The following is a 72,089-nucleotide window of genomic DNA, read 5'->3' as shown; positions in this document are numbered from 1 at the left end:
AGACTCTTTGGTTTAGGCTCCACTCTCCAGGCTGGATGCATTTTCTGCTCAAGAAATCTGCTTGAAGATTGGAGGTACCCTTTTGGTGGACTGCCGTTAGAGAACGGAGGTGTCTTTTGGCCCAGCAAAATATTCGACCAGAAAGGCCCTCTAGGCTGCTGGATCTCATGCCGCCTTGGTGTCTGAGATGGGCCACTGTTGCTACATTGTCCGAATAGACTGATATGATGGCCCTGGACTAGGTGTCTTGCTGCCAGAAGAGCTTCCTACACGGCCTTCAGCTCCCTGAAGTTTGAGGATTTTGCACTCATTTTCTGGCTCCACAACCCCTGGAATGGTTGTCGGGACACCACAGCTCCCCAGCCTTTTTTGCTGGCATCTGATGTTACCGTGACCAGGGGAATCTGGGACCAGTTGATTCCCTTGCACAGATTCTTGCGGTCCATCCACCATACTAGTGAAGCTTTCACCTTTCCTGGGGTCTGGACTCTTGTTCAGGCAGGTATGATCCCAGTTCCAGCTCCCCAAGATGTGGGACTGGAGTATTCTGGAGTGGGCCTGTACCCAAGGCACTGACTGGATGCAGGAGGTCATTGACCCTAGTATAGACATGGCTGACCTGAGGGTTGGGGACCTTTGTTCCCTGAAAGCTGAGATCCTTGATATTATGGACCTCTGATGTTCCTCTGGGAGGAAGGTCATTTGTTGTCTTGAATCTAGGAGGACTCCTAAGAATTTTATCTCCTGGGAGGGCTGGATCTGTGACTTTTATATTCGGGATCCACCCCAATGATTGAAGAATACTCAGGGTTGGAGTCACCTGGCTTTCCAGGATCTGGTAGGAGGCTCCTATTATCAGCAGGTCGTCCAGGTAGGGCACAATGCATATGCCCTGCCCTCTGATGTGGGACACAGCTTCTGCCATAACCTTGGAAAATACTCGAGGGGCAGAGGATATTCCAAAGGGAAGCACGTTGTACTGATAGTGCCTGACTTCTGTACCCTGGCGGATCGCAAACCTCAGATACCTCCTGTGAGAAGGATGCATGGGGATGTGAAAATAGGCATCCTTTAAGTCTATGGTTGCCATGAAGTGAGACGGCCCTATCAGAGGAATGGCAGTCTTCACCGACTCCATCTTGAATCTGTGATATGCGATGTGTCGGTTGAGGCCCTTCAGATTTATTATTCTTGCCTCTCCTGTGGGTTTTCGCACTAGGAACAGTCTGGAATAATGCCCTCTTCCCTGTTCCTCCACAGGGATCGGAGAGATGGCGTTTGATTGGAGCCGGAGCTGGATTGGCGTATTTAGTGCTGGGGACTCCTGAAGTGGTAGGGAGGTATCTCTTATACCCCGCGGAGGGAAGGATTCGAGTTCTAGCAGCATGCCCTCCCTGATCACACTGAGGACCCAGAGGCTGTTGGAAATCATCTGCCAAGAGTGAATAAACCTCGAAAGCCTTCCCCCCCACTGGGGTCGAGTCATTGTTTTTCTTGTGGCTGTTGCTGCTGCTGGGGGACCAGGATGTTCCTGCCTCTCCCCTTAGCATAACTCCATCTTCCCGTCTTTCCCTTGCCTCTCGGCTGGGATAGCTAATTCTGGGGGGCTTGAAAAAGCCGCTTTTTTGTGGTCCTCTGCTCAGGAAGCACCTTCTTATTGGTGGCCTTTTCAAGAATTTCATCTACGGCCGGGCCAAAGACATGTTCACCCTTGAAGGGTAAGGAGCAGAGTTTAACCTTAGAAGTCACATCCCGCTCCACGTTTTAAGCCAAAAGGCCAGTCTTGCAGAATTGGACTGGACCATGGCTCTGGCAGAGGTGCGGATCATCTCCATTGATGCATCGGCCAAGAAGCCTGTAGCTCTCTGTAGTATGGGAAGGGAGTTAAGGAGGTCACCTCTAGAGGTTCCCCGGGAAATATGACTCTAGTTCCTCTATCCATTGGAAGAGAGACCTAGAGACACATGTGGATGCTATTCCTGATTTTAGGGAGAAGGCAGAAGTTTCCCAGGCTTTTCTTAGGAGGCTTTCTGCCTTACGGTCCATCGGGTCTCTAAGCTGGGACACATTATCAAATGGAAGGACCATTTTTTTTTCACCACTCTCGCCACCTGGACATCAACCTTCGGGATGTCCCAATTAAACTCTCCTCCTTCCAGGGGGAATCTGTGCCTGAGCTCCGACGGGGCCGAGTAGCGCTTCTCTGGGTACTCCCATTCCTGAGAGATCATGTCTACTATGCTCTTATGAACTGGGAAACCTGTTTGTCTGGGTCCCTCAAATCCTCCGAACATGCGGTCCTGTGCTGACTGACTAACTGGTTCGTCTTCTAGGCCCATGGTGGCCCGCACAGCACTGACCATCTCCTCCACATATTCCGTAGAAAGGAGGTATCTCCTAGTTCCAGCTGATTTAGAAGTTCCCGGTTGTTCCCAACTCTCGGAGCCTGAATTATATGACCTCTCTGATTCGGATTCCGAGTCCTCTATTTGTATTTTCCTTTTTTGTGGATAGGGAGCTTACAATCGGAGGAGGAGGTGGTGGTGGTGGGGGAGACAGGGCAGCCAGAGAGGTCTGGCCCTGATGAGTAACCAGGCTGCGGATTTCGTCAATTAGTGACGGGTGCTCAGCCCTGACCACCCTGTCCGTGCAAGCCTGACACAGTTTTTTCACCCAATTTGGGGGAAGTTTTGAACTGCATATGGCACATTTGGCTGACTTGCTGGTGGTATTGGTGCTTTTGTGGGCAGTCACTTCCGGGTCACCGCGCAGCAGGAGGAGGAGAGACCGGAGAGCTGTGGGATGCCTCCAGTCGGGGATCACTGGCCCGCTTTACTCCCCCTGGGAGAGCGTGGGTGGGCCAGGAATGGTCCCGAATTCTAAGAAGACAGGAGCAGTCTGGAGGAGGGGAGGCAGCGCCACCGACCACCACTGCCCAGCTTAGGATACTAGGTACGCTACAGCAGCCGGCCACACAGCATACAGAACCTCTCCATGCCCCATGGGGGACAGAAAAGACACTGGTGAGAGGGAGGTGGGTGGGACCTTTTAACCTCTCGTACTTCCTGTCCCCCATTAGGGTGTGGAGACAACCTCCTATGCTGTCGTGGTAGGTTGCTAGAGAAACAAGATAAATCGTCAAGACTGGGCCAAGAAATATCTTAAGACTGATTTTTCTAAGGTTTTAGGGACTGATGAAAGGAGAGTGACTCTTGATGGGCCAGATGGATGGGCCCGAGGCTGGATCAGTAAAGGGCAGAGAGCTCCACTCCGACTCAGACACCGCAGTTTACAAGACCAAATGGGCCCAACTGCACCCTGAATAAAAAGTGCAAAAACACATTAAAAAATGTGGAGTATTAGCTGATATTTTGGCCAAAATATCAGCTAATACTCCACATTTTTTAATGTGTTTTTGCACTTTTTATTCAGGGTGCAGTTGGGCCCATTTGGTCTTGTAAACTGCGGTGTCTGTTCACATGGCATGCATTTTGATAGCGCTGGACAGCCCACCTGAGCTAATAGAAGGGTGTCACTACTAGGCTGGCCTGGATGCTGTGCATGGCCATAGTGTGAACAGCGCCGCATACAAGCTTTTTATTGTGCATTAACATACCAGGCAACCGCCCCCTCCATGTATTGGTAGGCTGTGAGCTGTTTCATCGGTATTCTTGCACCTGTGTTGCCATCTTAATTATATGGGTCCACTGCATCCTGATAGTGCATTTGTCTGGAGGCCTGGACGGGTAAACCTTTTTGCTCTTTTGCCGTTTTCTATTATTGGAGGATTTTTAAGTCCTCTTTCTGCGCTACTTCTTTAGAGTACCCTAGAGTCTACAGTATGGCTGGTGATTCTGTTATGAACAGGTCACCGAGGAGGATGGCAGGAATAGGCTAGGCCACCAGGAAACCAGAAAGGTTGGTCACTTAGCGAATTGCAGACCCCTAATCCTAACAACACAACTAACAGTAACCGTGGAGCGTACCTACGATGCCCTAGATGCCTCGACACAGCCGGAGAACTAATTAGGCCTAAAGCAAGAAAGGTGAAATCTAAACCGCCCTGGAGTAGAACCCCAAAGCAATAGATAAAAAAAAAAAAAAAAAAAAAAAAAAAAAAAGAGAAAAGCCAGCGCTGCTTGTGGTTAGAACGCAATACATGAGGTGTATATGTACATATTAACATCTAACTGTATTCAAAATGAGACATTTGGCAAAATATTGATCAATAAATTGAGCCACCCCGCCACGGCAATCTCATGTGGGGGGTCCTACTCTACATTTTTATTATTCAGTGTGCCATTACAGCCTCCTAAATATTTAAAGGCGAGACCATATCAAATGCAATCCGTACCTGAAGCATATCTGCATTACTCCCGTGCAGCCAGATGAAGCAAGTGCAGATAAAGGCCAACCAGGTCTGAACATAGACATCTCAGATTTGACCTCCACACATTGCCTGACCAACACACACACAGCAGCTCCGCCATGCCCCAGGCTTTATTTAATTTGTGCACCTGTGTCTGAGCCTGCATCGCCCTTCATCTGTGTTTGCTGGTCAGGCATTGTGTGGAGGTCAAACCCGAGATGTCTATGTTCAGACCTGGTTGGCCTTTATCTGCACTTGCTTCATCTGGCTGCACGGGAGTAATGCAGATATGCTTCAGGTACGTATTGCATTTGATATGGTCTTGCTTTTAAAATATTTAGGAGGCCGTAATGGCACAGTGAATAATAAAAATGTAGAGTAGGACCCCCCACATGAGATTGCCTTGGTGCGGCAGGGTGGCTCAATTTATTGATCAATATTTTGCCAAATGTCTCATTTTGAATACAGTTAGATGTTAATATGTGCATATGCACCTCATGTTATACATTCTAACCACAAGCAGCGCTGGCTTTTCTCTTTATCAAAGAAATAGATAGCCCCCAAACATATATTGTCGGTGAGACCAGATGAGGGACAGACACAGGCAGAAAATAGACTGAGCAAATGATGGTGCCCAAACTGTCGATAGGATAGGAAAGGAAAGACACTGCCTGCAATTACGCAAAAACCCTAAAAAATCCAACACATCTGATGTTCAAAAAAAACACTGAGGTCTCACGACCTCTCTCCCACTATATCAGCATTCTGGTGTAAACTGGCTGCAAAGCAAAAGACTAATAACAGGGGACTGAACAAACTGACAAGCTGTAACATATGGAGCAGGGTCCACCACAGCCCCAGCAGGGAGCACACTGAACCCGCACAGCAAAGCAGAAAGAGGCAAAACCAGATCAGATGCAAAGGATTAGCAAATAGACAACTTAACTGAAAAATGCAGGCTCAGGCAGGAGACAGCAGACCTCAAAATTCACAGGAAGAAACAATCACCAGCAGCAACTGAGGGAAGCCTTTTCACTTACAGTGGGGCAAAAAGGTATTTAGTCAGTCAGCAATAGTGCAAGTTCCACCACTTAAAAAGATGAGAGGCGTCTGTAATTTACATCATAGGTAGACCTCAACTATGGGAGACAAACTGAGAAAAAAAAATCCAGAAAATCACATTGTCTGTTTTTTTTTCATTTTATTTGCATATTATGGTGGAAAATAAGTATTTGGTCAGAAACAAGCAATCAAGATTTCTGGCTCTCACAGACCTGTAACTTCTTCTTTAAGAGTCTCCTCTTTCCTCCACTCATTACCTGTAGTAATGGCACCTGTTTAAACTTGTTATCAGTATAAAAAGACATCTGTGCACACCCTCAAACAGTCTGACTCCAAACTCCACTATGGTGAAGACCAAAGAGCTGTCAAAGGACACCAGAAACAAAATTGTAGCCCTGCACAAGGCTGGGAAGACTGAATCTGCAATAGCCAACCAGCTTGGAGTGAAGAAATCAACTGTGGGAGCAATAATTAGAAAATGGAAGACATACAAGACCACTGATAATCTCCCTCGATCTGGTGCTCCACGCAAAATCCCACCCCGTGGGGTCAGAATGATCACAAGAACGGTGAGCAAAAATCCCAGAACCACGCGGGGGGACCTAGTGAATGAACTGCAGAGAGCTGGGACCAATGTAACAAGGCCTACCATAAGTAACACTACGCCACCATGGACTCCGATCCTGCAGTGCCAGACGTGTCCCACTGCTTAAGCCTGTACATGTCCGGGCCCATCTGAAGTTTGCTAGAGAGCATTTGGATGATCCAGAGGAGTTTTGGGAGAATGTCCTATGGTCTGATGAAACCAAACTGGAACTGTTTGGTAGAAACACAACTTGTCGTGTTTGGAGGAAAAAGAATACTGAGTTGCATCCATCAAACACCATACCTACTGTAAAGCATGGTGGTGGAAACATCATGCTTTGGGGCTGTTTCTCTGCAAAGGGGCCAGGACGACTGATCCGGGTACATGAAAGAATGAATGGGGCCATGTATCGTGAGATTTTGAGTGCAAACCTCCTTCCATCAGCAAGGGCATTGAAGATGAAACGTGGCTGGGTCTTTCAACATGACAATGATCCAAAGGACACCGCCAGGGCAACGAAGGAGTGGCTTTGTAAGAAGCATTTCAAGGTCCTGGAGTGGCCTAGCCAGTCTCCAGATCTCAACCCTATAGAAAACCTTTGGAGGGAGTTGAAAGTCCGTGTTGCCAAGCGAAAAGCCAAAAACATCACTGCTCTAGAGGAGATCTGCATGGAGGAATGGGCCAACATACCAACAACAGTGTGTGGCAACCTTGTGAAGACTTACAGAAAACGTTTGACCTCTGTCATTGCCAACAAAGGATATATCAAAGTATTGAGATGAAATTTTGTTTCTGACCAAATACTTATTTTCCACCATAATATGCAAATAAAATGAAAAAAAAACAGACAATGTGATTTTCTGGATTTTTTTTTCTCAGTGTCTCCCATAGTTGAGGTCTACCTATGATGTAAATTACAGACGCCTCATCTTTTTAAGTGGTGGAACTTGCACTATTGCTGACTGACTAAATACTTTTTTGCCCCACTGTATATCCTCTCAGTCAGTAACCCCTGATTTCCAATCATCATCGTCAGGTGGCAAACTCCTGTCAACCTGGCCAGCTCCACTCTCCGCAGTAACCACCAGAGGGAGCCCCGACTCAGAAGTCAGATCGAGAGAAGTCACAACACAGCATACTAATACAGATGTCTTGTGTATAATGTCACCAGTCATCACTGTATTACTTATACATTATATACAGAGCTCCTGTGTATAATGTCATTGATCATTGTATTACCTGTACACAGACACTGCAGACCAAGTACAGCTCCTGACAAAGGCAGACGCCGAAATGCGCGTCGGGGACGGGCGCATCCAGGAGAGCTGTCTACACACTGGCACAAGGTATGGTTTGGGCACTTTAATCATTTCGCACAGCCAATACATATTCCATCTTGAGTGGCATGGATAAATACACAATCCTTTAGGAATATATTTTCATTTGGAGCCGCACATACTTTATAGGATTAGTTAATACAGGACTTATATTTGCCACTGTGCATTTTTTTGCTTACCAGGACACTTGTCCATTTTTTGTCCATATGATTATCCATAATTACTACCAAAAAAAACCTCTTTTAGTATATGGTTGTATGCCTAAGCCCATGATATTTATGTTGCACATTGCACTTTATATATGAATTATCTTGCATTTACCTTTGCTTACTCATGAACTATTCAATTGCACTTTCATAACTATTGAATGATTTATTTTTTCATTATCTTTTGTAATTTTTATGAAGATGCATTATAATGGAGTGCATTTTACTTGTGCAGACAGTCTCTGGTGTCACCCCCTTTCGTAATTTTTCCCACCCCTGCAATTATTGTTTGAAAATGATTTTTCAATAATTATTTATAATCAATACTGGACGTTGTTTTCGGTTTTTCTCGTTGTGTTATGGTTTGATACCAGATTTGTCCTTCTTATAATTGTCCATTTCTGCTTCAACAAGGTTTATAAGTTTTCCTTCTTGAATATGCACTTGTTGACCTGAGAATTTTGTTGAATCTAGCTTACAGTAGATTAGAACGTTGCCAAAAGTGTCTACCGTGTTATGGTGGCGGCTTTAAAAATCTTTTGGCCAAAACAAAAGCTGCTGGCTGTGTGTGTGATCTGGTGATGGGAACTGTTAATGTGTGACTGGTGAGAAGTGGAGTTTTTCCAAGAGAGAGTGGTGGGACTGTGGACAGATTGAGGGGTGGAGGCGGGGCTGGGGTGGAGCCTGGGCGGAGTGTCAAGGGACCCCCGAAAATTTTGCCAGTATGGGGCCCCGAAATTCCTAGTGGCAGCCCTGGCTATGAGTGCTGCCCAGCGGTCAGCTCTCATAGCAAGTGAGCTCTATGTAGCACAAGCGATCGCATGATCACAGCTTCTAGTCTCCCATAGAGACTATTGAAGCAAGTAAAAAAAAAAAAAAAAAAAGTTTAAAAATACTAAAAAAAAATTAAAAAATATAAACGTTCAAATCACATTCCATTTGCCCCATTAAAAATAGAATAAAAAAAAAAAAAAAAAAATCAAAAATACAAATTTGGCATCCCCACGTTCAGAGTCGCCCGATCAATATATGTAAAATAATTAATTCAATCGGTAAACGGCATGGCGAGAAAAAAAATCAAAACGTCAGAATTCCCTTTTTTGGGTTGCTGCAACATTGCAATAAAATGCAATAACCGGCAATCAAAAGATTGTATCTACACCAAAATGTTATCATTAAAAGCCATCAGCCTGGCGCGCAAAAAATAAGCCCTCACCCAGCCCAAGATCCCTGAAACTGGAGATGCTGCGTACCCTATGTTTCCACAGTCAGGAAATGCTGCGGATTGGATGCTGCGTAAAACCGCAGTGTCCAATCCACAGCGGCAAGATGTTACATTATAGTAGATGGGATTATGAAATCCCATCTCCACTAGTGCGTGCAGGGACACCTCCGGCTTCCCTGCGTATCCAGACATGCGGCACGTCTTTATAGACCGCAGCATGTCTATTTAGCGTCTCCGCAAGATAAATAACACAGGCTATGTATAGGATGCGGTGATTCCGTACGTTTCAATAAACACGCGCGGAATCACCCCGTGTACAGAAGGGGGCAGTGCTTTGGACGGAGCTGCATCCAAAGCTCTGCCAATACTGACCATGGAGACATACCCTTAGGTTTCCCTTTAGAAATACCATTCGGTTACGACTTGCTTATATGGGTGTGTAAATCCCCTCAAATGTAAAGTGCTGACAACTGTAGATTTTCTGATCTGAGAGAATCAGGCCAATTATGCAGATGACACTCTGATCAAACTGTGATCAGAGTTGGATCAGTGTCAGTATAGTGTGATCCGATTCTCTTGGGTGAGAGGACTGGGTTTTGTGATGTTTATTGTTATTAGCACTATTATTAATACTTTGCTTATAGCATAACAATATAATAATGGTATATACTGATTTATTGTGAGTTTCAGAAGAAAACACAGGGTGCAGCTATAATGATTAGTTTTGTGAGTAATTAGATCAAAGGACAAAAAGGAAATGGTAAAACAAATAGTTACATAGTGTTATCTTTCTAACTAATGAAGTCTGCTTAAGTAAATAATGAGCCATGTCACCTTTCCTGTGCAGTAAATACAGGAAAACCAGTGCTAATGTAAAACGATGTCTAAAAGCAAATATGCATACAAGAGTTGGATGAGAGGTGATTGTCTGCAGCTCCAGCTGAGGCTTCAGGTGAAGGAGTATATCTGTACAAGAGAGCGGCATCATACCAATTGTAGCAGTACAGCCTGCAAGGGAGTCCTACAAGAAGCCTCGTGTGTTACTGGCCATCCATTTGTACCTGTGGGCACTGAATATTAGCTGTAGCTTCTAACTGGGAAGAAATTACTTTATTCCTTGCTATTTACAATTAGAATAGGGCTGGGATTAGGAATTGCTGTAATCGCTATTTAAATGCCTGTTTAAGGACCACCCATCAGCTCTTGTGTGATGTCTCAGTGAATGGACCATGGGAAATGTTAGACGGCTGCTTGCTTCTACTCTCAGTAAATTGCCAGGAATCTCAGCAATGTTGGGTATATTTATCTTCCTTTCTGCCCCCACTACTCTTGTTTCCGTTGCCTAAAAAGGTGAAAGCAATCGGAAATGTGTTCCCTCCCCCAACCCCTAGTTTCTGCCAGGAGAGGCGATTCCGACCCTTGTAAGCGGATGGTCACACTAGACCCAATAAACCCAGCCATGACCCTACACTGAGTCACAAACTTTCCAAATGGTGGACCTTAGTTGGACCTTCAAGTATAGATCTTCTTGAGGACCAACCTGATGGACTTCAGACCTGTAGAGATGTTCAATGACCGACCAGAAGGTTATAGCAGCAGAGTAATAACTGAAGGCAATGCTATGCTTTGTATATGTATGCTAAAACTCAATCATAGTATTAGTCTTTTCTGGAAACTCAAGTCCACTTTGACACAATTATGATCTTTGAAAGCTAATAATTTTATAATAATTATTATTCAATGTATCTTAGTTCAAGTCAAGGTAATAAGTGAACTACTTGACATTTCTGTATACATCCTCTATATGTTAGCTAGCTACTACATGAATAGGCATAGTAAGGAGATACCAACTGAAAGCCAACACTCCTTGGTGACACTTCAGGCAGGGAATAGTTAAAGATTTCAATTAAACCCAGCGGACAGACCAGTTTAAACTGACCACAGGAAATTGTGGCTGGACACACTGGTGACATGGTCTTTGTCCCATGCATGGGTGTGACACAAAGATCTTCCTTGCATTCCTCTCTGGGGGTTGAAAAGTGTTATCACCTAATCAGATTGTTAAGGAACCAAGGAGCCCTGAGGCGATAAGGGAGCTGTGCCCTGCTGGCTGGTCCACCATTCATTGCTAATGCAGCAAAGCCAGTGGCATACAATGTGACAATAGGACACATTGAAACATCTCAGAATCACATCTCCAAATTGGAGACTACTGCAAATTCACTCAAACAACCAGAAATGGGCTAATAGAAATTACCTGGATCCAAAATCTTAAAATAACTAACAAAAAAAATTGGAAGAGTAAATCCTTCTCAAATGTTCCCAATACCCCCTCCCTTCTGTGCTCTGGGGGAGGGGATGCAATAAGAGGAGATGGAATTGGGAAATCACTCCAGGTCAGCTCAACCCCTAACTGGTCATCTTTCAGCTCCAGTTGTCCAGGGAGGTGGGATTCATGGGGGAGGTCTTAATAGTGTGCCAAAGTGTGGTAGTCATTCATTTTTGTCCTGGCAGGTGGTCTCTGCTGCTGATTGGGCAGTTGTGGCACACCAAGCCAAAAGTCGCAATTATTTCCAGAGAGCGCTGTGAGAATATTCCTTCTTGAAGAGGAGCATGATGTGATGGTGACAATATGACAACATTTAGTCATGTGGACCTACGTGGGAGCTTAGCCTGACCTGATAGAAGACAACTATTTAACCTTTGGGCTCAACATGGCAGAAGGTGATGGGTTTGAGGGGGTGGGGAGGTTCTTGGCATTTCAGCCGAAAGGTGATTTTTGCTAAAATTTGAGAGCGTGGTAGTAAGAAAAGGAGGAGGAGTGACAGGGGAAGCTTTGCCTGTTGGTCGCCAATTGTCTTGCAAAATTTGGGATCTTTTCAAATGCAACTGCCCTCCCATCGTCATTGTTTAGTAAAGATGTAGCAAACCTTATTTCCCCAGTCTCTGCGTTTAATCTCCTTTTCTAGTTTTGGGGGAGGGTGGGTGGTTGGAGATACTAAGGTTTCTTCCAAAACCCAAGGCCAAGTAACGTCTGCTGGAGCTTCTATAAAGGTCTGAGAACATGGGATCTGTCTCCAACCAGGAGCTCACAGGTGACTAACGCGGTTTTTTATTATTATTTATGTTGGGGGTTTGGGGTACATCTCTGGTTATGGACAGGGTCCTATAACTGTACTGATCATTAGTGACGTGGTGGGGCTGTATTTCCAGGCAACCTTCTGCTGCCAAGCGTTCTCATGTAGTCATTAACAATGAAAAGCAAATGGGGATTCTAGAAGGGTTTGCAATAGGAGAGTTATTAATGTTTCTGCATAGAGCTACCAATTTATTGGTGTAGAAATAGGTACATTTCCTCCTCCATGAAGTGCTGGCACCGGCAATTACTAGCAAAGCACTTGTGTTCTAACAAGCAACCTGCAATAGTTAGGAAGTGATGATGCTCAGAGTCCGTTCAGATGCTGCCACCGTTTTGTGTGTTCATGTCCTATGCATCTCATTCATGTGGCAGGTGATCACATCATATGATCATATCATCTCATGTGTGTGCCTACATAACTAGGTCAGTGTGCCATGCTGGATTGGCCCGGTCAGCTACAAGCCTGGGTGATGGTGCTTTGTAAAATCACTTATGTGCACAATGGTTTAGAATTGGCTCTGCCAAGGTGAAAAATGAAATATATATTTTTTTTTTCACATATGAAAATAATTGACACAGTTACAATCAATGTTCTGGGCCAGATTTTCATCAGTTTTTCACTTTTTTTTTTTCATATGAAAACAAAAACACAGCTTCACTTGCCTATTAGGGTGCGTGCTCATGATCAGGAAATAGCAGCATTTTGGACGCAGCTTATTTTTCGCTGCATTCAATCACACAGATAAATCCACGTGTTCATTGAACAGTGCAGATTTACTGCATCCAATACATATCTATTGATAAAATTTCTGTTGCGCAGACTAGCTTCTTCGCCACATAAATTGACATGCTGCGGCTCGTAAACCTGCACCATGTCAAACAGAAGCACAGTAGCATGGGGTTTCTATAAATTCCATAGATTCTATAAATACTGTGCTTGTAACCTTGAATGCAGCGTTTTGGACCTAGTGCAGATGAGCGGTGTCCAAAACGCTGCTGTTCCTGATTATGGGCATGTGCCCTCAGTAGGTTCTGATGACACTACTGACTAATCGGTCAGCGTGCTATCCATGTACAAAACTGGTGCCATACAGACAGCACACTGATCAATCCAAGTTGGTCCACATGTAAAAAACAAAAATCACAGCATGCACGATTTTGATCCAAATGGTGTGCAAAATAAAATCACATACAGGTTACTAACCGTACGACTTTATGCATACATTGTAATTATTCACATGGAAAACTGTATTAGGACTTATTATATTAAAGCGTTAATATAAAAAAAGGAAGCCATATAGATGTGATTGAAGTAAATTACGGATAGCTTAAGAGTAACAATTCGGATGATGAAAAAGATTGTTTATTTTTCTGGATTAAAAATGGGACCATTTTGCATATGCTTGACTAAACCAGGCCTCAAACAGTAAATAACGGATAGCGGAAAATGGGTCAGCAGACCAATAGACTAGAAAGGGTAGGTATTCCATCCATAAAAAACCACTTATGTGACAAATAGGCATCTGACTGATATCTGGGTTACTCTGTGCTGCCCTGTTCTTGAATTGCACTGATCCTCTTATAATGGCTACACAATAGAGAAATGACTGCTTGTGATTGTTGCTGATAGAATTAGGGTATGTGCACACGTTGTGGATTTGTCTGCGGATCCTCAGCGCATTTGCCTCTGCGGATCGGCAGCAGTTTTCCAAGTGATGTACAGTACCATGTTATCCTATGGAAAACAAAAACCGCTGTGCACATGCTGCAGAAAATTCAGCGTGGAAACGCAGCGGTTTATTTTCCGCAGCATGTCAATTCTTTGTGTGGATTCCGCAGCATTTTTAGGCTATGTGCACACGGTGCCGATTCTGCTGCGTATACGCAGCGGATTTGGCCCTGCGGATATGCAGCAGAACTGCATGTGAGGTCTCATTCACACATCAGTATTTTTGATCAGTATTTCATCAGTATTTGTATGCCAAAACCAGGAGTGTCTCCAAAACACAGAACAGGTGTCAGTCTTTCAATTACAGTTTCTCTGTAAGGTCCACTCCTGGTTTTGGCATAGAAACACTGATGAAAAATACTGACGTGTGAATGAGGCCTGATGTACAGTAGCACTAAAGGCTGTGTAAAACAAAATCCGCTGCGCACATGCTGCGTTTTTTTCTGCGCAGATTTGGTACGGAATGAAAAAAGCAGCATGTCACTTCTTTTGTGCAGTTTTCCACCTGCTCCATTCTAGAAATCCGCAGGTGGAAAACCGCAGGGGAAAAAAAAGCACAAAACATGCAGTAAAACTGCACAAAAAATGCACTAAATCCGCAGGACCTGCGGATTTAGTGAATTTGGCGCGGAAAATTCCCTAAAGCAGAATACGCACCGTGTGCACATAGCTTTACACCTAATCCATTATAGGAATCCGCAGGTGTAAAAACGCAGGCGAAATCCGCACAAAATCCACAGGTAAAACGCAGGCATTTTGACCTGCGGATTCTGCAGATTCAGCACGGAAAAATCCGCACACGAATCCGCAACGTGTGCACATACCCTTAGGGTCCCGTTTCACTTAGCGACACACCAGTGATCCTGACAACGATACGACCTGGTAGGGATCGCTGGTACGTCGCTAAATGATCGCTAGTAAGCTGCCAAACAGGCAGATCTCTTCAATGAAGCAGCAACGATCCAGCAAACACAGTGATGCATGCTGGCCAGCGGGACGCCGACAACGAAAAAATGGCCCAGGACATTTCTGCATGATCAGCGATATTCAGCAGGGGGGGCGGTCATTGCTGCTGTGTGTCACAAGTAGCGAGATCGCAGGCAAAATCGCTGTTGTCACAAAATTGGTGACGCATTAGCGATCTCGCTATGTGAGACGGGGCCTTTAGTATTGGTCTTGCTAAAGTTGCTCATTGACAAAGATTTACGCTTGTGCAAAGAATGTTCTAATGTTACAATCTGAACAGTGTGTATTGTTGGACATATTTGCATTGCTCCTCAAATTTTTATAGTAAAGTAAATGGTACACAGTTTTTATTGTTAATGGGTGAGAAAAGCTTTGCAGGATCAATTATTTCATCACGATACACGGTGAGTCGGTGACTACTATCATTAAAAAAAAATATTCAGGATTGAGTGTCCTCAGTAGTTGATACCTTTTAATGGCTAACTGAAAAGACGGTAAGGCCATGTGCACACGATGCAGATTTGCAGCGTTTCCGCAGCGGATTTTACCACGCAGGAACGTTGCATATCCGCATTGTGATGTACAGTACCTTTAAAATGAATGAAAAAAAAAAAATAAAAAATGCTGTGCAGACGCTGCGGATTTTTCCGCGCGGTTTTCCTGCGGTACAAAATCCGCAGCATGTTACTTCTTTTGTGCGGTTTTCTATCTCCCCTGTTACCAAATCCGCAGGGGGAAGACCGCAATGGAAAACCGCACAAAAACCGCGTGAAAAATGGAAGAAATCCGCAGGAAAAATGCAGGTCATTTGACCTGCGGTTTCCTTCCATTCTGCACGGAAAAATCCGCAGGGCTCAAAACCCCGTCTGCACTCAGCCTTACACATTGCAAGCTTTCGAGACTACTCAGGTCTCATCAGGCTAGACTAGTACAAAATCTGAAGGCACATATTGTATTAGTCTAGCCTGATGAAGAGACCCGAGTAGTCTCGAAAGCTTGCAATGTGTTACCATCTTTTCAGTTAGCCATTAAAAGGTATCAACTACTGAGGACTCTCAATTCTGAATATTTTTCTATCTACTGGCTAACACGGTACAAAGATATACATCTTTCCTGTACTATCATTAACAAATTGTTCTGATAACCCATTAGCATTAGGTCTACGGCCAACTATAGCTCTTAATCAGTGGGCCTTTTCCCCTTCTTATATAATTTTTTTTTTTTTGCCCTTAAACCCAAAACCATGTGACCAGCTGTTAGACACTCAGTAGGAAATTATGAACCAAAATACATACATTGGAGATTTTTTCATAGACTTAGGTAAAAAGTGTGTGACAATAAAAAAAAGCCTGCCATCAAAATACTTGTGAAAAGACTTGTAGCCATAAACCCTGGTTCTGAAGGATATTTTTAAAAGCTAACTAGTCACATCTACATCTGGATGTCACTGATACTCCATGCGCATGTCCACACTGCGGATTGGTGCTGTAGTTACCTTTACCTGGATGCTTTATTCTGGTCTGTAAAATGTGCTAGACTCTTGTGTGCTGCGATTTTAGTTTTTTTTCCATGTGAACCATTGGTCTGTGGGGGGGGGGGGATTGGCTATGTGCCCTGGCTTTAATGGGTCTGTGTGCCGACCATCATGCATAAGAACAGCACAAAATTGAATATATGATCATTTGAATGATTTCTAAGCAGCATGGTAACACATCTTAAACACCTGCAAAAAAAAAGTGCCCAAAATGAGCTTTGCGCATGTCTAGTTATATTTTTCATCCATTAGATTAGGCCTCATTCAGACATACTTTTCACATGCGATTGTGGGCATGTCACCATGAGTACTTTTTTTTTTGCAGACAATCTTTCTGCAAAAAATTGTGGAGACATCATGTCCATTTTTGATGTGTCATGGTTCAAAATTACCAATACGAGTATGTATAGATGAAAACTGTGGAAGCACACAGGTAGCATCAGTGTGCAATATGGGTGCTCTCGGTGATTAACATTGCAGTGGAAGAAGCTTGGTAACTTAATATAAAATATATATATTTTAATATGAGAAAAATCAAAGCTGAAATGATAATGGCAAAAAAATGAAGGGTATTTTGACGTTGTACTTCTTCCCCTTTAAAAAAAAACAAACACAAAAATGGCAGTGTAAAACCATATAAAAACACTTGCTCGTGTATCTTTTTTTGCGCACAAGAAAAATCATTGTCTGAATTATGCCCTAAGCCTTCATGATTTTTGTCAAATGTAAAATCTGTTTTGTATCTGATTTTCATCCGTTTCATCAGTGATTTTCACTGGTGAAGAAGAAATTAATTGCAAATATTTTATACATTGTGATTAATATAGCAGACAGCATAAGAATTGTGCACTGATGCCATCTGTGTGATGTCTGTGACTTTAACGGACTCGTAGACTTCTATGGATGATTTTGATCCGTGCTTATGCTTTCCACGAAAAAAACCTGGACATGTGAACAGCAACATACACTACGAATGGGTTCTATCTGTGAGATCATGGCTACAACACGTTCTTGACAGTTTTGTAAGTAACTTGGAGAGGTTGTCTGATAGTTTAATGGATAAAAATAGAGGGGCAGCAAATGTTCTAGAATGATCAAATCTATAGATCAAATATATATATCCAGCTTTTCAATCACCTGCTCATTCTGTGCAGATGGTACCGCTGGCATTTGTTTACAGGCTGCAAGCAACCTGCCATACTGATGCCAGCACAATGAGACAAACTTTCTGCTGCCGTCACGTGCCACTATGGCACATTAAGGGTGTGTGCACACGCTGCGGATCCGCAGGCAGTTTTGGTCATGCGGATCCGCAGCAGTTTCTGCTGAGGTGTACAGTACCATTAAAGTCAATGAAAACTGCTGTGCAGACTTTTCCGCACGGATTTGCTGCGGTTTCAAATCCGCAGCATGTCAATTCTTTGTGTAGATTCTGCTGCGGTGTGGCATCTGCTCCATGGCAGGTATCCAACCGCAGTCTAAACTGCAGAAAAACAGCAGATAAACCGCAGGTCTTTTGACCTGCGGATTTACCTGCGGTTTTTGAAAAATCCGCAGGACATTCCGCAGCGTGTGCACACACCCTAATGCTGGTAGCCTGTAAACAAAGACTGGGTGACACTGGTGGACACATACAGAAAAGCTCCAAAAAAACGCAAAATTGCACCTGCTTTTGTAGAAATAGGTCCCCTTACCCCTTGGGCCGCTGCACAGGTTGCACCAATGATATGTCCGCCCCTGCTGGGTGAGGAATCAAACAGGATTTTTTTGTTTTACATTTTAAAATATTTGATGGGCTTTTTTTTTTTTTTTCACACAGTCTAACACCTTTAATTGGTAACAGCTGCTAAACTGCCTGTGTAGAAAGTTCTACATATTTCATGTCCAGGGAATTGTTCTGCAGTGCCATGTTAGACTTCTGTCAGTATATACTTGAAGTTCTTTTGCACAACTCTAAGTACAAGTTAACAATTGCCTCTTGCATCTCGCCTACACCTGAACTACTAAGGCTATGTTTCCAAGATGAGTATTTGGAGGTTTTCATGTTGAAGGCTTTCTGCACCTATTAAGCCAGATGGGTTACTTGCATTGTTTCAAAAATACGCAGCGTAAAAATCTCAAGACCAAATTGTATTAAAATTTCTACACATTTAGCTTGTATTTATTGCCAAAGTATTTTTCTCTAAATTGCAGCATGATTTATGGGTGGTACTTTTCAGGACACCCCCCCCCTTTCCGGCCACAAAAGAGTGGAATATTATGTATGTTTTACTTATGTGTGGTGTATGAATTACAGTGCATTTTGGCAGATATTGAAACAAAACAAGCACAGGAAAAGGCTACACTAATGCGTCATAAAAATAAAATTCCCAGCATTTTAAGTCAAAAAGCAATGGTAGAGTTGAACACTGCAACTGCTTGCTCTCTTGGTGGCACATGGCCATAACGTTCTATAAGTTCCAACTTCTTTCTATGTGTCAATATTACAGTATTGGACTAACAAATCACATAGCTATTTAGCACTAAAAGCATTTGTTCTAGAAAAGATTAATCTTGCATTACAGATTGATTGCACCCTACTGTTGCACACAGCTTACAGCTAACTAGTAAAGATCCAAAGGGACCTCCTTTGCCTCCTCAGCAGAGCTCCGTCAATTGTATGAGGCACTTGCTCACGGTAATTGTGTAGTCTAAGCAGGCTACTGATCACCCAACGAATGAGTAAAATGAATTCTTATAATTTGTCCAAAAGATCATGCTTTTCAGCAGCACATCCTTCTGTTCTTCAAAAAATAATGGCAGGCGCAGCCTATGAGCACTGAACGATATAGTAGATTGTTCAATTTGCGGTGTGCATGTGAGAACAGGCTAAAATACAACTGCTGGCAGTGCTGGACCCAGGGAGGGTGCGTATGAGATCTGTTTGATATTTTAGACCTTTTCAGCCCTATGATGCAATAAAATTAAAAAGGACAACTCTAAAGGTACTGTCACACTTAGAGATGCACCAGCGATCCCGACCAGTGATATGACACGGTCAGGATTGCTGGTGCATCGCTAAGTGGTCGCTAGTGAGCTGCCACACAGGCAGATCTCACCAGCAACATCGCAGGGGACGGGGGTCGCTACTTACCTGTCACACTAGGCGATCCTGACGTCCTCCCGCCCGCGTCCATGCTCGTCGCTCATCTCTCCACAGGAAGCACCGCAGGAAGCAGACGACGAGAAACAGTCCTGGACGTTCTCGCGCGATCAGCGATAACCAGTGGGGGAGCCGGTCGTAGGAAAGTATCAGACACAGCGATGTCGCTAGCAATATCGCTATAACGTCACAAGTTATAGCGATATCGCATAGTGTGACAGGCCCTTACACTACCACAGGGCTTATTTTTTTCTATATGCATGAATATGTATATAAAGACTGAATTACCTTGTCTGATGGTTCATCTCTTCAAGCATTATCTAAAATTCTACTCTTTGCTTGTGGAAGTTTCAAATGTGCTGCTCACTTCCTCAGTATTACCCTTTTATTTTTAATCATATTTGAAAGCAATGACCATTCCATATAAGCAAATGTGTATAACAGTTTACAGAATAGCTATAGAGTATTGCATTCGCCTATGACAGATGGGCAATTAATTTTCCCGAGGGGCCACTGAGAGATTGTGACTGTTGTGGAGAGGCGAACCAACAGGCCGAAGATAATTCTACTCAATATTAATATCATACCTCCCAACTTTTGAAGAAGGGAAAGAGGGACAAAGGCTGCAGCGCGTGGCAAAATTTAGGCCACATCCCGACCACTCCCATTTCACAACTATTCACACCAATGTCCACGCCCCAACCGCATCCATTTAGCACTGCTGATCACACTGACTGGTACCGAGGGCACAGTGGCTAGCATTATGGGCACAGTGGCTGGTACTGTTGGCACACTGGTACTGAGGAAAAGAAAGAACAGAGAAAAAAAAACAGTGAGAAAGAAAGGAGAGGGAAAGAAAGAAGGGGAAAAAAAAAAGAACAGATAGAAAGAGGGGAAAGAGAGAGAACAGAGTGAGAAAGAACAGAGAAAAAGTAAGGAAGAACAGAGAGAGAGAGAGAAAGAAAGAACAGAGAAAGAAAGAGGGCAAAGAAACAGAGAGAGAGAAAAAGAGGGGACAGAAAAAAAAGAACACAGGAAAAAAAAGAAATAGGCGAAAGAGAGGGAGAGAGAAAGAGGGGAAAGAAAGCCCAGAGAGAGAGAGAGAAAGAAAGGTGAAAGAAAGAACCGAGATAAAGAAATAGAAATAACAAGGGGAAAGAAAGAGAACATAGAGAGAAAGAACAGAGAGAAAGAAAGGAAGAACAGAGACAGAAAGAAACAAAGATGAGAGAGAAAGAGGGGAAAGAAAGGGAAAGAACAGAGCAAAATAAAGAACAGAGAAAGAAGGAGGGGAAGAAATAAAGAAAGAAAGAGGGGAAAGAAAGAACAGACAGATAAAGAAAGAGGGAAAAGAATGAAAGAACAGAGAGCGAAAGAAAGAAAGAACAGAGAGAGAGAGGGGAAAGAAACAAAGAACAGAGAGAAAGAGGGGAAAGAAAGAACAGAGAGAAAGAAAGAACAGAGAGAGAGCAAGAGAATAGAAGAACAGAGTGAGAGAAAGGAAGAGGGGAAAGAAAGAAGCGATAGAGAAAGAAATAAAGATTCTACAAAGATACTATAGCAGCCCGGCTCACATTGTAGTGCCCACCTGATCCTCCTGGTGCAGGACATATCATGATCCGCTCACATGGCCAACATCCTTGAGTCCAAGGCGATCCTGCTGTCCGCGCTGTCGGAGGAGGACACGGTGATGGATCTGAAGCATTCCCTGAAGTGCCTCCATGGTTTCGTCACAATCTTCTCCCGAAATTACCAAATTTCCGGTTAACTTCCAGCACGTAATTTCCTGTGGAACGTCACGTGCAAATTTTAAAGTGCTCCTCGGGGCTCCGCCCTGTACTCCTGTGTCCGCAGGAAAAGTAACCTCCTGGCCGGGGCAGACTCAAAATCGGGACTGTCCTGCTGGATCCGGGATGGTTGGGAGGTATAAATGCTCCCCACCATACACCTTGTACACGCATGGCTCCGCACACCTCGCACACACGCGACTCCGCTCCAGACACCTCGCACACACGCGACTCCGCTCCAGACACATGGGTTGCCCTCCCAGGGCCGTTGGGAACTCTGTACCGGGCCAGTGTCAGAGGGAGGTGTCACAGCAGCAGTGACCCGGTCCGTGGCCCTGGGTGCCCAAATTAATGGCGCTTGCGGTTTGTAGTGTAATAGTTCGAGACGCCACCCGTGGTGTTCGGCAAGTGGGATGTTAAGCCGACGCTGCATGCAGATCCTCTGGGGCTAGTGGTGTGTTGCAGCATAGATGTTGTAGCTCCCCACAGGTGAAGCTGTAGCCTCAGGGCAGTGTAGTATTAATAGATGAGGAAAGGCGCAGGCAGTGTAGGCGTGGTGCTGAGGGTGTAGGCGCGATAATGAATGGAGGACACCAGGGTCTGTAGTTCCAACACTTTACTCACAGTCAGTAGGGCACACAGGTGCCTGCCTCCGTGCCGTGTCCTCCGGGTCAGAGACTCAGTCAACCTCCAGGCAAGATGAAAGGCTCCTCTCCAACACTCCGCCAACATCTACCTTTCTGACCGTCTCCTCTATTGCGCCTTTAAGTGTGAAGATCTCCTAGCACTTAGTTACGCTGGAGTTCCTCCTTACAGATGTTCCTGTGTTCTCTACTCGTATGGCAGACAGCTGTAGCCTGCTTCGGGGACTCCCTTCTCCTGAGTCCCAGCTCTCTATACAGATGCTGTTGTGCCCCAAGTCTTAGATGGGAGTAGTGCATTTACAGCCAACTACTCCACCGGTGTCTGCTGCAGAACCATAAGTGTCCATACAACCTCGGGGACCGGGCCCCGGCCTTGCGCTGAGAACCTATAGGCAGGGTTCCTCTTCCAACCCACGTCTCCTCTCTGTTCTCTATGCCTTCGTTCCGTACTTGACTCTCTTTCTTATGGAAGCTTAGGTTACAGTTCTACATCTTTCTCCTTTCTCTCCTTTCCCGTGCCAGCTGGCTCAGGTCACTGAGGAAGCTGCAGCACTCCCTCCATCCCTTCTTCCAGGGATCCTCACTCCTTCCGGAGTGTCCTACTACTCCGCCGACCTGACTCCAGACGGACTGACCCATAATCCTACACTTTCCCAATCTTTTATATGCCTTAACTCCGCCCACCTCCCAGCACATCCAGTGTTCCAAGCAGGGAACCACCAAAGGTGCTCTGCTACTCTCTAAGTACAGAGCCGCCTGTGGCTGTGCAAAACTATCCTGTGTGTGGGGTGCGGGTGTTGGAGCGTGGAAAAGAGTTCCCACCTTACCAGGATGGTGGGGCACTACACCTTAGGAGAAGGTGCAGTACCTCTGTGGTGACTGAGCCTCAGGGGCGCCACACACATCTGAGCTCCGTACATCTCGTACACACGCAGCTTTGCTTCGTACACATGCGGCTCCGCTCTATACACATCTCTGCTCCGTTCATCTCGTACACACGCGGCTGCTTCGTACACACGCGGCTCCGCTCCGTACACACCGTACACACGGCTCCGCTCCATACACTTCGTACACACATGGATCCGCTCCATACACACAGCTCCGCGCCATACACCTTGTGCTCTTCATGGATGAGAGCAGGTTCACAATGATCACATGTGACAGTCTGGAGATGCCATGGAGAACGTCCTGCTCTCTGCAACATCCTCCTGCATGACCGATTTGGCAGTGGGTCAGTAATGATGTGGGGAGGTATTTCTTTGGAGGGCTGCACAGCCATATGCTGAGATACAAGAAAACACAGAATGACAGATTTGCAAAAATACTCTGCAATAAAAAATGGCAGTAATCAGGAAGTGCTGGATAACAAATACAGGGTATTTAGTCGATACTTTTTTTGCGCAAAAAAATGTACACCAAGCTGCTCCACCACGTCAAGGTAACCCCTATTGTAGCAGTCCCTATCTAATGTATTAAAAACCTGAACATATGAACAGTGTCTAATATGAACAGGATTCAGACAGGCCACTCCCTAGTATGGGCTTGTGGTCTGAGACAGCTCTTATGTGTACGTCACACGAGAGGGGTGGGGTCTCCCAAACCATGCTAAGCAAGGAAAAAAAGAGATTAAAAACACACATGTGACATGCACAAATGTGAACATGTCGATCAGACAATGCTCACACCACCCACTAACTGAGATACAACAAGAAAACACAGAATGACAGATTTGCAAAAATACTCTGCAATAAAAAAATGGCAGTAATCAGGAAGTGCTGGATAACAAATACAGGGTATTTAGTCGATACTTTTTTGCGCAAAAAAATGTACACCAAGCTGCTCCACCACGTCAAGGTAACCCCTATTGAAGCAGTCCCTATCTAATGTATTAAAAACCTGAACACGTGAACAGTGTCTAATATGAACAGGATTCAGACAGGCCGCTCCCTAGTATGGGCTTGTTTTTACAGTCATATGCTGGCCAGAGGTACCATGAAAGCCAATAGGTACCAGGATGAGATCCTCACATCCACTGTTAGACAATATGCAGATGCAATGGGCCCTGGGTTCCTTCTGATGCATGACAGTGCTAGGCATCATGTGGATGAAGTGTGTTAGCAGTTCATTGATGCTATGGACTGGCCTGCCCATTCCCCAGACCTTAATACAATCCTGCACATCATGTCTCATTCCATCCAGCAATGCCACAGAATGCCCAGGAGTTGACTGATACTTTAATCCAGATCTGGGAGGAGATCTGGATCACCCCCAGGGCTGTGGGGGTTACTCTGTACCGGGCCGGTGTCCTAAAGGGGAAGTGTCGCAGTGGCGGTGACCTGGTCCGTGGCCCTGGGCGTCCAATGTAAATTGGGTGGAATAAAGCTGAATAAAGTTTTAGGGAGATAATTTGTGACGCCACCTGTGGTACTCGGCAATAAACGTGTTAAGCCGACGCTGCAGTGCAGATCCTCTGGGACAGATGGTATAAGGCAGCAAAGATGGAATAGCTCTCCACAGGTAGAGCTGTAGTCCCAGGGCAGTGATAGTAGGTGTTGAGGTAGATGGTGTAGTGTTAGGCACAGAGATGTAGCAGTGCTGAGTGGGTTGGCGCAGGAAGAAGGCAATGACTCAGCTGAGTGCAGTTCCAATTCTTTTAGTCACGCTTCTGGCACAGACAGGTGCCTTCTTCAGTGCCACGGTCTCTAGATCAGGGGCTCAGCCAACTCCCAGGCAGATGGAATACACCCTTCCAGCACTCTCTTCCGTTTGCCTTTTCTGAACGTCTCCTTTCTAGCGCTAATTTGAAGTACTTGTAGTTCTGAATTACACTCAAGTTCCTCCTTCTTGCTGTTACTTATACCTCCACTCGTATGACAGGCAGCTGTAGCCTGCTTCGGGGACTCCATACAATCATGTCCCGGCTCACACACGTTGCTGCTGTGTCTTTGAGTCTTAGGTGGGAATAAAGTGTTCACAACTTCTATTCCTCCGGTCTCTGCTGCAGGATCATTAGTATTACACACAGCCTCTGATATCGGCGCCCAGCCTTGGCGCATTAAATTTAGGAAAGGGCTTTGCACTAGCCCCAATTCTCAGTCTCTCTCCTCCTCACGTTCCATTCTTATCCATCTTCCTTCTGAAAAACTGATCCATCTTTCTCTTTCCTTGCAAGCAGCTCCAGCTCACAGGAGGCTGCTGCATCTACGTCCTTCCCCCTCCTTCCCCTTTAGGGGAACTCACTGAACTTCCTATCAGCTTTCCCCTCTAGTGTTTCTAAGCTCCACCCACCACCCTTCATGAACCAAAGCAGCTGCCATAAAGGGTGCTCTGCTGTTGTAAGGTGTCTGTGCTGGATGTAGGTGCTGGAGTCTGGTCAGGTGTTACCATCTTACCAGGGAAGTGGGATACTACACCTCAGGAGGAGGTGCAATACCTCTGTGGTGACTGGACCCTCAAGGATGCCACATATCCCTCAGAAGAACATCTGCCCCCTCACCAGGACCATGCCAGGCTTTGTAGGGAGGTCATACAGGCAAATGGAGGCCACACACACACTGAGCATAATTTCCTTGCCTTGATGCATTTCCAATGAAGGTGGATTAGCTTGTTTGGTTTTGAGTATCATTCCAAACATAAATTTGATTTACATTGATCATTTTTGGCTTTATTTTTCTCAAAGCTTTCCACCATGTAATTAATGAAGATTTGCAACTGGAATATTTCAGTGATATCTAGGATGTGGTATTTTAGTGGTCCCTTTATTTTTTTGAGCAGTGTATATACAGTATGTATATAATATGTGAGATGTGTTATCTATATCTCCAAAAAAAAGGTGGCAGCACATCCAAAATAGTGAAAAAGTAATAATCCTTTATCCACCAACACCAGCTACATTTCTCTTGGTCCATAGAGAGCTGAAAAGAAGCTGGTGTTGGTGACTAAGGAATCCTTACTTTTTTCACTATTTTGGATGTGCTGCCTGCTTTCTTTGCCTTTTTTATATCTTGGATAGGATGTTTTGTCAGTTTCCTTGGGAAACCATTTAGGCATTGTAGCAGTTTTTCTGGCATTTTATATATAATATGGACCACTATGACAAATATAGTGTTTTCAATGGGGAGATGGCATTAAACCATTGCAAGAAACCTCTATGGGCAGCTTATTTTTCCTGTTCAAATTCAACAAGCCTGATGATACTTTTTTCTGATATCATATCAGGAGATCCCCCTCCCCCCCAACCATATACATAAAATAGTTTGCTATTGCAGCCAAAATCATCAGCTGCTGCTGACTTCACTATGCATATAGCCCTTAAATGTAATTTAATACTTGTTGGATTTTTTTTTTTTCTTTTAATTAACTACTTGTTTTCCATCTATAGGTGGGCTCACCCAGTCTGTTCTTGATCCCTCTGATCCTCTGCAGCTAGGAGAATTCACTGTTCTTCAAGGATCTGGAGTATGCAAGTGGTTCAATGTTAGGATGGGCTTTGGTTTCCTCACATTGACCAAGAAGGAAGGTGCTGATCTTGAAACTCCTATAGATGTCTTTGTGCATCAGGTAAGAGTTCTATTTTTTGCAAGTAGTTAATTGGAATTTCAACATTACATAAAAGATCCAGTGCTATTTACAATAAAAATGATTAGAAACATAAAATAAAGCATTGATGTGACGATTTTGTATTTAGCACTGTTTCTTTGTACTGTGAGGCTGTGTTCACACAGCATTTTTTTAGTGGTTTTTACCTAGCGGTTTTCACTATAAAACCGCTAAAAATAAGCTGCACAGTCATTTCTATGCATTCTTTGTGCACATTGATGCGTTTACCGCGAAAAAACCGCATCGCGGTAAAAAACGCAGCATGCACATTAATTTTGCAGATTTTTCCATGGTTTTGGCTTCTTCCATGCGTTTTGAAACCGCTGCGGAAAAAGAAACGCATCAAAAACGCGCAAAAACCGCAGCGGAAAAATAGGTGTGGTTTCTGGGAAGGGAGTCAGGTTTACAAGCAGAAATTTTCTGCTACGTGTGCACTTAGCCTGAGGGTTGTTAGGTTTTACTTTTTTGTCCATGATCATCATCTGCATAGTGTCAGTATGTTTTTAGTAGTTTTCTAGTCATTTTATTATTTCTGCCCCAATAAGAAATTTATTGTTGGACCACATAAATGACTGCAAAGGTTTAGTAACTCTACTATGATGTAAGGGCCTAGCCACCCAACGCCCACAGGAGGCTGGAATAGACAAGTAATTAGTCTGCCAGTTTGAAAATGAGAGAGGCAAGTGAGGCTTGTCTGCTGGACTCCATCCTGAGGAGCAGTGTGTAGAGTTTGAACATGAGAATTTAGATAGCATATATCTGCAAATATATATATAATGGCTTGAAAGTTTGGAAATGTCTTTCATTTTGTAATAAAAAAAAATTACATTTTGAACTATGTATAACGAATGAAATTGTACAAAATCAGTGTCATCAATGATCAGCTTTTTCGTGCACTATCAATTCCGTTGATTTACATTTCTCTCTGGAGATGAGACCTCCTGTCGTGTCCAGAATGAATGTCAGGATGAGCCTTGAGTGGTGGATTCTTTGTAACCTTTGCTTGACCTATGCATTCTCAAGAGATTTTGGAAGTGCATGGGTGGGATACTGAGCATATCTCTTTTTATTGTCCTGAATGTCCAATTTCCTTATTGCAGCCACTAACATTCCCAACATCAAAAGCTCTGCTGGTTTTGTTCTGGCTGCAGTTGCCTCCCATCACAGAGCACCATATTTCCTATCCCAATATCTCCTATGTAAGCAGGATATGGATTGAGATAAGACATCCAGAAACCGGAAGATAAGTTCCACATTGAATTTTGTTCACCAGATCCACAGATAGGATGCAATAGGTACATAGCTTGCAGTTCCAAAATGCCCACAGATAAACATGTTTTTTTAAAATTGACAGAATTCCAGATTTAATTCTTCTCTGTTTACTACACCTATTAATCAAAAAACTGATCTACAGCGGTAAGCAGGGTGTGATTTATAATAGAAGTAAATGAAAATAATATATCAAATGAATTTCCATTCCCCAGATACTTTGCAAATATGTCTTGACCTTGCCCTGATGGTAGTAACCCAAATGAATGTAAATTTTCATTAGCTAGCAAAGTGGTAATTTAACAATATCTTGCATGCATGTTAACTAAGCAGCTACAAGTTACTGATCTGTAAAGCAGTTTTATGAACCCCCATCCTTTATGTACCAGGGTTTAACAAAGTTCGAGCAGTAGAATTTCCCTGAAGCGACCCATAAATTTCTCAGTAATCAAACTTAAAGGGGAAAATGGAAAGTAAGGGGGGGGGGGGGGGGGGGTGACTTAGTAACCTAAACAGATACTTGACATCATGGACAAACCTTTTTGTTGAAGTTTTAATTTTTTTTTTTTTTTTTTTTTTTTATCTTTTAAGTTGCACATTGATGGGAATTAGCTCACTCTCTCTCCATATCTGACCAGAGCTTTTATAGTCACTCAGTCTGAGTTGTTAAATGTTCTGCACTGCTTTTTCCAATTGTGAGAATATTCTTTCAAACATGACTGATGCACTTTTCTATTCTTCCCTTTTTAAACTATGATTACATCTACAGATGCGTTTACAACACTTCACAGTGGCCGTTAACTGACCACTAGTGATGAGCAAACATGCTTCGACAAGGTGTTATCTAAGAATGCTCGGGTGTTAAGGCCCCATCACACATAGCGATCTCGCTAGCGAGATCGCTGCTGAGTCACAACTTTTGTGACACAACAGCGATCTCACCAGCGAGATCGCTGTGTGTGACAGCGATCAGTGACCGGCCCCCCTGCCGTTATCGCTGATCGCTCTTGGAAACCTCTGGACATTTCTTCCATCGCTGGTCTCCCGCTGGCCAGCACGCATCGCTGTGTATGACAGGCGGGAGACCAGCGATCAGCTGGTAACTAACGTACACATCGTGTTTCTAAAGGACGCACGTCCCTTAGAAACCTGATGTGTACGTTAGTTACCAGCTCCCTGCATCAGCGCGCTGGTAACTAACGAACACAGCGACGCCGCGCGCTCGGAGTCGCTGTGCTGATCGATGGTGAAGCTGTCTGTTTGACAGCTCACCAGCGATCCTGACACGTTGATATCGTTGTCGGGATCGCTGGTGAGTCACTATGTAGGGGTCCCAAGACAGAACTTTGAGGGACACCAGAAGATAAGAGGGTGGGAGGAGGTGGTAGTGTGGAAATGGAGACGGTAAAAATGCAGTTGGTGAGTTATGAGGAGATCCAGGAGAGTGCAATGTCTTTGATGCCAAAGAAAAAGAGGAAAAACGGATCTGTAGTAGTAGGGAGCAGTCGACTGTGTCGAAAGGTAGAGAATGTCAGTTCTCTTTGGCATCAAGCAAGACAAGATACTGCCCAAGTGCCCAATTTTACATGCCAATAAAATTGAAGGTGTGATTTTGATCTCTGACTCAAATCAAAAGTGATCATGCTTTAGTTTTGCTTTTTTTTGTGTGGACACTTATAACGCAAAAAAAAACAACAACTTGAACCGCTCTATAGACAGTAATGGTTACTTGATCCAATTTATGAACAACAAAGAACACAAGAGAAAAGAGACTACATTCTGGGATTTGTTTTTAAAAAAATATTGGCTACTTTTTCCTCAATTAACCCCCTTTCCTACAATGGTCATACTATTCCATCCATGTGACCTGGGACCTAAGTCCCAAGGACGGAATAGTAAGTCTAGTGCGATCAGCGGCGCTCACTTGGTGAGCGCTGCTGATCGCAGCCGGGTGTCAGCTGATTATCACAGCTGACACCCAACACAATGTGTCAGGGGCGGTCACGGACCGCCCCCGACACGTTAACCCCTTGCACACCGATCAAACACGATCGCGGTGTACCGGGGGTTAAAGGGAAGCATCGGCAGGGAGGGGGCTCCCTCCGTGCTTCCCTGAGCCCCCCACAGCAGCGCAATGGGCAGCGCTGCTGCAGGGGGCTCCATCCGAGTCCAAGATGGCGACTGGGACATTTGGGGGCCTGCAGGGAGCAGACTTCCCCAGTGCCTGCAAAGCACAGGCATGAGGAAGTCTGCATCTATGCCTGTGACACTGATCGCTGATCTGTCACAGTGATCTGTGATGTGACAGATCAGCGATCTGTCACAGGACAGTGATGTCCCCCCTGGGACAACCTAATGAAGCTTAAAAAAACAAAGTGTAAAAATAATTTAAAAAAAAAAAAAAAATTTCCTAATAAATTCATTTTTTTTGGAAATAGAAAAAAATAAAAAAAAGTGCACATATTTGGTATTGCCGCGTCCGTAACGACTCGCCCTATAAAACTGTCCCATTAGTTAACCCCTTTAGCAAACCCCTTAAAATATAAAAATAAACAAAGCAAAAATTAATGATTTATTATCATACTGCCGAACAAAAAGTGCAACAACGCACGATTAAAAAGACGCATATAAATATCCATGGTACCGCTGAAAACGTCATCTTGTCCTGCAAAAAACAAGCCACCACACAGCGTCATCAGCGAAAAAAAAAAAAAAGTTATAGCTCTCAGAATAAAGTGATGCAAAAATTATTTATATAAAATTGTTTTCATTGCATAAAAGCGCTAAAACAAAAATGACAAATGACGTATCGCTGTAACCGTACTGACCCGAAGAATAAAACCGCTTTATCAATTTTACCGTACGCAGAATGGTGTAAACGCACCCCCCCCAAAAGAGATTCATGAAACGCTGGTTTTTGTTCATTCTGCGTCCCAAAAATCGGAATAAAAAGCGATCAAAAGATGTCACGTGCCCGAAAATTATACCAATAAAAACGTCAACTCGTCCCACAAAAAAATAAGACCTCACATGACTTGATGGTTCAAAATATGGAAAAATTATAGCTCTCAATATGTGGTGATGCAAAAACTATTTTTACAATAAAAAGCGTCTTTTAGCGTGTGACAGCTGCCAAATATAAAAACCGCCATAAATAGTAAATCAAACCCCCCGTTATCACCCCCTTAGTTAGGGAAAAATAGAATTAAAAGAAATGTATTTATTTCCATTTTCCCGTTAGGGTTAGGGCTGAGATTAGGGCTAGGGGTGTGTTGGGGTTAGGGTTGAAGTTAGAATTGGGGGGTTTCCACTGTTTGGGCACATCATGTGCTCTCCAAACACAACATGGCATCTGATCTCAATTCCAGCCAATTCTGTGTTGAAAAAAAAAGTCAAATGGTGCGCCTTCCCTTCCAAGCTCTGCCATGCGCCCAAACAGTGTTTTACCCCCATATATGGGGTATCAGCCTACTCAGGACAAATTGCAAAACAACTTTTGGGGTCCAGTTTCTCCTGTTGCCCTTACGAAAATAAAAAATTGGGGGCAAAAATATCATTTTTGTGGAAAAATGTGTTTTTTTTATTTTCACTCCCGGGCGTTATAAACTTCTGTGAAGCACTTGGGGGTTCAAAGTGCTCACCACACATCTAGATAAGTTCCGTGGGGGGGTCTAGTTTCCAAAATGGGGTCACTTGTGGGGAGTTTCAATAGTTTAGGCACATCAGAGGCTCTCCAAATGCACATGACACCCGCAGACCATTCCATCAAAGTCTTCATTCTAAAACGTCACTCCTTCCCTTCCGAGCCCCGCCGTGTGCCCATACAGTAGCTTTCTCCCACATATGAGGTATCAGCGTACTCAGGACAAATTGGACAACAACTTTTGGGGTCCAATTTCTACTGGTACCCTTGGGAAAATAAAAAAAGTTGGGGACTAAATGATCATGTTTGTGGAAAAAATATGATTTTTTTAATTGTACAGCTGTACGTTATAAACTTCTGTGAAGCCCTTGGGGGTTCAAAGTTCTCACCATAAGATAAGTTCCTGGGGGGGGGGGGGTCTAGTTTCCAAAATGGGGTCACTTGTGGGGGTTTTCCACTGTTTAGGTACATCAGGGGCTCTCCAAATGTGACATGGCGTCCGATCTGAATTCCAGCCAATTTTGCATTGAAAAAGTCAAACGGCGCGCCTTCCCTTCTGAGCTCTGCCATGCACCGAAACAGTGGTTTTCCCCCACATATCTGGTATCAGCATACTCAGGACAAATTGCTCAATAACTTTTGCAGTCCAATTTCTCCTGTTACCCTTGGTAAAATAAAAACATTGAACCTGAAGTATTTTTTGTGAAAGTTAAATGTTCATTTTTTTTTTTTTAAATATTCAAAAAATTCCTGTGAAGCACCTGAAGGGTTAATAAACTTCTTGAATGTGTTTTTGAGCACCCTGAGGGGTGCAGTTTTTAGAATGGTGTCACTTTTGGGTATTTTCTATCATATAGACCCCTCAAAGTGGCTTCAAATGTGATGTGGTCTGTAAAAATAAAATGGTGTTGCAAAAATGAGAAATCGCTGGTCAACTTTTAACCCTTATAACTTCCTAACAAAAAAAAAAAAAAAGTGTTGGCTCCAAAATCGTGCTGATGTAAAGTAAATATGTGGGAAATGTTACTTATTAAGTTTGTGTGCCGTATCTCTGTGATTTAAGAGCATAAAAATTCAAAGTTGGAAAATTGCGCAATTTTCAAAATTTTCGCAAAATTTCTGTTTTTTTTCACAAATATAAGTTATTTGAATGAAATGTTACCACTAACATGAAGTACAATATGTCAGAATCACCGGGATCCATGGAAGGGTTTCAGAGTTATTACCTCAAAGGGACAGTGGTCAGAATTGTAAAAATTGGCCTGGGAATTAACGTGCAAACCACCCTTGGTAGTGAAGGGGTTAAAGTTAATGAAAATGCATTAACACACTTAAAAATCATTTAAGGCTTTAATTATCCTTGTAGAAAAAGTCCAGCTGTAGGAATAAAGAACTTTTTAATATGGGGCAATGATCATATAAGTTTTGTTACCAAACACTAGTTTATGTAGCCTCACTTGTTTCTCATATAATCAAATCCTTAACATGGACACAGTAGCTTAGCTACCGGGATGAGGTGGTTTCATCAGGTCTCTAACTTGGAGAGGACCCACCCAGAGCTACCCTGAACTGTATCGATCAAGCATGGAGAAGTGCTCTCCCTGCACTGCTGATCTCCATTCTTCAAGCCTGCGGTATGCCAGTTGTAAATCAATGTACTGTAGAGTGCTTGGAGCCGTGACTCAATACATACTGAGTGGTGACTAAAGCAATGGTGTCATGCACCTGACTGAAAGCCAGAGGCTTCAAGGAGGAATAAAGATTTTCTCTTCGGTGCCATGCTTTACAGTACAGTGGCTGGGCAGCTGGAGGTCCCAGGCAGTAGATATTGTCGCCATGTTCCTTATCGCAACTTTACATTTTATATGGGAATTAAACATGACCTGGATAGCACTGTCCATCAGCTTGTTAAGTTGGAAGGGTTCTGATGGACCTACGGTGTTGAGTGAATAAGTTATGTCCATCCCTTCAGTATGATGCTGAAAATATATCTCCCATAAATATCATATTAATGCAAAACCCCAATATTAAGATTTAGGTCCGGGAGACAAAGTGTACAGTGTTCTTTGAGAAGAAGCAACATTCTTGAAACAAAGGAAGCCCCTGCACTTTTTCGAATCTTGTCTAAACAAATCTCAGTCACTGAAGCGGTGACGGTTCAGACAGCACTGTCAGCCAGTGCTGTAACCGGGCCCCCAGCACTGGCTGACAGCTGGCCCCAATGCAAAGCCAGTGTGAGGTAGGGCAGGGGCATGGCTATAGTCCCCGTTCTGTTCTGTACACAGAGCAGTGACTAAACCCGCATCGGTGCCGCCCTTCTGACTGAAACCGAACGCTGGGAGAATAAACTTCACTTTCTTCCTGCACTGCTCTGCTAAGTGTGGCATCTGGCAGGTTAATAATGCTATTACTCTGCAGTTTTACCCCATATCTGCAAGTTAATAGTGTTTGAGGCATGACAGGTTCCCTATTAAAAAAAAAAAAAAAAAAAAATCACAATTCTTAGCAATGCACACTACCCGCTCTACACACAGACATGTCTCCTTGTATTTTGAACAGACATGAGGTCCACAAAAAAACCCAACGGAATGTGATCAGCCAGCCATAAAGACTATAATGAAAATCATGGACTACACGTACATGAAACACGGACGTCTGAATAAGGCCTTATGGATAGCAAGTAAACCTTTTATTCCCATATAAAATTTCACTTTACAGAATAAATGCAGCATTTTACAAGGCCAACATTATTTTACTCTCTAAAATATAACACATTGGGTAAATATTTTTCAATATTTCTACCAGAAAACTGCCAAATACAATGATACATCTCTTCCCAGTGTCCGCACTATGTATCCTCGGATTAATCATTACAGACAAAGCTGCTAATAAGAAAACTTTAAATGAACCTATACGCTGAATTCCTTGTGACGATCTCCGATAACTTTGCTAATTTAACTACATTTTCCTTTCTGACAAATCTGATAAATGCAAATCTAGAACATGCCAGGATTCCCCTAGAGATGGCTCTCTGCAAACATTAGATTTACAGTTAAGAGTTTCCTAGAAAATATTGCCAGAGATTTAGAAAATAAAAAATGGTAAATCTTTGTATAAAGTCTGGAAGTGCTGGACACTTATGATACAAACCAACAGGATTGCTAACAAAATGTATGCACTAACCATTGTAACAGTTTTCTATCCATACCACAGCATTTATAACATCATCCAAAGCAAATGAACAAACTCCAGGCCACATGGCTACCTACATATTGAAACTAGTCCCTTCCCCACCACCCATACTACATTCCCCTCCCCCTCCCCTGTCAGGAATGCAGGGAATGTATAGCATGTCCAAGATACCTTTTGTTCTTTACATGGGTAGTTAGAATCTCTCCCTCCATCATAAGCAGGGAAACCCAGCAGCCCCCACCAACCTACAGAGTAGATGGCTGTTAGCAAAAATAGACTACAAGGGAATCCCCATGCTTACAGGGAAGAAACTCACTTGCCCAAGACTATGGATACATTATATACTATGCAATATTTTATTATTCTACATCATAAACTGCTAAAGTGAGCAGTTCATAAAATAATGCTACTATATATATGCCATAGCGGAATAGTTGGTAGGACCCCCTACTTGGGAGGTAGCTACATGATATTGTAATATGTGACACTTCTGACATAAAGGGGACCTGTCACTAGATTTATACTGCCCAAACCACAGGCAGCATGAATTACAACATGACCTATAAAACTGTCCAACTAGTTAACCCCTTTAGTGAACAAGGAAAACTATATGCTTTCTCATCACAACGCCAAACAAAAAGTAGAATAAAACGCAATCAAAAAGATGAATGTAAATAGTATCACTGAAAACGTAATCTTGTCCTGCAAGAAAACAAGCCGCCATACAGCTCCAGCAGCAGAATAATAACTCATAGCTCTCATAATAAAGCAATGCAAAAAAATATTTCTATAAAAGTTTCTGTAAAAGTGCCAAAACATAAAAAAAATCAATGTGGTAATGCTGTATTCATACTGATCCAAAGAATAAAGATGCCTCATTAATTTTGCCACACTCGGAACGGCATAAAAAAAAAAATGATAAAAATAATTCCTGAATTGCTGTTTTTTGTTCATTCTGCCTCCCAAAAATTGGAATAGAAAGTGATCAAAAAATGTAACGTGTCCGAAAATGGTACCAATAAAAATGTCAACTCTTCCTGCAAAAAAACAAGCCCTCCCATGACTGTCAGCCGAAATATGGAAAAATTATGGCTCTCAAAATATGGCGATGCAAAAAAATTTTTTTTTTGCAAAAACTAAGTCTTTTAGTGTGTGACAGCAGCCAACCGTAAAAACAGTATGAATCTGGAATCGTCTTAATTTCACTGACCTGAAGAATAAAGTCGTCTAATCACTTACACCGCATGAGGAACGGCATAAAAATAGAAATTAGACCTACCGGTAATTGTATTTCCAGGAGTCCATCGTAACAGCAAGACAGGAGGAGAAAGTCCTATTTATCCTCTAGGGACAGGAAACACAAGTTAAAAGCCCCAACGACTCAACCCCAATGTCTTTTACCAATCACTACACCAGGATGGATGCAACTCTATTTTATTGAATTATTACATACAAATGTTAATGTGACATCAGTTTCAGAATTCAGGGGAGGGAATGTAATGGTGCGGTCATGATGGACTCCTAGAAATACAATACCACTAGGTCTAATTTCTGTTTTCTCCAAGACATCCCTCATGATAGCACGACAGGAGCAATACCAAATAAATGGTATTCTAGGGTGGGTCCACTGCCTGTTGGACCTTTTGTCTGTAAGCCAATTGCTGACCTAAAGGGCCTGTCACACTAAGCGATATCGCCAGCAATATCACTATAACGTCACTGGATTTTGTGACGTTATAGCGATATCGCCATGTCTGATACTTGCCTCCGACCGGCTCCCCCGCTGGTTATCGCTGATCGTGCGAGAACGTCCTGGGCAGTTTCTAGTTGTCAGCTTTCTGCTGGGCTTCCTGTGGTGCTGACGAGCGACGCGTGGACGCGGGCGGGCGGATGTCAGTATCGCCTCATCTGACAGGTAAGTACCGACCCCTGCTATGTCGCTGGTGAGATCTGCCTCTGTGGCAGCTCACTAGCGACCACTTAGTGATGCACCAGCAATCCTGACCGCGTCATATCGCTGGTGCATTGCTAAGTGTGACAGTACCTTATCACCACATCTAACTTGAAGGGTTTACAAAAAGTCATTCAAATTAGACCAAGTTGCAGCTCTGCAAAGCCAGTCTATGGAAGCCCCTGCTTTTTCGGCCCAGGATACAGAAATTGCCCTTGTGGAGTGGTCTTTAATTTTAAGCGGAGGATTTTTTTTTTTTTTTTTAATTCTCCCGACTCGTATGCCAGTGCTATGGTTGATGTAATCCACCTAGACAAAGTTAATTTCGAGGCTTTTTTACCCTTATTCTTTCTTGCATATTATATGAATAGATTTGAGTCTTGCCTCCATATAGCTGTGACCTCTACATAGCATACCACTGCCCTCGTCACATCTTGTGTGAGAAACAGCCTCTCTCATTTTTTGGGAGATGACAAAGATGGCTCAAATTTGTCTCTGACACTACCTTCAGGAAAAAGGACAAGTCAAGCCTAAGGAATGTCCTGGCTTCTTCCTCTGGTAACCCCTTTTTGTCATCAGCAGCCCTCTCTAAAATGCTGTCTAGTACTGGACCGAAGACGTGTACCTGAGAAAGGGATGGGGCAGAGCTTTCTTTTAGACTGGCTGTCCCCTGACCATGCTTTAAGCTAGGTGGCCCGCAGCGCCGAGATAGAGAGAACATTACTCCTAGCTGAAAACCTTAGACTCCGCTGAAGCATCTGCCGTAAACTGCGTTGCCATTTTTAACATAGGGAGGGACTCTGATATAACCTCTATAGGTGTGTTAGATTTTCTGAGTGGACAGCTCGTCAATCCAGGTACACATGGATCTAGCTACCGAGGTGGCTGCTATATTGGTCTTAACCACCACCGAAGACGCCCAACTCCTCTTCAACAGCCTGCTTTCTTATCCATGGCATCCCGCAGGCAGGAAGAGTCCTCAAATGATATAGCAGTCTTCTTTTGGCAATCGGAATGTCCACTTTGGGGATTTCCTCCCACTCCTTGATTTCCACTAGGTCATAGGGGAGACTGGCCTTAAAGTCCCGAGGGATGACCAGGCGCTTTTCTGTATCTTCCCATTCTTCCAGGATCATAGCCCTAATGTGCAGGTTGACCGGGAGCACTCTATTCCTTTACATTCTCAGTCCCCCAAACATCTCATCTTGAATTGTGGGAGGGACCTCCATCTCTTCAACTTTCATAGTCGCTCTTACAGCCTTCAATAGGTCATCCGTATTTTCGGATGAGAAAACCGCGGGTGAGCGCAAGTGATAACAGGACAGAACGGCCAGTAGCCCTCAGGGCAAAGGGTCATGAAGGAACCAAGTCATGTGAAGTCGATGAGTTAAGAACGGAAGAAGACAGTCACCCGGTCGGGTCAACGGCAGTGAGGGAAGTGTCCGTGGTAAAGCTAGAGCCTTCAGTCCAGGAAGAGAGCAAGACCACAACGTTCCAGTTTGTGATTGATGTACCAGAGGACATGCAAGGGGCCTGTGCAGAGGAAGGTGTGCATGAGGCTTTCAAGGAAGTGGTCAAGGTGTGTGAGGTGCACTGGGCACCTGAGACTCGGCAGTTGGTGATAGTATCGGACAGAGAAGATATGTCTACCCGAGTAGCTGTCCTAAAGGAGATGCATCTACAATGTCTCTACACTAAACAAAGGGTCAGGCAGAGTAATGTGAACGCTGCTCGACGCCTAGAGTTAGCAAGGGAGGCTATGGATCAGCTGGGTTTGCGGAAAGAGGTGGTGCTGGTACCCAAAGCTCTGATTGGGAGAATCATTGGAAGATCCGGGAAGGTAATGCAAGACCTTGTAAATATCTCCGGTGTGGTGAGAGTGATGATCCCTCCTGATGAAGGCCAAGTATCTAGTGAGGTGGGTAGGATTCCCATCCTGGTGGCTGGCTCCATGGAGAGCCCGAGAGACTTTCAGATGCTCTTGGAGTATCGAGTGAGGTACCTGCAAGAGATCGAGCAGTTGAGGCAGGACCGCCGGCGAATTAATAAGGAAGTACGGAATACCAGGTGGCGGCCGCCTGCAACCCAACCAGATGTAAGAACTCGAAGAGTTCCGCCAAGAAGTGACAGGGCAGATGGCCCGAAGAATGTCAGCAAGTGGTAGTTCGACTGGCAGGATGACGTTGAGAGACTGTAGTTCCTGTGAGACCCTGAATGAATCAGACTCTGGCCAGACAGTAGGCCTGATTAGGACTGATGACCTTACCAACCGGGGGAGCTGGTCGGGGAACTTAATAAACAGAGAGGAAGGTGGTGACTGGACCGTGTCTGATGACACTGTAACTGGAGGGTCAAAGAGCAGGACCAATATTCTGACTGCTGGGGGCGGGGGAGGCCCAACGTAGAGAGGAGGCTGTATGGCAGGTGGAAAAGGTTCTCTCGACCTGTAGGGCAAGGTGTGGTGAGTGCCTGGTCTCGAGAGCCTGATGTAATGTTGTGTGTTCAACCCCACAAGTTTGAACAGAGGGGTGAGGTATGTGGTGTAGTAACCACTATGTCCACTAGGGGGTGCTCTGTGGAGGTTCCAAGGGAGAGGATGAGTGGCAGAATCCTGAAGGATGGTTGTGTATCTCAAAGGGGGTGGCTTTGAGATGGACTTAGTTATGTGTATTGATCAGCAATGGTATTGCTGAGGTGTTATTTCAAAGTATAAGGGAGAAGTCTCTAGGTAACTTGGGAGTTGGGCTGGCATGTTACCTACAAACCCACCCAGGGGTGTGTCTGAAGACTCTTGTAGTAAAAGACTGAGGGTGTGAAGGACCTGTGATGAGGTCATAGTCACGTGACCTGGTGGGTGTGGCTATAGACCATATAGTGTGGCCAGGGTTGGTCACATGTAGGGAATGCTGGGACCTGGCTGGTCTAGTGTGCAAGGTCCTGCAGAGATGGAGCTTCCTCCCAGAGAGCACGTGTGAAGTGGCTGGGAGCGATGGCGGGGTGTGTGCCTGAGAGTTCCCTGGAGGGAACGAACGTGTGCGGAATGCTGCAGCCGCATGAGGAACCCTGACGTGGGTGAGATAATTGTGAGGCTAAGTGAGCCTGCGTACTGGACATTGATAATAAGAGTGAAGCATTATAATGGACGCTATGCTGGTGGTAATGCTATTAAGTGAACTTTCTGTTGCTGCTGTGGTTTATGAGGCGTGAATAAACCGCAAGGACTGTATAATTTGATCGAAAATCCGTGCCGGAACTGGTTTTTGTTTGCTGCAAGCGAGAATCCCCTAAGTAAATGACAGCGCTACCTCACACTCTCCACTCTTCCTCCAGACTCTGCGACCTTAATTTCCAAATGAAATGTAAAATTTACTTTTATCTGAAAACAATACCTTGGACCACTGTCCAGGCCAGTTCTTTTTTTCCTTAGCCCAGGTAAGACGCTTCTGGCGTTGTCTACTGGTCATGAGCGGCTTGACACAAGGAACGCGATACTTGTAGCCCATGTCCTGGATACGTCTGTGTGTGATGGCTCTTGAAGCAATGACTCCAACAGCAGTGCACTCGTTGTGAAACTCCCCCAAATTTTTGAACGGCCTTTATTTTTATCAATCCTTTCATGGCTGCGCTGGTCCTGGTTTCTTGTGCACCTTTTTCTCCCACACTTTTTCCTTCCACTCAACTTTCTGTTTACATGCTTGGATACAGCACTCAGAACAGCCAACTTCTTTAACAATGACCTATTGTGGCTTACCCTCCTTGTGCAGTGTCAATGACTGCCTTCTGGACATCTGTCAAGTCAGCAGTCTTCCCCATGATTGTAGAGTCTGCTGAAACAGGACCTTTTTAAATGCTTAGGAAGCCTTTGCAGGCATTTATTAAATTATTCTGATTTATTGAGGTGACTTTTGGGTTTTAATTGGCTGTAAGCCATAATCAACATTAGCAGAAATACACTTTTGAAATGGATCACTCTGTAATGACTTTGTAATGAGTGTCACTTTTTGTATTGAAGAACTGAAATTAGCTTTTTGAAGATATTATAATTTTGTGAGAAGCACCTGTATGTTTACAGCTTATAATTATATGAAGGCATCAGCTGCATACACTATTAACTGTAAAATGATAATTACAATTGTAATAAGCTGTGAGTTTTTCCAGCTTCCCAAAAAAAAAAAAAAAAAAAAAAACAGATTAAACAAATATTTACTTTTTTTTTTTTTTTTTTTTTTTTTTTAAGAACAGGAAAAAAGTGCCTGCTTTTATAGACTGTATGTATTACTGGTCAGTTGGCACCCTACCACCAGTTCTCCTGACCAGAATTGCCTGGTTTGCGGCAGTTACATTGGGTCAGAAAATTTGGTGGTTGTGCTGGGATATTACAATACGAACTTGTTCCGTGCTTCACAGTGGTGTGTATCATGATACATTTACATGAAGCTTTTATTTTGTTTTCCACATGGTTTTTAAATTGTTCATACGTGCCTTGAATGTAAGAGGCAAAATTCTACCGATACACTGGGAGCCCCCTTGTGCTGATAAACCTACATAAAAATAAAAAATCACCAATACCCTTTTTATTTTACGTAAATGTGCCCCTGACCCTGATTGAGAGCCGGCCTCGCTGCAAAGCCTGTGCAAGTCAGAGCCAGGGGCGCAGTTACAGACGCCACTTTGTATACTCAGAGCGTTTACTGTCCCAATGGCAGTGCCACCCCGTGACTGAACACTGGGAATAAATTTAAATTTCTCCCTGCAGCGGGGGAAAAGGTACTGTCACACTTAGCGATATGACGCGGTCACGATCGCTGGTACATCACTAAGTGGTCGCTAGTGAGCTGCCACACAGGCAGATCTCACAAGCGACATCGCAGGGGACGGGGGTCGCTACTTACCTGTCACACTAGGCGATCCTGACGTCATCCTGCCCGGCTTCACGCGTCGCTAGTCGTCACAGCAGGAAGCGGACGACGAGAAGCAGTCCAGCCTATTCTCGCACGATCAGCAGTGGGTTGTAGGTAAGTATCAGACACAGCGATATCGCTAGCAATATCGCTTAGTGTGACAGTACCTTAAGTGTGGGCACTGAGCAGGTTGTTTTTTTTTTCTGGTGACAGGTTCCCCTCAAGTGTGATCATCATTGGTCACAATGCAACATAAACAGCTCAGTGGTTTTACTGCCTTTTGAAAATATGTAAACACTATTGACTGAAGAAATAAGTTGTCTCTCGTCATTATCGCACACATATCTTACAAGTGGGTTTTCTCAAAAACCTTAATCCCCATGCTGATCTGAAAATTGGATTCAATGATTGAGAAACTAAAATGATTAATAATCCAGTGGCGTAACGCTAATGACGGCAGACCATTCAGCTGCTATGGGGCCCATGAGTCGGGGTGGGGGGGGGGGGGGGGGGGGGGAGATCTGGTGCTCCTTGCTCCCCAGCACAGCATTGCAATTTCAACTGTATCTGCAACATGGATGCAGATACAATTTAAAGCATTGATGCATCAGGGAGTTGTTCGTTCCCTTCATCATTCTCCCTGTGTGTCTGAGCTCTGATGTGCAGGTTGTCTGATGTGCAGAAAGCATCATTTCCAGCATGTACTAACAGCCAAAGACTGTCTAGGAATGCGGGTATTGTAGTTTTGCTCACAACCTGCAATGACCCTGCTGCCACAAGAGCTGCTGCAACCATCAACCTACTGTCTCCTTCTCCATCATCCTGTAGAATATAAGGCCACAAGAGCAGGGTGATCTTTCCTCTGTACCTGTCTGTCACTATTAGTTTGTGTACTGTAAGTAGATCTATGTACTTCTCATGTACAGCACCATGGAATCAATAGTGCAATATAATTAATAATTATCCGCTGTAGAGCCGGTAAAATTACTGATAAACTATAAAAACACTGATGGGGGAGAAAGTACACTCAAATCCTCATGAGCAAGATCATAAGAATATTAAATTATATTAATTAGACATTATGATAATGACAGTCTTTTAAAGGTCAGCTAATGATTAATTTTCATTTACTATTCTCTTTACCTGGTTGAATACCATAAGTGATATTTTTTTTTTTTCATCCCACCCATAGAGTAAGCTGCAAATGGAAGGTTTCCGCAGTCTGAAGGAGGGAGAATGTGTGGAATTCACTTTCAAGAAATCTTCAAAGGGCTTGGAATCCACAAGAGTGACAGGACCAGGAGGTGCTCCTTGCATAGGAAGTGAGAGGAGACCTAAAGTAAAGGGGCAGCAAAAAAGAAAACCAAAAGGGGACAGGTATACACTTTATCTTATCAACAAATGGGTGTATTTGACAAAGGTCAGTATGTGGTGTGTATGTATGTATGTATGTGTATATATTGTGGTGTGACTGGTGGTCACGTGGTTAGTGGGAGGTATGTGTCACAGTGATAGCAGCTCCCTGTGATGTAGCCCGGCGTGCTTTCTTAAGTGTACGCAAATTTTTAAGTAGTTGTTCACATTTGGGTCCGGGTTATGGGTAGCTATGAGAGTTGGGACGGTCTGGCTACCCATATGCCTCGCTCTGTGGTGAGGGGGGCTTACTCTACCCCGTTTTGACTAAAGATGTGTATGGTTGTGAATTTTGAGGACCTGTGATGAGGTCAAGAACGTTTGACTAGCCATGTGATAGGTAAGTGGGAGTGATTACAGGCTAAGGAAGGCGTGTTGCACATATGAGAGAGAGCTCCCATGTTCCAGGCACGGATGTTCCATAGTCTGGGGAAGCCGTGCTGGCGAGTCTGAGCCGAAAGGAGCGCACGGTCTTGAAAACCGTGTGATACTGACCGGGGTCAGAAAGAGACTCTGAACCATTGATTGGACACCTCTGAGGATAAGAGGGATCCGAGAACCTGTGTGGTGATCCAACAGGTAACGGTTTTGACAACAGTGTGTTATACTGACCAGTGTCAGTGAGAAGCATTATTCAGTTAGGGACTGTATTCATGTGTTAAAACTGAATGTTTAACGGACAGTGTAATGGCTGCTGGAACTGTCTAAATAATAAACCAAATGGACTCGTTTGAACCCTGAGTGTGCCAGTGTTCACCTCAAAGACCTTCAAAGCGAGTAATCCCCAACCACTCACATGGTGGAATATGTGTATATATATATATATATATATATATATATATATATATATATATATATATATATATATATATATATATATATATATGAAAAATTGTCCCCTTCCTGATTTCCTATTCTTTTGCATGTTTGTTACACTTACACATTTCAGATCACCAAACAAATTTAAATTATTAGACAAAAGATAACAAACACAATGTGCAGTTTTTAAATGAAGATTTTTATTAAGGGAAACAGAAATCCAAACCTACAGAGCCCTGTGTGAAAATGTGATTGCCCCCGAAACCTAATAACTGGTTGGGCACTATTGGCAGCAACTGCAATCAAGCATTTGCAATAACTGGTAATGAGTCTTTTACAAGGCTCTGGAGAATATAGGCTCACTCATCTTTTCAGAATTGTTGTAATTCAGCCATATTCAAGGGTTTCAGAGCATGTGTCTTTTGGATCATTGTCCTCCTGCATAACCCAAGGGCACTTCAGCTTGAGGTCACACACAGATGGCCAGATATTCTCCTTCAGCAGCAAAACAGCCCCAGACCATCTCACTACCACCACCATATTTTACTGTTGATATAATGTTCCTTTTCAGTCCAGAGCATTCTCCCAAAAGTCTTGGGGATCATAAAGACATTTTCTGGCAACACTGAGACGAGCCTTTATGTTCTTATTGCTCAGCAATAGTTTTCATCTTGGAACTCTGCCATGCAGGCTATTTTTGTCCAGTATCTTTCTTATGGTGGAGTCATGAGTTGTTGAGCAAATCTTTCAATATTTGGTTCGGATTATGACCGGCGAATATTGAATTTGCAATATTCGCTGAACACAGCCAATCCCCATTGGAGTAAGTGGGACTAGAGATGAGCAAATATGTTAGGAAACGATTGTCAAATATAAATTCTACACAAGGTACCAATATGGCAAGCATATTGCAAATTTGGTTTCAGCGATAATTTCCGAACACATTTGCTCATCTGTTGTCATGAACACTGACCTTAACTGAGGCCCACAGTTCTTTTGAATGTTGTTATAGGGTCTTCTGTGACCTTTTGGGGTAATTATGGTCAGCCGGCTACTCCTGGGAAGAGTCACCACTGTTTATTGTTTTTACCCTGAGAGGATAATGGCTCACTGTGGTTTGCTGTAGTCCAAAAGCATTAGAAATGGCTTTATAACCTTTTCCAGGCTGATGGATCTCCATTATTTTGATTCTCATTTGTTCTAGAATTTCTTTGAATCGCAGCATGATGTCTAGTCTTTGAGTACCTTTTAATCTGCTTCACTTTGTCAGGCAGGTCCTATTTAAGTGATGTCTTGATTGAGAACAGGTGTGGCAGTAATTAGGCATAGGTGTCGCTAAGAAATTTGAACGCCGCTTTGAGCTTCCCAAAGTTGTGATAAATTAAATGTGGTTTATGTTTTAAGAGTGGGGAGGGGGTGCAGTCACTTTTTAAACACAAGGCCCTGTAGGTTAGGATTTCTTTTTCCCCATTAATAATGACGACCTTCATTTAAAAACTGCATTTTGTGTTATCTGTGTCAGGAAGGGAGCAAACACTGTTTCATACAACTGCGTATATATATATATATATATATATATATATATATATATATATATATATATATATATACACACATACATACACACATACAGTATATATATATATATATATATATATATATATATATATATATATATATATATATATAATATTTTTTCTATTTTACTCACATAGCACCATTAATTCTACAGCGCTTTACAGACCTCATCATCCTCACTATCCCCATTGGGGCTCACAATATGAATTCCCCATCATTATGTCTTTGGAGTGTGGGAGAAACCCATGCAAACACGGGGAGAAGATACAAACTCCTTGCAGATGTTGTCCTTGGTTGGATTTAAACCTAAGACCCCAGTGCTGCAAGGCTTCAGTACTAACCACAGCCATCATGCTATCTATTGTCTCGTAGCTATCTTGGAATTTGAGGGTTCTTCACTTAAAGGGAACCAGCTGATACATGCATCAACCACTGGTTATAGTATCCCAGCCATGTATATTTGTCTCTTAAATGCTGTAGCGTTTCAGAGAAAAAATATACTTTCAATCAGGTACGGACTGGGACTGAAATTCAGCCCTGACATTTGAAATCACACAGGCCCATGCTGTCTCTGTCCCCAAGCACCAGATGAGGATATATTCCTAATATTACCCTGGATGCAGGAAGGAAAGATTTACTACAACACCAATATTTCTATTGATACCCATGGCCTGCTGGGCTAAGTGACTGAGTCAGCGACTTTGTGCTCTGTCACAACTGTTAACAATATGGGTGTCTTGAGAAAAACGATTCTGTTAACAACGTAGAAGACAAGGCGGCCCACGACCAGACAGGCCTTTCTGGCATTTACCAGAATTGCCAGATGGCCAGTCCGGCCCTGCTTTCAATAGCAGCTGGGGACCGAGCCGCTATATTGATTAGTTGAACAGGCAGGTCCCTGATGGTTTCTCCCCACAAGCTGACAGTGACTGGCAAGCCTCTGCAGAACTTGCCAGATTTGCTTTGTGGGGGAGTTGGAAGGCCCTGATATAACACTAGGTAGACTAGGTCTTATGACATCATCTTCCTCTGAAGGACAAAAAAAAAAAAACAAACCTGCCAGAAGTGACTTTTGTTTCACTGAGTAATTTTGTAATCCTAAATATCTATTTAAAGTATTAATATAATCTCTTATCTAATATACTTAACCCCTTAATGACCGATGACGTATATTTGTCATCGGCTGTTTCCTTGCCTTTTGCAGGTTCTGGTGCTGAGCCTGCATCTTTCCCCATACTTGATAACCCCTTCCTGACATCAGACGTACTATCCCGTCCATGGGACCTGGGCCCCTATGCCCATGGACGGGATATTACGTCTACCGCGATCAGCGGCGCCCACGTGGTGAGTGCCGCTGATCGCGGCCGGGTGTCAGCTGATCATCACAGCTGACACCCGGCACAATGTGTCAGGGGCGGTCACGGACCACCCCCGACACGTTAACCCCTTGCACACCACGATCAAACATGATCGCGGTGTACCGGGGGTTAAAGGGAAGCATCGGCAGGGAGGGGGCTCCCTCCGTGCTTCCCTGATCCCCCCACGGCAGCGCAATGTGCAGCGCTGCTGCCGGGGGCTCCTTTCCTGCAGGCCCCCGAATCCAAGATGGCGACGGGGGCCTTCGGGGGCCTGCAGGAAGCTGGCTTCCTCAGTGCCTACAAAGCGCAGGCATGAGGAAGCCTTGTGCACTGCCTGTGACAGATCTCTGATCTGTCACAGTGATCTGTGATGTGACAGATCAGCGATCTGTCACAGAACAGTGATGTCCCACCTGGGACTATTTAATAAAGTAAAATAAAAAAAAAGTGTTAAAATAATTTAAAAAAAAAAAAAAAAAAATCGCCAAATATATTACAAAAAAAAAAATTCCCCCAAATAAATCCATTTTTTGAAAAAAATAAATAAAAAAGTACACATATTAGGTATCGCCGTGTCCGTAATGACCCGCCCTATAAAACTGTCCCATTAGTTAACCCCTTTAGTGAACCCCTTAAAAAATAAAAAACGAAGCAAAAAATTATTTATCATACTGCCAAACAAAAAGTGTAATAACGCGCGATCAAAAAGACGCATATAAATATCCATGGTACCGCTGAAAACGTCATCTTGTCCCGCAAAAAACGAGCCGCCACACAGCATCATCAGCGAAAAAATAAGTTATAGCTCGCAGAATAAAGCGATGCAAAAATTTTTTATATAAAATAGTTTTCATTGCATAAAACCGACAAAACATAAAAAAAACAACCTAAATGAGGTATCGCTGTAACCGTACTGACCCGAAGAATAAAACCGCTTTATCAATTTTACCGCACGCGAAACGGTGTAAACGCACCCCCCCAAAAGAAATTCATGAAACGCTGGTTTTTGTTCATTCTGCGTCCCAAAAATCGGAATAAAAAGCGATCAAAAATTGTCACGTGCCCGAAAATGGTACCAATAAAAACGTCAACTCGTCCCGCAAAAAATAAGACCTCACATGACTGTGGGTCAAAATACGGAAAAATTATAGCTCTCAATATGTGGTGATGCAAAAACTATTTTTACAATAAAAAGCGTCTTTTAGCGTGCGACAGCTGCCAAACAAAAACCGCCATAAATAGTTAATCAAACCCCCCGTTATCACCCCCTTAGTTAGGGAAAAAAAAAAAAAAAAAATGTATTTATTTCCATTTTTCCATTACGGTTAGGGTAGGGTTAGGGCTAGGGCTGAGATTAGGGTTAGGGGTGTGTTGGGGTTCGGGTTGGAGTTAGAATTGGGGGTTTCCACTGTTTGGCCACATCAGGGGCTCTCCAAATGCAACATGGCGTCTAATTTCAATTCCAGCCAATTCTGAGTTGAAAAAGTCAAATAGTGCTCCTTCCCTTCCAAATTCTGACATGCGCCCAAACAGTGTTTTACCCCCACATGTAGGGAATCAGTCTACTCAGGACAAAATTGCAAAACAATTTTTGGGGTCCAATTTCTCCTGTTACCCTTAGGAAAATAAAAAATTGGGGGCAAAAATATCATTTTTGTGGAAAAAAAATGTTTTTTATTTTCACGTCCGAGCGTTATAAACTTCTGTGAAGCACTTGGGGGTTCAAAGTGCTCACCACACATCTAGATAAGTTCCGTGGGGGGTTCTAATGTCCAAAATGGGGTCACTTGTGGGGAGTTTCAATAGTTTAGGTACATCAGGGGCTCTCCAAACGCACATGACACCCACAGACCATTCCATCAAAGTCTGCATTCCAAAACGTCAATACTTCTCTTCCGAGCCCCGAAGTGTGTCCATACAGTAGTTTTCTCCCACATATGGGGTGTCAGCGTACTCAGGACAAATTGGACAACAACTTTTGGGGTTCAATTTCTCCGGTTACCCTTGGGAAAATAAAAAAAATTGGGGACTAATTGATCATATTTGTGGAAAAAATACAAATTTTTTGTTTTCACACCCGGGCGTTATAAACTTCTGTGAAGCACTGGGGGGGTTCAAAGTGCTCACCACACATCTAGATAGGTTCCTTGGGGGGGTCTAGTTTACAAAATGGTGTCATTTGTGGGGTGTTTCCACCGTTTAGGTACATCAGGGGTTTTCCAATCGCGACATGGTGTCCGATCTCAATTCCAGCCAAAAACGTCAAATGGCGCTGCTTCCCTTCCGAGCTCTGCCATGTGCCCAAATAGTGGTTTACCCCCACATGTGGGGTATCAGCGTACTCAGGACAAATTGCACAATAACTTTTAGGGTCCTGTTACCCTTGGAAAAATAAGAATTGAGGGTGAAACGATCATTTTTGTGGAAAAAATATGATTTTAATTGTACCGCTGTACGTTATAAACTTCTGTAAAGCCCTTGTGGGTTCAAAGTTCTCACCACATATCTAGATAAGTTTCTTGGGGGGGGGGGGGTCTAGTTTCCAAAATGGGGTCACTTGTAGGGGGTTTCTACTGTTTAGGTACATCAGGGACTCTCCAAACGTGACATGGCGTCTGTCTGGAATTCAGATCTATTTTGCATTGAAAAAGTCAAACGGCGCTCCTTCCATTCTGAGCTCTGCCATGCGCCGAAACAGTCGTTCCCCCCCCCCCCCCCCACCCCACATATCAGGTATCAGCGTACTCAGGACAAATCGCACAATAACTTTTGCAGTCCAATTTCTCCTGTTACCCTTGGTACAATAAAAAACTGAACCTGAAGTATTTTTTTTTGTGAAAAAAAGTTAGATGTTCATTTTTTTTTTTTTTAAATATTAAAAAAAATTCCTGTGATGCACCTAAAGGGTTAATAAACTTCTTGAATGTGGTTTTGAGCACCTTAAGGGGTGCAGTTTTTAGAATGGTGTCACTTTTGGGTATTTTGAATCATATAGACCCCTCAAAGTGGCTTCAAATGTGATGTGGTTCGTAAAAATAAAATGGTGTTGTAAAAATGAGAAATCGCTGGTCAACTTTTAACCCTTATAACTTCCTAACCGAAAAAAATTTTGGTTCCAAAATTGTGCTGATGTAAAGTAAACATGTGGGAAATGTTAGTTATCAAGTTTTTTGGGTGCCATATCTCTGTGATTTAAGGGCATAAAAATTCAAATTTGGAAAATTGCGAAATTTTCTAAATTTTCGCAAAATTTCCATTTTTCTCACAAATAAACGCAAGTTGTTTGAATGAAATTTTACCACTAACATGAAGTACAATATGTCACGAGAAAACAATGTCAGAATCACCGGGATCCATGGAAGCGTTCCAGAGTTATTACCTCATAAAGGTACAGTGGTGAGAATTGTAAAAATTGGTCCGGTCATGAACGTGTAATCCACCCTTGGGGGTGAAGGGGTTAATCAGCTATCAAGTGCCTCTAACAGCTCTGGTTGTTAACCAGTTAAATGTTATTCAATCACCGACAGCTGCATTTAATACACTCCGGCCAGAAGTGCGTCACAAGTCCCACCCATTGGCTTCCCATCATGTGATCATGATGCGCCGATGGGTTGTCATGACAGCCATAAATCCACAGAAGACCCCCATACGATACTCTTGTGAATGCCGGCTTGTGGACTGCATTCATAGAATATTGTGATTTTTTTTTGCAGTTCTGAAGTCTCAAAAAAAAAAAAAAAAAAAACACATGTAAAAAACACCAGTTCAAATTGGCCCTCTTTGCGCCATTAAAAATAAAACAATGATAAAAAACACATATTTGGTATCGCTGTGTTCAGCAATGTCCGATCAAAATAAAAATTAAATTCATCCAATCAGGAAACAGTGTACCAATAAAATAACAAAACGCCAGAATTACGTTTTTTTGGTAGCTGCAATATTTCAATAAAATTAACTGGCCATCAAACTATCGTATCTACCCCAGAAGTGTATCCATAAAAACGTCAGCTAGGGGTGCAAAAAATAAGTCTTCACCCAGCCCCAGATCATGAAAAATGGCGACAAATGCAAAAACTTCTTTTCATACAAATTTTGAAAGAAAAAAAAAAAATCACGATCATATTGCCAGGTCAGTTTTACCATAGGGTGAACATGGTAAATGAAAAGTACAATATATGGTAAAATCAGTGGTGTCATTCAAAAGTACAACTCATCCCACAATAAAACAAGCCCTCACATGGCCATATTCTCTGGAAAAAAAACAAAGATATGACTCTAGCAAAAATGAAAAATCCCACTGCACTACTCTTAACTGCCTTTTTTTTTTTTGCCCACTTTGTTTGAGAACCCTCAATGCATGCTGGGATATTCAAATGAGACTTCATCAGGTGGTGGCAGAGGCTGTGGTCACTGCCATAATCTTTTGTCCCCAAACTGAAACAAAGCATCATCAGTAACCACACTTGGAGGGGTGGATCGGGGGGGCCTGTTCTCGGCTTTTCATGCTCACGTGTTACAATGCGCAATGACTATGCGCTCTCTTGCCAACTTGTTACTTCTCGTTAAGAGCTGTCGAGTGAGCGCACTGTAATTGGGTATTGCACAGTGAAAAGGGAGCCTGTACTAAATGGAGAACCTATGCATGCTCAGTAGAGCGGGGACTGGCCAAGCCCCAGACTTCACTGATGACATTTTCTTTCAGGGTGGGAGTAGAGGTTGCAACAGTGACCTCTGCCACTTGATGTTTCACAAACCGGAAGTAGGTAAAAAATAAAATATAATCTAAAAAAAATAAAGCCGTTAGCACAAAGTGATGGAACGGTAAGGATCTTTTACTAATATACTTTATTACACAAAATAGACATTTAGGGTTAAAATACAGTGGCATATGAAGGTTTGGGCACCCTTGGTCAAAAAAAAAAAAAAAAAAAAAAAAAAAAAAATATATATTAAAATTATATATATATAAAATTTTAATTTTTTTAATATATATATATATTTAATTTTTTTTAAATTATATATTATATATATTTTAAAAAAAAATTAAATATATATTTTAAAATATTTATACACGATGGGTATGAAAAGTATTCAGACCCCTTTACATTTTTCACTCTGTTTCATTGCAGCCATTTGGTAAATTAAAAAATGATTTTTTTCCTCTGCATCCCATCTTGACTTAAAAAAATAAAAAGACAAATCTAGACATTTTTGCAAATTTATTAAAGAAAAATTGAAATATCACATGGTCATAAATATTCAGACCCTTTGCTCAGACCCTAATATTTAAGTTACATACTGCCCATTCCCTTGTGATCCTCCTTGAGATGGTTCTACTCCTTCATTGGAGTCCAGCTGTGTTTAACTAAACTGATAGGACTTGATTTTTAAAGGCACACATCTGTCTATATAAGACCTCACAGTGCATGTCAGACCAAATGAGAACCGGGCCCGGGCCCCTATGCCCATGGACAGGATAGTACACCATAGCGATCAGCGGCGCTCACGGGGGGGGGGATCGCCGCTGATTGCGGCTGGGTGTCAGCTGATTATCACAGCAGACACCCAGCACTATGTGTCAGGGGCGGTCACAGACCACCCCTGGCACACTGCGATCAAAGTCGATTGCAGTGTACCTGGGGTTTAGGGAAGCATCGGCAGGGAGGGGGATCCCTCCGTGCTTCCCTGAGACCCCCGCAGCAGCGCAATGTGCAGCGCTGCTGCGGGGACCTCCTTCCCTGCAGGTCCCCGGATCCAAAATGGCAGCAGGAACCTTTGGGGGCCTGCAGGGAGCCGGCTTCCTCATGCCTGCAAAGCACCAGCATGAGGAAGCCTCCAGCACTGCCTGTGACCGCTGATCTGTCACAGCGATCTGTGATGAGACAGATCAGCGAACTGTCACATGACAGTTATGTCCCCCCTGGGACAGTATAATAAAGTGTAAAAAAAAATAATGAAAAAAAAAAGCGATAAAAAAAAATTAATGAAAAAATATTCCCTAATAAATTCATTTTTTGGAAATAAAACCCAAAGCAACAAAAGTACACATTTAGTATTGCCGCGTCTGTAACGACCCGCCCTATAAAACTGTACCATTAGTTAACCCCTTTAGTGAACCCCTTAAAAAATAAAAATAAAAAGCAAAGCAATAAATAATGCTTTATTATCATACCGCCGAACAAAAAGTGCAATAACGCGCAATCAAAAAGACGGATATAAAAAACCATGGTACTGCTGAAATCATCATCTTGTCCCGCAAAAACAAGCCACCACACAGCATCATCAGTGAAAAAATAAAAAAAAGTTATAGCTCGCAGAATAAAGCGATGCAAAAATATTTTATATAAAATTGTTTGTTTTCATTGCATAAAAGTGCCAAAACATAAAAAAAAAAAAAAAAAAATCATAAATGAGGTATCGCTGTAATTGTACTGACCCGAAGAATAAAACAGCCTTATCAATTTTACCACATGCGGAACTGTGTAAACGCACCCCCCAAAAGAAATTCTTGAAATGCTGGTTTTTGTTCATTGTGTCCCAAAAATCTGAATAAAAAGCGATCAAAAAAAAGTCACGTGCCCGAAAATGGTACCAATAAAAACGGCAACTCATCCCGCAAAAAGACCTCACATGACTCGGTGGGTCAAAATATGGAAGAATTATAGCTCTCAAAATGTGGTGATGCAAAAACTATTTTTACAATAAAAAGCATCTTTTAGCGTGCGACAGCTGCCAAACATAAAAACCCGCCATAAATAGTAAATCAAACCCCCCTTTATCACTCCCTTACTTAGGGAAAAATAAAATTAAAAAAATTGTATTTCCATTTTCCCGTTAGGGTTAGTGCTAGGGCTGAGATTAGGGTTAGAGTTAGAATTGGGGGGGTTTACACTGTTTGGGCATATCAGGTGCTCTCCAAATGCAACATGGCATCTGATCTCAATTCCAGCCAATTCTGCGTTGAAAAAGTCAAACGGTGCTCCTTCTCTTCCAAGCGCTGCCATGCGCCCAAACAGTATTTTACCCCCACATATATGGTATCAGCCTACTCAGGACAAATTGCAAAACAACTTTTGGGGTCCAGTTTCTCCTGTTACCATTAGGAAAATAAAAAAAATTGGGGGCAAAAATATAATTGTGGAAAATTTTTTTTTATTTTCATGCCCAGGCATTATAAACTTCTGTGAAGCACCTGGGGGTTCAAAGAGCTCACCACACATCTAGATAAGTTCCATGGGGGGGTCTAGTTTCCAAAATGGGGTCACTTGTGGGGAGTTTCAACAGTTTAGGCACATCAGAGGCTCTCCAAACACGACATGACACCCGCAGACCATTCCATCAAAGTCTGCATTCCAAAACGTCACTACTTCCCTTCCGAGCCCCGACGTGTGCCCATACGGTAGTTTTCTCCCACATATGGGGCATCAGCGTACTCAGGACTAATTGGAAAACAACTTTTGGGGTCCAATTTCTCCTGTTACCCTTGGGAAAATAAAAATATTGGGGACTAAAAGATCATGTTTGTGGAAAAAATATGATTCTTATTTTCACGCCCAGGCGTTATAAACTTCTGTGAAGTCCTTGGGGGTTCAATTTGCTCACCACACATCTAGATAAGTTCCTTGGGGGGGGGGGGGGGTCTAGTTTCCAAAATGGTGTCAATTGTGGGGGGTTTCCACTGTTTAGCCCTATCAGGGGCTTTCCAAACGGACTTTTAAAAAATTATGCTGATTTTTTTTGTCCAACAACCAGATGCAAAAAAATTCTAATTTTGTCATGCTGTATAGTCATTTTAACCTTTAAAACTTTGTTCCTACAGATGCTATAACTGCGGAGGGCTCGATCATCATGCTAAAGAATGTAATTTGCCTCCTCAACCCAAGAAATGCCACTACTGCCAGAGTACAAACCATATAGTGGCCCAGTGTCCAGTGAAAGCTGCCCAGCCTGCCAACTCCCAAGAAAAAGGTCCCATTGATATATCAAGCTCAGTAAATACAGAATAGCTGCAATCATTTGGGCCAAGTTCACATCATTTGCTTTGTCTGCAAAACTAATATACCCCTCATGACAGGATACAAGACGTGAGCAGCTTTATAACACATACCTCATGTAAAATAGGTGATTATGTTGCAATTTAAATAAGTTAGCAATGTTTTACAATCTGCAATGCAAAGAGTAGAAATAGTGTGAACTTAGAATTGCATCTGGAGCAGAACTGGGGCTGCGCAACAGTCTTAGATGGTCAGAAGAACAGAAGTTTTTGTACACTGTTGTACTACAAGCAAACAGTACACATACAGTACTACAGCATTAGATGGGGCAACACAGATGCTACGCATGTTCACCATTTAATTGACAACTGCTATAATTGCCTCACAAAGGTTCTCCTAAGGCCTCATTCAGATGTTTGTGCTTTGTTTTATTTTTGGTTTGTTTCTTGCGTTTGAGAGAAAAAAAAAAAGTCAGCAGTACTCGGATGACACGCTGGTTGGCAACTGAGCATGATTTGTTTTTTAATTTTTTTTTTTTTTTTTTTATACAAACTGATTTGAATGGATGCTCTTGAATCAAAAATGGACATCGTGTTTTTTTGCATAAACCAAATATGAAAAAAAACACATGTACAGACTATAAGGTGTACATGCTATATCTGTGAAAATGCCCTTATAAAACTGAAATCCGAATGAGGCCTTACAGTTAAGATCCATGTACTGAAACAAACTATAGCTTTTTGAAGAGTTTATAACATTGTACTTCATACTTGCTCGGAAAGTCGAAGGCTCAATTTCCAATTCTAGAAATTAAAGACTTTATGCCAACTCCCTCTAAGATTTTGCTCTAGGTTCCTAGCTTCTGCTCCCACATCCTTATACCTCTATATATGGACATCTCTGACTATATGGTGCTCCAAGTGTTTTCTTGTACTTCAGATTGTCTCTATTTTTTAATATTTTAATCACTATATTTTTTTTATATGTAAATATTTGCATTTTTTTTGCAAGGTTGGACTTTTAACACTGTCAAGTTTTATTGCTTAAGAAATGATCTGTACATAATGTGCAAAAGCTGAAGAAGCATCCCCTTCCCTCATTCCTCTTTTGGTTGTTCATAAACACTTATTCCTCCTTCTGTGCCTTTGTCTGTTGGACTGAAATGGGTACCAATACTTGGTGTCCTTTGTAGGAATGCATCCCTTTTGTAGGTGGGAAACTGTATGCTAAAAAGGTATCCTTTTGTCATAGGCTTCACTGGTATTCACACAGATAATGAAGGCTCAGCTGTAAGTGGAATCGGGTCAGCTTTGCATACCATTATACTGACAAAGTAAATTTGCATGGTAAACAGTTCTTTTGAAATGGGTGGCAGGCATTTGCATCTTTAGAGATACAGCTGCATTTGGCATGGGGGACAGATCTGATGGTTCCATTTCAAGTAGTCTTTCCTGAATCTTGTGTGAACCTAGCCTAACCCCAAAATTTGTATATATATATATAAAAAAATAAATTTAAATGACAATTATCAGTGACTCATGCACATTAGACTGTTAGTCCAAACCGCCAATATCGACACTCTAATGTGTACGGGCCAATTGACCACTGGTGAAGAGGTCAATCAAGGCAGGTCTGATTTCAGACTGCTGATTGCTTTGTTCAGAGATAAGCTACAAGCAAAGATGTCTGACTGGAGGCTAAACAAGCACTCCTGTGCATGGGAGAGACAACCAAGATGGCTGTCAGCCAAATTATCGCTCAAAGCATCGTTCAGCGACAGCCATCTAATGTCTTTAGAACTGGTGCACTGTGGACATCTAGAAAATGCATTGCAAAGCTCCCAGACACATTTTTCCTAATGTATCAGCATGTTTTGTCATCCTTTTCATAACTCTTTGGAATAGTGTAGTCAAACCTCCTAGTTTAACAAAACATCCCCCTTGCTTGTTTTAATATAAAGATGTCACCGAGCAATGTTTCCTATAGAGTGGCAGATGCTAGATGCTTCTGTCTGAAATTTAAAATGGAGTTAGGCCATGTGCACACGGTGTGGATTCTGCTGCAGATCCGCAGCGTTTCAGGCTCTACAGGTCCGCAGCAGATTTAGGTGCGTTGTACAGTACTATTGTTTTCAATGGTAAACTGAAAAACGCTGTGCACATGCTGCGGAATCAAATCCGCAGCATGTCAATTCTTTGTGCGGAATCTGCTGCGGTTTCACACCTTCTCCATTGTAGAGGTATGAAACCGCAGGGCTAAACCGCATGCTAATCCGCAGGTCTTTTGACCTGAGAATTTAACTGTGGATTTTTCCAAATCTACGCGGAAAAAGCCGCAGCACCTAAAACTACGTGTGCACATAGCCTTATTTTCCATGGTGCAACTCTGGATATGCAACATATCTAGTACTTAGGCGAGGTTCACACTGTTTTTCAGCATTAGATTACTGAATTAAATTTGATTTAAAAAAGTAGCAGACTAAAATGTAAGATGTTTTGGTCTATTATCGTATCGGAAGTTACAACAATTGTAAACCACATTAAGAATAGAAACCATTATAAAGGAATCCTGAATAATTTGGTTCACAATACAGAATATTCCTTCCGTATTGCAGCATTGTTTTGTACTGGATTATACTGACAACAGTATTTCCAAGGCACTGAAACTGTGCTCTTAAGTGGAATAAAGTCCAATACGTGGAAATTGATTGAGAAATGTAACATTTTCTTTATGCAAGCAATGTCTAAAGAACCTCAAGATATACCACACCACTATAATACAGCTTGCCAGCCTTGAAATATAGTGTTGCTACAATTTCCCAAATATACTGTACTGTGCGCATGCACTTGTTTTGCCACACTCCATGTTTTCTTGTTTACACCGTATTTGCACATTATTTCCAGTGTATCGTTTCTTGGCATATAAGCTGTGTACAGATCGCCCGTGTAAGTGTCGGTTTCTGGTGCAACCCCAAATTGTGGCACAGCTGCCACTTTTATGGGTTGCAGGGTAAAATGAGTCTGTCTACCACATTGCACTCCCCTGTCACGTCTCTCCCAGATCTTATTTTGAGACTTCATGGTCAGTCGGGCAGAGACGGTGGATTATTGCTGTTAGGATTCAGTAAGAATAACCTTAGTTCACAACAGGGAGGTAAGATCTGTACAGTTTGTTCCTAAGCCTTAAACCTTGTGTCTCTTTCCCTTTTCACAAGAAGACATGTATATTTATATAGTGTGAGTACTGAGAGACATTGAGCACTGTATAAATATATGTATAGTGTATTATATACACATTCCATACTGTAACTGTATATAATTTTCTATTTATCAGTACATTTTGCCCTCCACATCTGGCACTCCCATTAGCTAGCACTACATAGTTAGAAGTTGCCGAGTCTGTCATTGTATCAGGATACATATTTATTTGTTTTATACAGTATATGTATATTTTGAGATATAGATATATATATATATATATATATATATACACACACATACATATATACACACAATACATATTTATATATATTTTATAATATCGGTGAGGAGGGCACTGATATTTAAGATGAAGATACTAGGGTAAATTGTATGTATCCAGTTCCCACTTCCAGTGGTGTGTCCATGGATATAATGTGTATGTGAGCATTTGAAAAAAAACTGTCGTGTGTGTGTGTGTGTGTGTGTGTGTGTGTGTGTGTGTGTGTGTGTGTGTGTGTGTGTGTGTGTGTGTGTGTGTTGCTAATTGTATTAAAGGGAAGGTTCTACAGTTAAACATCTGACCAGGAGTTCTTTACTATATTTATGCAAGGGTTCTCTATCCCCTAGTTACGGGATAGGTGATTTTCAGTTAAGGTCTATAAGAACTTGGATCTGCCCTGCATCATTACTGTATATAGGTCCCACAATAGCTTTAGCAATAGATGTTTTTATGGGACTTTAATGCATGGTTTAATAAACCCATTTTTAGGATGATTGTCAGTTTAGTGTTTTTGGACAGACAGTTAAGAAATACTCCACATGTGTATTTATATATACTCCGGAAGATCTCAGGTGAAAGCGTTAGTCTGGATTGGGTGGGCGTGGGAAATTTTAATTACTATACAAACGTTAGGCAATCTACCTCAGGGACGTCAGGCTGTGTATGTACATCAGACTGTGCACATATATCCAGCTAACGCTGAGCTCAGGGAAATGTGTCTTCTCCGGATATGTTTGTGTGTTGTTTCCCCCTTTTTTTTTTTGTTACTCGCTTTATTACTTTTCAATAAAAATCTTATTCAATTTTGCAAAAAAGCAATGTTTCCTTCATTTATTTTTCTTTATCTAAATACCGTGAGTCAAATCAACTTTTTATGCCTTTTGAACTTCAACTAATACATTTTACAAGCTCTCGGGAAATCACTACAACACAAACTTAGTACAGTGTATTAAGCAGGATTTAGGCTTTATCACACAGCCCAAGTTTAAATAGTGTTATAGACAAGTAAGCTTCCCGCCGAAAGATGGAGCCAATACGAAGTTAGGGGTGTGAACAGAAATGTGAAACCTCTCCGCCCAGCAGTGTTATTTGATCACCATGGTAAACAGGAGTTATGAGACAAGATGTCTACACAGACATTTTGTGTGACACCACTCTCTGATTTAAGGGCACAAAAATTAAAAAAAGTTTGACAATTGCAACATTTTCTAAATTGTCCAAATTTCCATTTTTTTTCATAAAACACAAGTCATATCAAAGAAATTTTACCACTAACATGAAATGCAATATATCATGAAAGAAAAAAAAAAAAAACAAAAAAAATAAAAACAACAATCTCAGAATCGGTGGAATCCTTTGAAGCGTTATAGACTCAATGTCACAGTAGTCAGAATTGTGAAGACTGGCTTGGTCATTAAGTACCAAATTGGTTCTGTCACTAAAGGTGTTAAATATTTACTGATGGTATATAAACAAAACAAAAATTGATCTCTCAACAAGGAAAAAATAGTGGGAGTTGGGGCGTAACAGTGTGATGCAGAAAGCTGAAATAAATAAAAGTAGCACAGTATGAAAATGGGAATGCCCTCTATGTAGAAAATTACATTTATATATAAAAAATTTAAATGTTGAAATGTATTACAAGGTGTGAATCCAGTGTGGACATTGGCAATCAGGTAACTGGGGCAGTTGGTCCTTTAGCCTTTAACACCTGCCTGCCCATTAGCCCACCATAGTGCGAAGTGTTTGCCCTGAGTGAAAGATGGAGTCTGGACTACTGGACACCTAGCCACAGGATCACCTTCTTCAGAACAGTTAATTTGTCACTTGCTGTGGCTCTGTATTGTGCTGGCATCCACTCTTGTCATTTTTCAGCATTGCTTAAACTTTGCATCTGGTTTCTGGACAAGAACTTGTGCCACCTCCTTTCCCCACACCTCCAGGCGGTTTATCTGAGCAGTGTCTTGTTTTTCAAGAAAACAGGTCAGAGCCAAGATCCACTTCAAACTCAGATTTGAACCCTTATCAGGTGGGGAAGTTAAAACAAATGATGGATAGTCTCATTTCAGCAGTAAAATTCTCTTAAGGATCACAGAGGCCCCTCCCTACTATGAATCAGGGTTCTTTAGAAGAGGTAGACATGTGGCCAGATCTGTTTCCAACCAATATGAGTTTGTGGGGGTACTAGATAAGTAATGGGAAAATCCAGATGGATGTTTTCAGAAACATGTTTGCATGGAAATGTTGTAACCCTTCTCAGCAGATTTTGTGGTGTCTTGCTCCTTTCCTCTATTTGGAGACACACTGGTGTCTCGTTTTTGGAAAAATACTGTGGCGTCCTGCATCTTTATTGCCACAAAAGGGTTAAATACATACTGTTTTGTATGTGTTTTGTGAGCAATGGGAGTTATGCTTTCTCTGCTAGAGACCATAACACACTTTACCGCACTCCCTTACTTGTCTGAAGCTTAGAGCTTTGCAGACATGCCCTAACTGGGAGGGGGAGGGGCCGAGTTGTTGTTTCAGTGAACAAGGAGGAAGAACGTCTTGGAAGCCATGATTAGACTTGTGCTCGATCCAGGAGTGAGAGCTAAGAAGCATCAGGATGTCAGCCCCTAGACCATCCATGCTTTCAGAGCAGGGTGGTTAGCTGAGAGACTGGATTTATATGACCAGCCGAAAAGTGTTTTCCCTCTGAAATACTGCAATAACCTAGGATCAGTGAAAGATGGTGCAAGTGGGAACTTGAGCTGCTTCACACAGGATTCACGCTGCAAGTTGCTGAAAGAGAAATACACAGTGAGTAGAGGCAATACTGGGAAGTACTAAACTCCAGGAAGCCATGGTCCCAGAAGGAATTAGAATAGCAGGAAGTTACATGGAGTCACAGCAGAGAGAATAACTCCCATTCTCCAGAGCAGACTGTAACCTGGTGAGAGTTGTAATATCTCCTCTGAACTGCACCTGAACTACAGTAAATGATAAAGTGACTTTCATTGTCTCCTGCCTTATTACTCCGTGCCTTCTACTTTCATCACAATCTCTGGGGGTTAGCCCTGTTTGGAGAGGGTTTAACATCTGCATTGCCATCACCATCTACTCCCCCAGGGATCATCTGCAGTGCTGGCTATACTACAGTCGAACACTCCCAACTGGCGTCACGAATCACTACATAAACTTTATCCCCATCCAATTCTACCCCTTTTACATGACCGCCTGGGGCCACGGACCAGGTCACCGCCACTGACATTTTTTATTGAAGTTAACGGGCCCAGTGCCGAGTATCCCACGGCCTCTGGGGCGCGTCATTTTTGGCGTCACGAACAGGATTCTAACAAGATACCGTGCGTGCCTAAAGTCCTACAGGAGCAACGACCTGCAGCAACTGAAGCGGTGAATCGCACCCCTGCAAGGATTAACTGGGGGAGATGTCTAATCTCAGCGACGCTCAGGGTGCAGCAGCCGCAGCTCCCATATTGCCTCTCACCATGCCTTATATACCGGCGAATCGCACACCTTAAGTGACTTTAAAGGGAAGCTGCACAGCATATTTGAAATTTACTCCATGTCAGAGGAGCAGAAAGTCAGTATACTTACAAGTCATCTCAGTGACGCTGCTCAGAGAGAAGTTTAATCTTGGCCAGCGACTGATAAAGACTGTAAAAGACATTTTTGCTAAATTAAAGGATGCTTTTGACACCAGCACTGCTTTAGAAATAAAGATGCGATTTTTCAGCTGCAGACAATAATCACAGGACACTATTAGAGTATGCCCTTAACCTGCAGGAGGCGCTGCAGGCCATTAAACAAACTGACCCAGACAGTATAAGCGATGAGAACATAATGCTGAAGGAGCAGTTCATTGAAGGTCTTCTGTGTGATTCCAGTAAGGCACAAGGAGTGAGAGCTAAGAGGCATCAGGGTGTCAGCCCCTAGACCATCCATGCTTTCAGAGCAGTTCATTGAAGGTCTTCTGTCTGATTCCAGTAAGGCACAACTGCGCATGATGTCATTGCAGAACCCCGACATGGACTGTGTTCAGTTTAAGGACAGATTCATCCGTATCTTAAGAGAATCTACCCATGTCTGCATTAATCCAGTAAAACATTCAGCAGTTACATACCACCAGGGGGCAGTATCCTCACCCCAGGTGCCTGCAGTACAGCATGTGCAGATTCCAATTGATGATTCTATTGCAGATTTACAACTGCAAGTACAGGAACTGACTAAAAATATGGCTGCTCTATGTAAAACTGTTCAGACTCTCCAGACTTGTTCCCCCACAGAGAGGATCCAACTAGCATCAAGTCCGGATGATCTTCCATGACGACGGCCAAAGAGGATGCTGCAACATCAGCGACGACTAACTCGCACCGTCAGGAGAACAACAGACCAATTTTACTCTTCTGGGAGACCCATCTGCCGAGGGTGCCATAAGGTTGATCATATTGAAAGAGAATGTCCTTTAAATGGGCGACCCCTGGGGCCGAGGACCAATCCCCAGGAGTAAGACAGTCTGGTCCAACCAACTGGAGAAACATGTTGGAGGACAACCACTTATACCCCTGGTAGTGGATGGTATCCCCTTCACTGCCCTTATGGACACTGGATCACAGGTAACCACAATGCCTCACACTGTACCAGAGATATTGACTGATGCTGATTTCACCCAACTTCCTGATGGTAACTTGTCATTAATAGAAAGTAATGGTCAACCTCTCACACAGGTGTGGTATAAAGAGGTTGTCATTAACGTGGGGAAAGTGGAGCTCAAAGTCTCGTGGTGGTAGAGGTGGACAGAGCAGAGTGTCAACCCATCATAACATTGGGCACAAATGTGATTGAAAATCGTTTAAGTGAGGTCATAACCATTTTGAAAGACATAGCCGAGTCGGCCGCGTACAAAGAACAGCATGCCCTCAATAAAGATATCAAGGCCCTTGTGCAGCAACAGCAGGTGGTGTTAACTGGTGGAGAGAATGGTAGCATAAGGGTGAGTGAGACCTACTTCATTATGCTTCCTCCTAGGAGCGAGACCCTCGTCTGGTGCAGAGCAGCCATAGGCATCAGAGGACGGGACTACCAAGCCCTCCTTGAACCAGTTTACTCAGCTAGCAGACCTACTGTGCTGACAGCCAGGGGAATTGTTGATGTAAAAACGGACAGGGTCCCAGTACGTGTTCTGAACTGTGGAGATGAAGAAGCTTGCTTGCCCAGTTATGCAACTGTAGCCAAACTATTCACAGTCAGCAACAACGATATTCAGGCTGTAGAACACTTGACTCCGTCAGAAGTGACGGATGGCAATGTCTCTTCTGTTCAGACGGAGGAATGGTTCCAAAAGATACATGTTGGCACCGACTCCACTCCCGTACATCAGAAAAATGGAGTGCAGCAGGTGGTGCAAGAATAAGAGGGTATTCAGTAAGCATCCTTTGCATTTTGGGCAGGTAAAAGGGTTTCAACATAACATCCCCACAGGAGATCACCCACCTATCAAAAATGTATCGTCCTGTACCTCCAGCTCATTATCAGTGTGCAAAAGGTATGTTAAAAGAAATGAAACAAACAGGGGTAATCAGGGATAGCTACAGTCCTTGGGCAGCTCCCCTGGTGTTAGTCAAAAAGAAAGATGGTACAATGTGCATGTGTGTAGATTACAGACAACTTAAAATTACTCACAAAGATGCATACCCCTTACCATGCATAGAGGAGTCTCTAGCAGTGTTAAAATCAGCTAGGTACTTCTCTACTTTGGACTTAACCAGCGGGTACTGGCAGGTTCCTGTTGCTGAGGCAGACAAAGAAAAAACTGCGTTCACTACCCCAATGGGGCTATGTGAATTTAACTCCATGCTGTTTGGATTGAGCAGTGCTCCTGGGACTTTTCAGAAAATTATGGAGTGTTGCCTGAGACATATGAACTTTGAGATTGTGCTATTCTACTTGGATGATGTGATTGTATATTCCAGGACCTATGAGGAACATCTGCAACACCTGGCAGAGGTCTTGGAGGCCTTGTCCAACTTCGGCTTAAAAGGTAAAACCATCTAAGTGTCATCTCCTAAAGCCCAAAGTGCAGTATTTAGGCCATGTCGTGAGTTCAGAAGGAGTAGCATCCAACCCAGACAAAGTAACTATCATTAGAGACTGGCAGGTACCCACCAACATCCAAGAGGTCAGACAATTCCTAGGCCTAGTGGGATACTACAGATTCTTTATCAAAGACTTTACTAAATTGGCAGCCCCTCTTCAAGATCTCCTAGTTGGCCAACCCAAAAAGGCCAGAGGCAAGAGTCCGCTGATTGAGTGGAATGCTAGGTTGGATGAGTCATTCAACAGCCTTAAGGTACTGTCACACTTAGCGATGTACCAGCGATCCCGACCAGCGATATGACACGGTCAGGATCGCTGGTGCATCGCTAAGTGGTCGCTAGTGAGCTGCCACACAGGCAGATCTCACCAGCGACATCGCTGGAGACGGGGGGTCGCTACTTACCTGTCACACTAGGCGATCCTGCGTCCTCCCACCCGGCTCCACGCGTCGCTCGTCCTCACAGCAGGAAGCGCCGCAGGAAGCTGACGATGAGAAACAGTCCTGAACGTTCTCGCGCGATCAGCGATAACCAGCGGGGGAGCCGGTCGTAGGCAAGTATCAGACACAGCGATATCGCTAGCAATATCGCTATAACGTCACTAGTTATAGCGATATTGCTAGCGATATCTTAGTGTGACATGCCCTTTAAGCAAGCACTTACAGGAGAAGAGATCTAAAGGTACTGTCACACTTATCGATGTACCAGCGAACCTGACCAGCGATATGACACAGTCAGGATCGCTGGTACATCGCTAATTGGTCGTTAGTGAGCTACCACACAGGCAGACCTCACCAGCGACATCGCTGGGGATGGGGGTCGCTACTTACCTGTCACACTAGGCGATCCTGACGTCCTCCCGCCCGCGTCCACGCTTGCCTCTCCACAGGAAGCTGACGAGAAACAGTCCAGGACGTTCTCGCGCGATCAGCGATAACCAGCGGGGGAGCCGGTCGTTGGCAAGTATCAGACACAGATATCGCTATAACGTCACAAGTTATAGCGATATTGCTAGCGATATCGCTTAGTGTGACAGTACCTTTAGCGTATCCAGACTATGATCAGCCGTTTATCCTGCACAGAGATGCCAGCAATGTTGGATTAGGAGCTGTCCTATCTCAAGTGCAGCAGGGTAAGGAGAAAGTCATTACTTATGCCAGTCAGAAGCTTCGTCTTACTGAGAGAAACCCTACCAACTATAGCTCCTTCAAGCTAGAACTCTTGGCTATCGTTTGGGCAGAGAGGTTCACGCACTATTTGGCCTCATCCAAATTTACCTTCTATATGGACAACAATCCGTTAACCCATCTGGAGACCGCCAGGCTCGGCGCCTTGGAACAAAGATGGATGGCTCGGTTGTCCAATTAGGAGTTTGTCATTAAATACCGAGCTGGCACTAAAAACGCCAATGCTGATGCTTTGTCCTGTATGCCAAATGCTCTTGATCCAGCAGAAGATCTAGACGACCTGGAAGAAATAGAGATGCCGGCATTCTACCACCACGGTGTCTCCCAAGACTCAAACCACGTGACAGAGAGAAGTCTTGCCGTTCATGAAGTTTCCCTTAATCCACTACCTCACCATGATTGGGCAGAGATGCAGAGCAGTGACCCGGCTATATGTATGCTGCCATTGAAAAATAATACGTTTCGACCACAATGGTCTTTTTCAAGTATGTAAGACCATTGTGGTCGAAACGTTGTATGATTTTTCAATGGCAGAACAAATTGAGAATTTTTTCACCCGGATTGGATGCTGCTTCTCTCTATTATTCGCTTGGAATCTTTATGTCCATTTGGGTCTCTGGACTGAAAGCATGCATCTCCTGAATAATCCTGTTTGTGCTGTCGGCAGTTTTTTTTCAATGCACAGGCTATATGTATGGTCAAAGAACTCCTTGGAGAAGCAGATTCTCTCTTTCCACAACTGTTGGACATCTGCAGGCGCATCCGGAGTTGGAGATGAAAGAAGCTGTTCCTTTATGAAGGCAAGTTGATCCGAAGAGCTATTAACCCACGTATGCATGAACTGGTATGGCAGATCGTGGTCCCCAGAAAGGACGTACCCATGTTCTTGGAAGCTTACCAGTATCAAGCAGGACACTTTGGTTGGAAAAAGCTGGAAGTAGTCATCCGCGACTGCTTCTTGTGGATCGGTATGAGACGGTCCATTGAACAGTGGTGTAGAGAATGCGGCCCATCGACCCAACCGCTATGTCCAGCTATCGCCCAATATCATTGTTTCCATACTCCTGGAACAGCATGTCCACGCTGAACTTTCCTCCCACCTATCATCTAACTTGCTCTTTGACAATTACAATCTGGTGTCCGCCCCCATCACTCCACTGAGACAGCACTGACCAAAATTACTAATTACCTACTTACAGCCAAATCAAATGGACAATACTCTATACTCCTGCTTCTAGACTTGTCCGCTGCATTTGACACAGTTGACCACTGCCTCCTACTACAGATCCTCTTCTCCTTCGGCATCAAAGGCCTTGCCGTATGCTGGATCTCCTCATACCTTTCCAACCGCACATTCAGCATCTCCCACACCACCTCCTCATCCCACCCTCTCTGTTGGAGTCCCCCAAGGCTCTGTTCTAGGACCCCTACTCTTCTCAATCTATACACTTGGTCTGGGGCAACTCATAGAAGTCCCACGGATTCCACTACCACCTTTATGCTGATAACACTCAGATCTACCTCTCTGGCCCTGACGTCACCTCTCTGCTGTCCAGAATCCCAGAGTGTCTATCAGCCATATCCTCCTTCTCCTCTCGCTTCCTCAAACTCAATGTAGACAAATCTGAACTCATCTTTCCGCCATCTCACAGATCTTCTTTACCCGACCTATCTATAACAATTAATGACATCACACTTTCCCCAGTACCAGAAGTCCACTGCCTTGGAGTAACCTTTAACTCTGCCCTGTCCTTCAAACCACACATCCAAGCTCTTTCAACCTCCTGTCGCCTCCAGCTTAAAAATATTTCCAGAATCCGTCCTTTCCTCAACCCTCATCTCCCGCCTCGACTACTGCAACATCCTTTTCTGTGGTCTCCCTGCTAACACCCTCACACCTCTCCAGTCCATCCTCAACTCTGCCGCCCGACTAATTCATCTCTCTTCTCGCTACTCCCCTCTGCAAATCTCTTCACTGGCTCCCATTCCCTCAGCGTATCCAGTTCAAATTACTAATTCTGACCTACAAGGCCATCTATAACCTGTCTCCCCCATATGTCTCTGAACTAATCTCCCGATACCTTCCCTCACGTAATCTCCGGTCCTCCCAAGACCACCTCCTCTCCTCCACACTTATTCGCTCCTCACCCAACCGCCTCCAAGACTTCTTCCGAATAGCCCCTATTGTCTGGAATTTTGCCCCAACAAGTCCGACTATCAACCACATTTGGATCCTTCAGACGGAACCTGAAAACCCACCTCTTCAAGAAAGCCTACAGCCTGCAATGACCCCGCTACCTCCTCTCTCACCACTACCAGTGATATCACCTCAACCAACACCAGAACTGCTACAACCCACCAACCTACTGTCTCCTTCCCCACCATCTTGTAGCATGTAAGCCCGAAAGGGCATGGTCCTCTCTCCACTATCAGTCTGTCATTGTTAGTTTGTTTACTGTAAGTGATATCTGTAATTTGTATGTAACCCCTTCTCATGTACAGCACCATGGAATCAATAGTGCTATATAAATAATGCAATCTCAGAAGAAAGAATTCTGCCAATCAAAGGGCCCCCTTGAAGCCCATCATCACCAAACAACCTTTGTAACTGGTGGCTGTAGACCACGTGCAACTCACCCCAAGCCAATCAGGGTATACCTATGCCTTAACAATAGTGGATCACTATTCCCGTTTCCTAGTGGTCGTTCCAGTGAAAGACCAAACAGCAAGAACAGCTGCAAAGACATTCCAGGAATATTTCTGCAGACCCCATGGCTACCCAGATCAAGTGCTGACAGACAGAGGTCCAGCCATTGAAGCAGAGGTCAAGAATTTTGCTCCCTCTATGGATGTAAAAAGATCAGAACTACACCATACCATCCACAAGGCAATGGTCTTTGCAAAAAACTGAATCTGGTAATCTATTGCAGATCCTACCACTGGAAGAAAGGAACCAATGGCCAGAGAAATAACCTGATTTGATTGAAATGTATAACCATATCCCAACCAGTGCAACAGGATATGCCCCAGCTTACTTGATGCAGGCACGGCCAGGTAAACTCCCCATCGACCTGGAAAAGGGAGTCCTAACTCCTGAAACCATATCCAGCCAATTGGACACGGATTGGAATACAGAAAGACAACTGCAGTACCAAGAAGTTCAACAATGTTTAGAGGAAAGTCTTGCTCAAGCTAGGCAAAAACAGGAAAGGAACTTTAACAGACATGCTGTGGCAACCCCCTTTACCAACAGGTGAACAAGTGCTAAAGAAAAAGAGAAGAAACCATAAGTTAGATGACCAATGGGAGGCTCAGCCTTACACTATTCAACCATCTAGCTATGACAACAGCAAAGAGTGTACTATCTCCAAAGACGGCAGAAAAACCTGTACTACTGTATCCAGAGACAATCTGAAAGTATGTCCAGCACAACTGCATGAAAGAGTTGAGACTATGGAAGATCCTCAGCTAAAAGAAAAGACTGATACCAAGATTTGCACTGTTCTAGGAAAATATTCAGGATTGAGAGTCCTCAGTAGTTGATACCTTTTAATGGCTAACTGAAAAGATGGTAACACATTGCAAGCTTTCGAGACTACTCAGGTCTCTTCATCAGGCTAGACTAATACAAAATCTGAAGTCAGTTTTTGTATTAATTAGCCTGATGAAGAGACCTGAGTAGTCTCGAAAGCTTGCAATGTGTTACCATCTTTTCAGTTAGCCATTAAAAGGTATCAACTGAGGACTCTCAATCCTGAATATTTTTCTATCTACTGGCTAACACGGTACAAAGATATATATCTTTCCTGTATCACTGTTCTAGGTGAATTCCCTAGTTCTTGGCCACAAGTTAATAATGCAGTGGTAGTTCCAGAGATGGTGTTCCCACAAAAGGTCTTTACCAGAGACACCAAATTGTTCTGAAGCAAAGAATCGCTAATGCTATCCACTAACGCTTTGCAGGTGGAAGAATCAGAAAACTTGCCCACAGTCAGCAGTGAACATGTTGTACCCATGGTAGGTTCAAAGAGTCATAGGAAGTATTCTAGTATTCCTATCTTGCGCAGATCACAGTGTAGCACACAGGGCCAAACCCCTTCTCGCTATAGAAATGATTCGTAAAAAATATTCTAACATTAATAAAAGTTAGTTTTGAGTTGTACTTACATTGAACTTTGCCTTAGGTAACGTTACTAAAAATGTTAAAGAAATTGTGCCCACATGGACTAATGGGAGATTTTAGTAGTTACTATGCCTTTTTCTACTACAAGAACTCTTGTAAAGACTCCTAAACTTGAGAAGATAGATATGTTCATCATGCCTTGGCAGGAAGACATCAAAAACAGCCAGTGCAGTGAATTTTCTGTTATAGTCTGTGTGCCCTGCAGCTGCACTCAGGGACGATCCAAACAATCAGAAGTGGTTTTGGGCTGTAATCCACGACCCAACTCAGTTACTGGGACTGTTTACTTATACTCAGGTTAAATGTTATGTCATTTTGTTATATGCTTATGTTCCTTGTGTAGCCCAAGGATGTGCTACCTTTAACTAGGGGGAATGTGGCACCATGCGTCTTTATCGCCACAAAAGGGTTAAATATGTACAGTTTTGTACGTATTTTGTGAGCAATGGGAGTTATGCTTTCTCTGCTAGAGACCATAACACACAAACACAAATTTACCGCACTCCCTTACTTGACTGAAGCTTAGAGCTTTGCAGACATGCCCTAACTGGGAGGGGTCAAGTTGTTGTTTCAGTGAAGGAGGAAGAACATCTTGGAAGCCATGATTAGACATGTGCTCGACCCAGGAGTAAGAGCTAAGCAGCATCAGGGTGTCAGCCCCTAGACCATCCATGCTTTCAGAGCAGGGTGGCAAGCTGAGAGACTGTGGATTTATATGACCAGCAGAAAAGTGTTTTCCCTCAGAAATACTGCAATAGCCTAGGATCAGTGAAGGATAGTGCAAGTGGGAACTTGAGCTGCTTCACACAGGATTCACGCTGCAAGTTGCTGAAAGAAATACACACAGTGAGTAGAGGCAATACTGGGAAGTGCTAGACTCCAGGAAGCTATGGTCCCAGAAGGAATTAGAATAGCAGGAAGTTACATGGAGTCACAGCAGAGAGAATAACTCCCATTCTCCAGAGCAGACTGTAACCTGGTGAGAGTTGTAATATCTCCTCTGAACTGCACCTGAACTACAGTAAATGATAAAGTGACTTTCATGGTCTCCTGCCTTATTACTCCGTGCCTTCTACTTTCATCACAATCTCTGGGGGTTAGCCCTGTTTGGAGAGGGTTTAACATCTGCACTGCCATCACCATCTAGTCCCCCAGGGATCATCTGCAGTGCCGGCTATACTACAGTCGAACACTCCCAACTGGCGTCACGAATCACTACATAAACTTTATCCCCATCCAATTCTACCCCTTTAACATGACCGCCTGGGGCCATGGACCGGGTCACTGCCACTGACATTTTTCATTGAAGTTAACGGGCCCGGCGCCGAGTATCCCACGGTCTCTGGGCGCATCAATACCATCTGTCCTCTTGCAGAGATGGCAGCGCTGAGTGGCCCTATGAACAGATATATTAAGTCCACAGACAAATCTGCATTTTAGGAAGCGAGTTTTGTGCTGTTCCCAGCTTTTGCTGCCATTTGCTTTGGCAAAGCACCTACGGCAGGGTATCCTTTCTGGTTCTTCTTGTACGGAATTGGCAAACGTAGCTGTCCAGATAGCTCAAGCTGGCAAATGTGTTTGGCACCCTTGGATGCAACCGGCTGCTCAGCTGATGTGGCGAGCAATATTGCGGCTATCCACAACATTCTATGGCTCAAAGCCCAGAAAGTGGATCGATCTAAGAAGTCTTTTACAGATCTTCCTTTTCATGGTTGTTGTCTATTTGGAATCATGTTGGACAAGATTACTACATGTTACTCACTTAGTCCTGGCCTAAATATCTATTTTAAAGACCTGAATTTCTTCAGTCTCATCCTTTTCAAATCGGTTGCCATCGGCAGGTGGCCCCAACGTTCATGTCAGACCTTATGGTCTCTAGGGAAGGAGGAGACAATCGTTCAAACATACACCATCCTGGCAGCTGCGTAGTCTGGGAAACAAGCTCTCTATTTCGTGCTGAACCAAAGAGACTTATGTAATGGGTTACCCCCATTCAGGTATTTCTGGTGGGTGGTTGTCTTCTCTTCTAGGATGAATTACTTGGGGGGGGGGGGGGGGGGGGTCGCCTTCAGTTACAGGATAGAGTTCACCACGCTCCCACATGATATGTTTTTGTTCTCAGCGGATTATTCAGGATACAAGCGTGTGACAATAGAGCTTCTTTATTCAGGAACAATATGCTTAATAGATGAGTGATTTGTGTGTCTATCTGTGCAGCATCTACAGTAAGCTGCTTCTCTCACACAGACACAGGAAATAGTCACATGCTATCCCTGTATGAGCCTCTGGAAGTTTTTGTTTTTTAATTTATAAACAGCATACAAATCTAGCAACTGAACACTCAGACAGGAATGAAGTTGTTGCACCAAACATATTCCAACGGTTTTTCAGCTCTCTTCCAGCCATAAGATTCAGTTTTGGCCGCCCCATGTTCTCTTTTCTTAAGACAGGGGTTCATTATGCAAATCCTGCCTCTGAAACATTTCAAGGTTTTTTTCTGGAATCTGTTCATCATAGACAAGGATGTCTTGGTGCAGCCTAACTCGGACCTAAGGCTACATGACAAATCCAACTGCGCCACTTCAGTATGGAGCCATCCCCTCCATGGAACCTAGGAAGTTTGTCTTCATTTTACATTCAGGATGCTTACCTACACATTGCCACTTTCCACGATCATCATAGAATTCTCCTTTTTGAGGTC

General features: G+C 43.3%; 1 protein-coding gene across 1 annotated transcript; it reads left to right on the top strand.

Moving 5' to 3' along the window:
* Positions 1 to 11,499: 11,499 nt before the first annotated feature.
* On the top strand, positions 11,500 to 54,640 carry LIN28A (lin-28 homolog A). Its single transcript, XM_073562310.1, has 4 exons — positions 11,500 to 11,557; positions 26,108 to 26,286; positions 42,474 to 42,658; positions 54,269 to 54,640. Exons 1-4 carry the CDS (start codon positions 11,500 to 11,502, stop codon positions 54,453 to 54,455), a joined length of 609 nt encoding a protein of 202 aa, XP_073418411.1. The 3' UTR covers positions 54,456 to 54,640.
* The last annotated feature ends 17,449 nt before the right edge of the window (positions 54,641 to 72,089 follow it).

Source organism: Dendrobates tinctorius, unplaced genomic scaffold (assembly GCF_039654945.1).
Source record: "Dendrobates tinctorius isolate UK_male_01 unplaced genomic scaffold, ASM3965494v1 ptg000015l, whole genome shotgun sequence".
In the NCBI taxonomy this organism is placed as follows: domain Eukaryota; kingdom Metazoa; phylum Chordata; class Amphibia; order Anura; family Dendrobatidae; genus Dendrobates; species Dendrobates tinctorius.
The sequence above is the reverse complement of the archived record's forward strand: the minus strand, read 5'-3'. Positions and strand labels throughout refer to the sequence as shown.

Excerpts from the sequence above, each read along its gene's own strand:
- LIN28A (XM_073562310.1), top strand. The coding sequence starts at position 11,500 with ATGGCAGAAGGTGATGGGTTTGAGGGGGTGGGGAGGTTCTTGGCATTT. Across the intron at positions 11,558-26,107 it reads CTTGGCATTTCAGCCGAAAG|GTGGGCTCACCCAGTCTGTT; the intron begins GTGATTTTTGCT and ends TTCCATCTATAG. Across the intron at positions 42,659-54,268 it reads AGAAAACCAAAAGGGGACAG|ATGCTATAACTGCGGAGGGC; the intron begins GTATACACTTTA and ends TTGTTCCTACAG.